We start from the raw sequence: 60,734 nt of genomic DNA, 5'->3' as shown, positions 1-60,734 counted from the left end.
AACAAGAGTCACCTCACAGTCACTCTGACTCAGCCTGAGCTAAACTCCAGACAATGCTCCATCATCATACAAAGAAAAGAAATTGCTCTCTGGGACCAGAATCCTGAAAATACATGGTTCAACATGTATCAGTGACCACCTCAAAGAATGGAGATGAGGACCAAAAGGACCCTTCCTTGACAACCTCTTAGCCAATACCTAGTCAAAAATCCCCCACTCCCCTGTCCTCCTATACATACCCCAGGCCGTAAGCAGAAGAGGGTCTCAGTCTCCACTGGACCCCCCCCGCCCCCTTTGTCCTGAGCAAACCAGTGTTGATGTAGTGGCTCCTCTCCTCTCTCTATTTCCTTCATTCTCTTCTTTGCTTACAGTAGAGTGGCTTCCAAGCTGTGACTCTAGGAAATGTCTTCATGCAGATCCATCCAGTTTATCCACACTGACAACTCAGTGGGCTTATATCCTCTTTAGCTACTAAGAAACTCAGAGGAACAAAATGATAGCTAATCACTTTGAATTTTTGTCCAGTAGTCATGAAAGACAAATGATCTTGGTTCTTCTCCCTAAGCTGAGCCCCAATCCAGAGTATTCATTATGAGTTAAGAGGTCAAATTCAAGGGTATGGTCTGTGGCCTCAGAACAGGGCTAACATCCTGGGTCTTTGCAGATAAGCCGATGACCTCACTCTCTCTTGAACACTGTTATGTGCAACTGAGGGCCACCATCAGAGCTTCAGGATTCCAGGGGAGGTCACGAGAGGCAGTTGGTAAAAATTGGGGCTTGGCCTCCAGCCAGATTTGAATTCTTGAGGAATTCACCACATATTTGCTATGGAAATATGCAAGTACGTAAGTCTGTGAGCCTCAGTTTCTTCATCCACATGATAGAGATGATAACCTAACTGAAGGGGCAGAAGCAGGAAGATTAGTACCGGAAACAGAATGTAGTGCTGGCCTTGACAAATGATCCTGAAGGCTACAGAGAGATAAGCTGAAGTCACGGTGGTTCACAAAACTAGCAGAAGGGCTGGGGCTGGGGCTCAGTGGTGGAGCACTTGCCTAGCATATGTGAGGTGCTGGGTTCGAGCTTCAGCACCACATAAAAATAAATAAATAAAATAAAGGTATTGTGTCCATCTTCAACTAAAAAACTATATTAAAAAAAAAAAAAAAAAAACTAGCAGAAACTAGGAAATCTGTCTATCTGCGGCTTGGGAAGGGAAGTGCTGGGTGCAGTGGTCCTTGCCTGTAATCCCTGCACCTCAGGATGGCCAGGTTCATAGTCACCTGGGCAACTTAGTGAGACCCTGTCTCAAGATAAAAAAAAATAATAATAATAAAAAGTCTGGGGATGTAACTCAGTGGTAGAGCACCCCGGGCTCAATCCCAGGGGAGAAATATACATGCCCACCCCACTCCACCCCCTAAAAAAAAAAGAAAGAAAAAAGGGAAAGAGATAAAAGAATTGAAACTAAAGTCCTTGAGTTATCTATTCATCAAATGGCCCTCACCTTGCTGTCTTGTCCAGGCCCCAGCTCAATGGATCCTAGGATCCCCCATGGCCTGGGAGAGTCACTCAATTATGGTTTTAGTTATGGTTTTATATTTTAAGATCTGGAAGGAAGTCTTGGACATCATTAAACCCCACCATATCACTTTACTAATGGAGGAAGTGAAGATCCAGAGAGGGCTGGGGAGATAGCTCAGCTGGTAGAGTGCTTACCTCGCAATCACAAGGCCCTGAGTTCGATCCCCAGTACCAAAAAAAGAAAACAAATCCAGAGGGTAGTGGGGAAGTAATTTACCCAAGGTCGCCAATTCTAACCCTGCCTCAGCTACTTAATTTGCTATGAACTTGAGTGGGTCAATTCCCCACTGAGACTGTAGTTTCCTCTGTAAAATGAGACTTTGGAGTACCTAGAGATCTAGGTTCCCTTTCAACTCTGCCCTTCGCTATATTGAAATAATAGTTCTTTCTATCACCTTGTAGATGAGACAGAACACTCCTCCTTCCACCTTAGTGCTCCCCCAAAAGTCCAGAAAACATGTCTGTCCAGGTACATGGCACACGCCTTTTATCCCAGTGACTCAGGAGGCTGAGGCAGGAGGATTGCAAGTTCAAAGTCAGCCTCAGCCATTTCACAAGACCTGATCTCAGAATTTAAAAAGGGGAGGGAGGGGCTGGCGATGTAGCTCATGGTAGAGAACCCTGGATCCAAACCCCAGTGCCACACACAAAATAAAAAATGAAAAAATAAAAGAAAGAAAGAAAACCTCATTTGGATAATTCTGAGTTCCCTGCTCACTTAATTTGAATCTGAGTCCTGGATTTCACCAGGAGTAAGGACAAGGAGGGAAGGAGCCATCCCCAGAGGAAACTGCCCGAGGAAGCTGTTGGCTCTCTGGCGTCCCAGTGGGACCAGCCCCCGTGATTGCAATTCCACGGCTGCAGGCCTTCCAAGAGCTGGCAGCGCCACAGGGATAAATAAGGCCAACGAGCGCACCTTACATGGGCATCTGTGGCCGCCGGAATCCCTGGGATTGCACAGCCCTGCGGAGGGAGGTCTCGGAGCAAGTGCAGTCACCTGCTGTGGGCACAAGTGTGCCTGGGCTTCTGCAGCCTCTGTCTTGTGACTGAGGAATTTTTAGATGGAAGCTCTGAGCTCACAAAGAAGAAAATGTCTCCTTGATGTCACACAGTTGCTGCCAATTCATCAGCAGGAGCTAAAGGTCACAGAGAGGGAAGCCACCGCCCTAGGGTCCTGTGCTGCTGCGCCCTAAGATGGGGCTTCCCTTCCCCAGGCTTCCTGCCAGCTGCCCCTGCCAGCGCTGGAACTAGAGCTGTGTTTGCATTTCCAGGGCACGCCACGAAGCCATCCGAGCACCACATAGCTGCTCCAGCCCCCTGGCTACCGCTCTCCACTGCACACTCTCAGGCTATCTGAGGGCCCTGTCCTGAGGGTTCTTCCCTGGGATCACTTGAGGGGTAAAACCAAATGCATGACGTTCCTTCAGATCTTTAATAACTAAATGCAGTGGTCAAAGAACTACAGTGGGGCCAGGTGCGGTGGCGAACGCTGTAATCCTAGGAACTGGGGAGGCTGAGGCAGGAGGATGGCAAGTTCAAAGCCAGCTTCAGCAATTTAGTGAGGCATTAAGCAACTTAGTGAGACTCTGTCTCAAAATTAAAAAATAAAAAGGGCTGGGGGTGTAGCTCAGAGGGTAAGCACCCTGGGGTTCAATCTCTGGTATCCAAAACAAACAAAACTAAAGCTGGGAATCCCCCTGCCTGGGGTCACAGTTTAGTTCTACCACTTCCTAGCAGTGTGACATCTACAAATTACTTAACCTCTCTGAGCCTGTTCATGCCTTTATTCTCAGCTACTCAGGAAGCTAAGGCAAGAGGATCACTTGAGCCTAGGAGTTCAAGGTTAGCAAGACCCCATCTCAAAACAATAAGAATTTATAGTATGGTCCTAAGGATTCAATATGAAGCAGTGGTACAGAGCCTGGCCAATGTCAATGTCAGCTTGGAATCAAAACTCACAGCTACTACTGAGCGATTTGCTTGACCCCTGAGTCTTAGTTTCCTCATCTGTCCAACAGGGATAGGCACAGGTAAGGATCTTGTGAAAATGAACAAAGAGCCCAGAACCAGGCACTTCACACTGGAAAACAAACGGTGGTTGCTGGGACTGGGATTTCCACCAACTGAACTGTGATCTGCAGGGAAGGCCCTTCTCCAGGCTGACAAGAGTGTTTGCCCCCTCCGAGTCATGACCTAGAGTTGCAGAAGAAACAAACATGCAAAGAAGCCGGGTGCGGTTGTACACGCCTGTAATCCCAGCGGCTCAGAAGGCTGAGGTTTTGAGACAGGGTATCAAAGCAAAAATAAAAAGGATTGAGGATGTAGCTCAGTGGTGGAATACTCTGGGTTCAACCCCTGGAACCAGAAAAATATAAAAAATACCCAACCGCGGTGGTGCATCCCTATAATTCTAGCAACTTGGGAGGCTGAGGCAGGAGGGTTGCAGGTTTGAAGCCAGCCTCAGCAACGTAGTCTTAAAATAAAAAAGGGTTGGGTATATAGCTCAGTGTAGAGTGTTCCTGGGTTTGATCCCCAGAAGGGCATCCTGCAGCAGGCTGGGAGTCTGAGAGTGGAGAGGGGAGGTGTGGTTCAGGGCTGGAGGCTGGACCATGGGCAAGAGACCTGGGATTTGATCCCCAGCACCAGGAGGTGTGAGGGTGTAGATGAGGCTTTCCTGCCTGGGCTCCTGTCTGTATCACCTGCAGTTCTCACCCTTGTAGTCTCCACACCTCACAGCGACCCAAACAGGTGAGCCCCAGAAGAAAACACCCCTGGATTTACTGCTCTTCCACCTCTTCCCACTGGTCTTTCCTTTTTCCCTCAAGACAAAGGTGTGGAAGACTTAACTGTGGCTCACAGGCTTTAGCCCTCCAGGGGCCATTAATATTTTGACAAGATCTAGTGATCTGACATAAGTATATTCTGTAAACCATGTCCAGCTCCTCAGAAGCACTCTATTCCTGTCCCTGCAGGCATCAACCTCCAGGAGGCTTCTTAGGAGAAACCCTGGAGGAGGCCTGGCGCTGTGGCACTCGCCTGTAATCCAGAGGCTTGGGAGGCTGAGGCAGGAGGATCTAGAGTTCAAAGCCAGCCTCAGCAAAAGCAAGGCCCTAAGCAATTCAGTGAGATCCTGTCTCTAAATAAAATATAAAAAAGGGCTGAGGATGTGGCTCAGTGGCTAAGCACCCCTGGGCTCAATCCCTGGTACCAAAAAAAAAAAAAATCCTAGAGAAGGGCAGTGTGCGACTCTCCTTACCCTGCACCCTCAAATCCAGCAATGTCCGCGTGCTCATTCATGCATTATCTCCCTCCAATACACCCTCATGACAGCCTCCTATCCCTCAAAAGCCCCTTTATTACGTTGCCCCCCACCTACCACTCTAACCCCTTCAAGAGTTTGCCCTCTCCCCAATTTCATACAAGGTTCTCCATAATCCTGCCCACATTCTCTGGGGTGGGATGAGTGAGGCCCTGGCTTCCCTCAACAGGGGTTTCGGCAAGGGTCCCAGGGTGCCAGTCTGACCAGAGGGGCGTGTACCCAGGAGGACCTGGTGCAATGTGGCTGGGGCGAACATGTGAATCATAGTCAACAGGGCAGCCAAATTCCTATCTGGGAAATCAGGGCTGTCTGAAGGGTGAGGCCACGCTGTAAACAGAATGAGTAATGAGGTCAGAAGCTGGTGGTGATCAGAATCATGTCTAGATGCAGCTCAAGGAAACGGAAATGGTACAAGACCGAGGCTGTGAATTGAATGATAAAAAGGTCCCGGAGACTCGCTGTGGTACTGGAGGGAGCAGCCCTCGAAATCTCCCTTTCCCCTGGCTGCCTAAAACCCAATGTGCCAAATGCTCGTGGTTTTTCATGTGTGTTCAGATTCTTCCCAGCTGCCTAAGGTTTGGTTTCAAACCCCTCTCTCGCCCCCTGGCACTGCTGAGTGATCTGTCCAGTGCTCTGTGGTGGTCGGTGTGGAAACAGCTGGATGTGCCCACCACACAGGGGCTGTTGCCAGAGAAGCTGGCAAATGACTTCACATCTCCAAGCCTCAGATTCCTCATCTGTAAATTGAGGAACAGCAACACCGCTTCATAAATGTGTTACGTAAGAACACCAGCAGAGTGAGGGTGAACCCAGCACGTATTTGTAAAATGCTTAGAACAGTGCCTGGCACATAGCAAATGCTGTATAAGTGTTGGTTCAATAAAAACAAGGTGCCCAGATGGTAAATAAGGCCAGCACTCCAAGTTAGCTATAATTTTAACATTCATGTCCTTAGGTCCTCCACCACTAAGGTCCACAGCAGGCTACCATGGACTAAGCTGACCATAAAACTTTCAGAAGTTAATTTTCATTTCAGCTAAGAATAGAAAGGTAGGTTGTTGACTTATTTCATTTGGGCACACAGGAAATATTACTTTAGTTACTCCCCTTACCTGTTCTTAGGACACCACTCAGAAATCCAGAAGTACCAGTTCAAATATAGTACCTGTTCCAAATTTAATAGGCCTCATTAAAAAAAAAAAAAAAAGAAAGAAAGAAAGAAAGAAAAAGTCAGCCAGGCACAGTGACACATGCCTATAGTCCCAGTTACTCAGGAGGCTGAGGCAGGAAGGTCACAAGTTCCAGGCCATCCTGGGCAATTTAGGGAGATCATGTCTGAAAATAAATAAATAAATAAATAGGGTTGGGAATGGAGCTCAGTGGTAGGGTGCTGAGTTCAATCCCCAGCACCAGTAATGCAAAATAAAAACAAAGTCAGGGGCGCAGCTCAGTGACAAAGGCATTGCCTAGCAGGCAGGAGATGCGGGAGGCCCTGAGTTCAATCCCTAGTACTGCAAAAATAAAGAAATAAAAAGTCAATCTTAGAAAATGACTGGGGGTCAAAAAGGATCAGTATCGATTTGGGCAGACTCACTGGAGTCTGGCACGACTCAAGGCTACAACTCACCTTGGAAGAAAAGTAGTCCTAAGGAGACAATGCAAAGAGGAAATATATTTATTTTTTCTCCAAACTTTAAAGGGGGTGGGTATTTGGCAAAGGAGAAGGGAGGGGGAAAATGTGAGCGTACAGTTTGTTAAATGATAAAAAATGAAGTCAATGTATTGTAATAGCTCAGTAGCAATTCAAAGAGAGTCCAAAAAGTCTGTTTGCTCTTGCAATCTATCAAGCAGAAATCTTTATTAACCGAATCTCTCACTAGACGACTAGATGGCACTAATAGATGGTTGGAAATGATGACCCTGATACACTGCACAATCCTAAGCAGCTTTCTGAAACAGGAGAAAAAAAGATTCAATGAAGCTTGGTATGATTTGTGACAAGCAGATTTTATTGTATTCTAATTTTTTTTTTGAAAACAAGCAATATTTTTGTCATCCATAGTATGTGATGATTTATGTGATGATTTCTACCCACCATAATATTAGAGCAAAACATTGCTCAGTTATGGTTGGTATCAGGGCTTAATGAAATTCTTTCTCTCAGCAGCGCGCAGCTCCCCTTTGCTTGGTTCTGCTTTCCCACCTGCTATACTTCATGCCACAGAGGGATTTCTTTTTGGGTCCCAACTTGACCCAGGTGGTCTTTCACAATCTTTATTCTTCCCCTGAAGGGAGGCTGTACCTGGCCTTAGGAATCACCTGCCCTACCGAGCAGAAGTTCCCCACCCACTGTGGACGGTCTCAGGGGTGGGTGCTTCCCCTCATAAGAGAAAATAAGGAGCAACGTGGGCCTGGGTAGAATTTTTAAAATACACACATCTCTGGGGAGGAAAGGCCCACAGAGAGCCAGGCGGTGACAACGGAGTGGTGTGAAGCACGTGGCTTAAGTAGAACAGAAACAGACCCGGCCTGGACGCCCCAGGGACGCCCCAGACACAAAGCAGAGCTGGGGCAGTGCCTGGAGGGGCCTGGATCCCGCACCCGCGCGGGGCCTCCCGCCCTGGCTCATCACCTCCCCGCTTCCTCGGCCCCAGTGTTCCGGCTCCGCATACCACAGAGGTCAGACACAAATAAAATCCATACATGGACTCCGCTCTCGGGTCACAGAATTCGGTCAACAACTCAGACCACGTCCCAACCCCCCAGGACGGCTCTGCCTGTAAACACCGATCACTTAGTGACACCGTCCACCGGTCCGCCTTTGGCTGTCATTCATCACCGACTAACCTTAAACCGACTGCATCGCGGCGCCCCCCACCCCAGAGGAAATTCCACAGCTCTGATGTGATGAGAAACGTGATCTGCAGCCGCACGCTCGCTTTCTCCCTCTCCCCAGCTAGTTCCCAAACTGGGCTTCCCCGGCCGTCCCCCGCCGCCGTCCCCGCCCCTGCCCACCCCCTGCTTCTTTCCCTCTCCATTTTACACAGTGTAACCCGATAGGCTGGAAATGTAGCTGCTTTCATCTTCCATTTCCCACATCCTGAAAGTTTGGAGAGAAGAAGCCCACCCAGATGAAGGAATTCCAAGTATGTGCGCCCCCTCCCCCTTTAACTCCATTCACAAAGCAGATTACTGAGGGCCAGAGGCCCGGGGAGGCCCGGCTCCCCTCCCCGCCTCCGCCTCCCTGCGAGTTGACTCATTCCTCATCCTTACTCCTGGCCCGCACAAAAGCCCAAGTCCACATGCTTAGCACCAAAAATGAACTTTTCCCTGGACTCTGCTCCTTAAGCTTTCAGACCTCACCCTGCTGGGGACTGCCAACTTGAGCAGAGATCCGACTCCCATTCATCTGTCTCCTCTTCAGCACTTCCAAACAGAAAGTGCTCAGGGAAAATGTGTCAATGGATCCGCGGGAAAAGATACAAATGTACCAAGTGCCGCTTCAAGGCAAGAGCTGAAGTCTTTAGGAAAGATCGGAGTGTTCTAACCCACAGAAATTGTATTAAGCCCAGAATAAGAGGTGCTTTACTTGAGCACAGAACAGAGGTAAAGATTTTTAACTTTTAACTTCATTTCATTATTTCGATTTATTTATTTATTTATTTATTTATTTATTTGTGGTGCTGGGGATGGAACTCACAGCCTCGCATATGCTACTGAGTTCAAACCACTGAGCAACATCCCCAGCCCTCTTCACCGCCCTCCCCCCTCTTGTGCTGGGAATTGAACCCAGGGGTGCATTACCTCTGAACTACATCTGCAGACCTTTTTGTTTTTTATTTTGAGACAGAGTCTCACTAAATTGCAGAGCTGCTTCCTTAATGTCTGGGATCACAGACATTTGTCACCACGCCCAGCTTGGTAATTTTTTTTTTTTTTTTTTTTATTTCTTAGTGATTACAAAATATGCCAACAGGTCAGTTCTTCAGTTTTCTGTCCTGAGTTCTGTCACTGACAGGGAAACAGAGAGCAGAGACACCTTCTCTGACATCACCCTCAAAAGTTAGGAAGTAACCCCCAAGCATCCTTTTTCCTGAAGGTTGATTAGCTATCTTATCCGTGCTTCAAGGAGGGAAGAAAGCCATTTGGAACCTGTGCCAGTTCAGGGTAATTCCCTGAGTTCACCAGCTTTGTGTGAAACAGGATTTCCTGCACCAAGGAGTGCTCCCTCTCCTGTTATTGGGAATATGTTTAATGGATGACTAATCTATGTTATTTTTGCAATTCAAGATAGTTAGCTACTTTGCTCAATGCACTAGCATTTGACCAAAACACGATAAAGCCTGGGCACACGTTAGTGCACGGGGTCATGCATTTCACAGGGCTCACTATTGCCCAAGAAGTCTCTTGAATTCCAAGAAGAATTCAAGAGGCCAGGCCTGGAAAGTGCAGTAACAATGATAAGAAATAACAGGCAGTGGCAGAACAGCCACACTGCAGCTCCTCAGATCATCCATAGGGTGCTGAGGAGAAATCAGTACCGCAGCTCAGCCCCAAACTTCCTGTGTTCAGGTAAATGCAGCCTGTACCTGACATTCAACAGTTAACGGGCTCCTACCAAGTCAATGATACAACCAGGGCCTGCAAAGGCAGGTATTAATCTCTCTGGACAGCAGCTTCCTTATCTGTAAAACACTAAGGCTAATTTAACCCTTGCTAGGGCTGGTGATACAGCTCAGCTGGTAGAGTGCTTGCCTTGCAATCATATAAGGCCCTGGGTTCAATCCCCAGCACCGCAAAAATATTAAATAAATAAAAATAAAAAATTTAACCCTTGCTAATCAAAGTAGAATCCCATATACCAGCAGCAAGCCTTGACTTGAGAGTTTGGGACTTAACTAGAAATGCACCCCCTAACCTGCTGCTTTTTTTTTTTTTTTTTTTGGTACCAGAAATTGAACCCAAGGATGTTTAACTACTGAACCATAACCCCATCTCTTTTTATGTTGAGACAAGTTCTCACCAAGTTGCTCATGCTGGCCTCCAATTTATGATCCTCCTGTCTCAGCCTCTCAGATTGCTAGGATTACAGATCAGGGTCACCATGCCTTCCCCCACCACCTGCTGCATTCAGACAAGCTCCCAGGTGATTCCTGTGCATGTTATAATTTGAGATGCTGTGGCCTACACTGAAGTCCTCTTTCTAGTTCTGAAATCATCTGATCTCATTAAGTGATTTTCAAGGAACTTTTTCTTCTCTGATAAAAGGATTTCCTTCTTTCTTCTGCTTCCAGTTTTGGCACATTTTGTCTCCTCTACCAAAGAATTTGAATTTTAATGGGCATAGAAATCACGTGGGGAGCTTGTTTACAGCTCCAAGATTACATTTTTGTTTTGTTTTGCAGTGCTGGGGACAGAACTCAGAGACTCACAATGCTAGGCAATACATAGATCCCAAATGACTTTTCTTTTCCCTTCCAGTGCTGGGATTGAACCCAGGGCCTCACATATTCTACACAAGGAAACACACTACCACTAAACTACATACCCAGCCCCCACTCCACCCCCACCTACCTTTTTAAAAAACATACATATATATATATACATATATATATATATATATATATTTTTTTTTTTTTTTTAAGTTGTTGATGGACCTGTATTTTGTGTGGTGCTGAGAATTCAACACAGGGCCTCACACATGCTAGACAAATGCTCTACCACTGAGCCACAACCCCAGCCCCCTACCTGCCTTTCTAAAAATTTGAGACAGGGTGTGGCTAAGTTGCTCAGACTGGCCTCCAATTAGGGATCTTCCTGCTTCAGCTTCCCGAGTAGTTAGGATTGCAGGGATGTACTACCATGCTGGGTTTCCTAAATTACATTAAAAGCAGCAACAACAACAAAATTAATGTAAAATTTCAAACGAGTAAAACACAGACAAAATATGGCTGGGATTGTAACCCAGGAGTAGAGCACTTGACTAGCAGGTGCAGAGGTCCAGGATTTTTTTGTTTGTTTTTTGGTACCAAGAATTGAACCCAGAGGTACTTAACCACTGAGCCACATCCCCAGCCCTTTTTTATATTTTATTTAGAGACAGGGTCTGGCTGAGTTGCTTAGGGCCTCACTAAGTTGGTGAAACTGGCTTTGAACTTGCAATCCTCCTGCCTCAGCCTCCCAAGCCGTTGAGATTACAGACGTGTGCCACCATGGCCCACAGGCCCTGGGTTTGATTTCCAGCACCACCATAAAATAAAATAAAGTAAAATAAAAATAGACAAAATACTAATAATAAACAAACATGCTCCAACTTCAGCTTTGATAATTATCAACTCGGGACTAATTTTGTTTCACTTGGAATATATACCTGAGTTTCCCTTTACAGTTAGGGAAACTAAGATATTTGAATGCATCTTACCAAGTGAAACATTAGGGAAAAGTCCTGGTTACACACCCTTCCTTTTGAGCATGTCAATCAACATCAGAGATCTTTGTGGCAGTAATTCCATAGGCTTGGGAGACTGAGGCAGAAGGATCGCAATTTCAAACCAGCCCCAGCAATTTATCAAGGCCCTAAGCAACTCAGCGAGACCCTGTCCCAAAATAAAAAATTAAAATGTACTGGATTGTGGCTCAGTAGCTGGGTGAGTCTGGGTTCAATTCCTGGTACCAAAAAACAAAAACAAAAACAAAAGCAAAAAAACAGAGGCAAGAGTTGGGGCCTGGACCAGGTGCGGGTCGATTTGGGATTGCACATTGAAGGCCGACTTTGGCAATTTAGTGACAGCTTGTTGAATAAAAATAACAAGGGTCATTCTTATTCAGACATAGGAACCACACCTGGAGGCTAAGCGCTAGACATATTAATGAGCACCTTCAGGGCCTATTTCAAATGTAGAAGACCTTGAGGCTCACCTGTGGGAACGCCTGCACCCTATTCCTTTATCCCTGCAGTGGAAAAGAGAAGGTGGGGGTGAACCCGGATGGAAGTTAGAGGGAGGGAGGTGGGGTAGCCCGGATGGAAGTTACAAGAAGGCAGTAGCCTTGATGCTTTTTCGGTGCCTATTTTACATACATTTTGCTCCCTGCCTTACCCAGAACCATATATAATTGCCTAAACTGGTGCGACAAAATGTCGGGTCCCCTCCACGTGGCCGGTTTCTCACCTCTCCTCCCTTAAATAAATCCTGCTATTTACTCTTCCCTTCCATGATGGTCCATGGATTTTATTCTTCAAAATTTGCGAGATGAGAACCCAGGGAGTGGCAAAGTGGGGAATCTATTCTCATCTCAAAACTCTGGTTTCTGTCACCAAACGGTAAATTTAAAAAAGAGGCCGGGGGTATAGCTCAGTTTTAGACACCCCTGGGTTCAATCCCAGCACCCCCCCAAAAAAAATAAACAAATAAATAAAAGGATACTGGGTTAAGTGACACACGGCTTAATCCCAGCAACTCAGGAGGCTGAGGCAGGAGGGTCTCAAATTCAAAGCCAGCCCCTGCAATTTAGCGGGGTCCTAGCAACTGAGCAAGACCCTGCCTCAAAATAAGTAAATAAATGTTGCCGAAAGCTCGGTCCTTGTCCCTGTGCCAATCCAATAATGAGGACACGGTTTTGAGAAAAAGGAAAAGGATTTATGGCTTTGCTAGCAAAGGACAAACCCTGGGGACTCCTGTCCCAGAGGCTGTGATTCTGCCCACCAGCAGAACAGGGGACTTTTAAAGAGGAGACTCAAGGGCTGCATTCCCCAGGTTCTGTCTGGAGTTGCCATTCACGTGTTAATTTGGGAGATGGTCCTCTCTGAGACCTTCTGGATTTCTCCATTCCTGTGGTGGGTGTGTGCTCAGGGACAGATGACTCTGCCCAGGGTGGGGAGGAAAGGTCATCGTGTTTCCCTGAGATCAGGGAGGAGCAGGGAGAGAGGAAGAGAAACTTGTCAGTTTCAAAAATCAGCTGGGTGGTAGAGCAGCAAGGGCTGTATTGGAAGCATGAAGTTACATATGCTTTGCTACATACTGTTACATAGATAAATAAATAAAGTGCTGGGGATGTGGCCCAGTGCTGAAGCGCTCCTGGGTTCAATTCCCAGTACCAAAAAAGAAAAGAAAGGAGGCTTTGTGCCAGTGTGTTGTCAGAGGGAAGGTGGGAAACACCTCGGGGGATGAGGATATGTCTTCTGGCCTTTGCTTTACTCTTTAACCTAGTAATAAATCTCTTAAAGCTCCCGTGGCATTCAGAATATCCTGTAAACGGCAAGGTCGCCCCGCAGTTGTGACAGGAATGCAAGTTTACTAAGTGGACCGGGAGCTGATGTCCCGAAGGCACGGTCCTGCCCTTTTCACCTATTGGCTAATTATAATGGCTGAATCTCAGTCCTCGGACAGGCGCGCTGAAGAGGTGGAGGGAGGCCAGGCCAGGCAGAGCCAGAGCTGAGAAAGGAACTCCGCCGCTCCAAAACTCAGCACCACAATCAAGGGATAAAGCGGTAATTAGGCCTGATTATCATGCAAGGCAGCCCCGGTTAAATTGGAATGTAGCCGGAGAGACGAAAGGCTGGATGGAGAGTTTGCTATGCTGGAGACACGCTTTGATGTCTGCAGGGAAGGCTGCCATTCATTCAGCCGTCAGCCCACCAAAAAAAAAAAAAAAAAAAAATGCAGCAGGAGAATCTGAAACCCCCTAAAACCCTAAAATACAGCTTGTGGCAAGCAGACATGAAGTACCTGGGAGGGCGTTCTCTTTCTGAGTGTGTGACTGAGTGTATGTGTGTGTGTGTGTGTGTATGTGAATGTGTGAGAGTGTGTGTGTTTGTGTGTGTGTGTGTGTGAATGTGTATGTGTGAGTGTGTGTGTGTGTGTGAGTGTGTGTGTGTGTGAGTGTGTGTGTGTGTGTGTGTGTGTGTGTGTGTGTGTGCTGCTTTTCTCAGATTTATGCCTCCAGTCTCTTGGATCTGTCAGAAGACAAGGAGAGAAGAGTGCGTGGACCAGCTGTGAACTCGCCACCCTCTGTGAGCAGAGTCTTGTCGCCAAGGAGAATGTGGCTGAGCTCAGGGCCGACTTCCTACCTGCTGATGGGGAGGAAGTAAAAGAAAGAAGAGGTAAATTACTCTGCGTGTCCCGAGAGGCCCAGAACTACGATAACAGATGCCGCTGGAGTAATCTGAGGCTGCCAGCTACCACAGCCTTTATACCCACTGATGTAGGAAGAGAAGAAAATGAGCCAAGAAAGTAGGTTAATCTCCCAGGGAAACACAAAATAGGTGGCAGGTAGCTTTTCTACACCTTTCACTCTCTAATTGCATTAGACCCAGAGCTGTGCAGCACAAGGAATTCCTTCTGTGTCCTTACTTCACCTCTCCCATCCTTTTTGTGGTGTCCCCCGTCCTGACGTATGTTATTTTTGTATCCCAGCTAACTGATCAGCTAGGTGCATGCCCCGAACTAACCCTGGACTTTCATTTCCATACAGGAGACTTCTGAAGCAACTTGGCATTGAGAGACAATGGACTTTCTGCTAAATCACTGACTGGAAAGCAACAGGTTCCTAGGAGGATGTCATCATGTCCTTATTTTACTTTTTTCACAGGGTGCTCACCATGGGAAGTAGGACGTGCAACCCTGAATTTGCATTAGGAAAATCCATGAAAATATAAAGGTCTTACAGGGAGGCTACATGCAAATTCTGTTCCCCAGGGATCACCAAAATTAGACCCATATACCACTGTGCTATACCCCCTGGGCATGTAGTTAAATCCATCTTTTTTTCCTTTTTTTTTTCCCCCTGTGGAACTGGGGGTTGAACCCCGTGGTGATTTACCAATGAGCTATACCCCAGCCCTTTTTATTTTTATTTTTATTTTTAGACAGGATGTTGCTAAATGGATGAGGCTGGCCTCGAATTTACAATCCTGCCTTAGCCTCTGGAGTCGTTGGAATGACAGGAGTATGTCACCATACCCAGCTCAATATTTCTTTATATGAAATAAGCTGTTCATCAGATTGTTCTGAAGGAATTAAAGAACACTTACTATCTGGAGGCGGCGGCAGAAGGATCACAAGTTTGAGATCAAATTGGGCAACTTAGCAAGACTTTTCTCAAAATAATTTTTTTCTTTTTGCTGGACTGGTGCTCTACTACTGAGCTATGCTCCTGACCCCCAACAATAAAAAGGCTGAGTATGTAGCTCAGTGGTAGAGAGCCCCTGGGCTTAATTCCCAGTATGGAAAAAAAAAATGTTACCTGTTTTTGCTGTGATTTCTTCTGTTAATAGAGCTTACTTTTTTTGAATCTTATTTTATTTTTTCATTCGGGGGATTGAACTCAGGAGCACTAGACCACTGAGCCATATCCCCAGTCCTACTTTGTATTTTATTTAGAGACAGGGTCTCAGTGAGTTGCTTAGAACCTCGCTTTTGCTGAGGCTGGTTTTGAACTTGTGATCCTCCTGCCTCAGACTCCAGAGCCGCTGGGATTTCAAGCATGTGGCACCACACCCGGCCTTATTTTTTATTTTGAGACAGGGTCTCACTGAGTTGCTCAGGGTCTCGAACTTGTGATCCTCCTGCCTCAGCCTCCAAAATTTCTGAGATTACAGGAGTGCACCACCATGCTGGGCAACCGAATTTATTCTTAAGGCCTGTATAAAATAATGGCATGTACTTGCCATACAAGGAAGAACCCATGGAATAAGTATGAATACAAACCTTCTATTCATCCATCACTATTGATTCTGCTACAGTTTTTCAGAAATTGTGTGAGTGAAAGATTATGCTTTCATGGAATAGACAGCTCCTTCTTTTCCCCCAGTGTCACTTGATTTAGGAGAAACACTACTTAATCTCTTCCATAAAATTCCCTGAAATTACTCTTGGAGTACGCAGCACACATTTAGGATAAATACATTGCACAAGATTGAAAATACCCTTCCGATGTCTTTGAAAACGAAAAGTGGAGTTTTGTTTTTACTTAGATTAAAAAATAAAAAAAATTAGGGGAGAGAGAGGGGAAAGAGCAGCTGTGTATTTTTTAAGTAATAAAATAGCATTCCCCAGAATTTCCAGTAAAACCCATAAGATGAAGCAGTTCATCCTCAAAGTATGTGTGGGATGCTGGGAGCTCCCTGGCTTTTCCAGGCAACCCCACCCCCAAAAAACTCCCCACAAAAAAACAAAAGCAGATGGGCTGCATCTGAACAAATCAAACTCCCCAGGGCCAGAGCTCTCTGCTCTAAATGCTAATAGAGTGAGTAATCAGAAACCTACTTTTGGTAAATTATTTATCTTATCTCTGGAACTCAGCAAAGCATCGAAGACAGCAACTTCTGAAGAAAGATGTTGTTGGTCAAGAACTCCAGCTGGAATTTGTACTTTTACTAGAAAAGGGAAAAGTTCAGAGACCAGTGGGGCTCATGAAGCAATTATTTTTTTATTTTTTTAATGACCAAAGGCAAAGCCAAGGAAAACTGACTTCACAGTTCCGTGGAACAGGTCTGGTTCATGTTTTGCCTAATGGGCCTAGTGCTCCACCCATATTAGGATAATGGCCAAACAAACCGACCAATTGACAATAAAGGACCTTGAAGAGGTGGGAAGAGGTTCCCATATCCCCTGTCTCCACCCTTCCTGGCAAAGGACAGCCTAAGTAACGTGGAATGGTATTTCTCGAACTGACCTGGCATCCAGCATCAGGAGCACTTGAAGGGTTTGTTAATGACTGACCACAATGATGGGGGTGAGCCCCTGAGGTGCCTACCAAGTACACTTGAAGGGGAAGGAGCTGAGAATCTGCATTTTGGACAAGTTCCTGGGTGCTGTTTTTGCTGGTTAGGGGGCCACACTTGACAGTCACTCAAGGGTGGGGTCATTTCTACAATCTAGTTTGGTTTCTTTAGAATCTAGGCACCTTCCCTCAGGATAACACATGGAGATCTGGAGATGTAAGGACTTTGGGATGTTGAAAATGGAGTTCGCCCTTGTGAAGAATTTTATCACTCTCACCTATTTTACAAAGCATTAACTTAATAAATCAATTTCATCCATGATTAACATTGTAATTGTATTCTAGTTTTTACTCTTGCTTTGCACAGCCCATAGCATAAGCAGGTTGGTTTTTTTTTTTTCTTTTTGGCTGATACTGGGGATTGATCCGTGGACACTCTACCACTCCACCTCTAAGCGACAGTATCCCCAACCCTTTCTAATTTTTTTTTTTTTTTTTTTTTTTTTTGGACACAGGACCTTGCTAAAGTCCTGAGGGTCTCTTTAAATTGTTGAGGCTGGCTTGGAACTTGCAATCCTCCTGTCTCAGCCTCTTGAGTTGCTGGGATCACAGGAGTGTGCCACCATGCCTGGCAGCAGCATCATTTTTTAATCCAATAGAATTAAGCGGATATGTCAGTAAAGGTTTCATTTGAATAAATAATGGTCATACACATCACATTCACATTTATAAATATATAAGAATTCTGTGGGGTCCGGGCAAAATGACCACATGCCTGTAATCCCAGCTATTCAGGAGGCTAAGGCAGGAGGATATGAAGTTCTGGGTCAGTCACATCAATTTAGAGAGACTCTGTCTCAAAATAAAATTAAGAGACCTGGAGACATAGCTCAGGCATAGCATACCCCTACATTCAATCCCCAGGACCATTTAAAAACAAAACAAAACAAAACAAAACCAAAAAAACCCCTTTGTGTCCTGGGGTGTAGCTCAGTGGTAGAGAGTGCAAGGCCCTGGGTTTGAACCCAGCACTACAAATTTTAAAAAGAATTTTGTTTGGCTCCTGTGCAGCTTTACCAGTTCATTCACATGAGAACACAACTCTGATTACATTATGAAATAAGAGGAACACAAATGATTTCCTTTACTTCTTTGCTTCAACAGCAAATATATTTGGAGCACATGTTATACATATGAATAATATACATATAAATCAGGGTTTTGAATATAAGGGGTGATAAGATCAAATGGGTACCAACCATCTTGTAGCCAGGGCCTGTTCAAAATCCTCTTAGGATCCCTCTTACCTTTGGGAACATTTACACTCCTCAGAGAGGCACACTCACTTTTTTTTCTTCTTTTTTTGTGGTACTAGGGATTGAACCTTGGGCCCCAGGGTACTCTAATGATAAACTACATCCACAACCCTGTTTATGTTTGTTTGTTGGTCTGTTTGTTTAAGGCAGTGGGGATTGAACTCAGATGCTCTACCAGTGAGCCACACCCTTTTTATTTTAAATTTTGAGACAGGATCTCATTAATTTGCTGAGGTTGGCCTCTAACTTGGGATCCTCCTGCCTTAGCCTCCTGAGTTGCTGGGATTACAGGTGTGCACCACAGCTCTGGCACAAACACTCTTTTTAGTCACTAATGGTTACCTGTCACTTGGATTTCTCTCCATTGCCCTTTCACCCAGGGGTACTTTACCAATAAACTACATTCCCCAACCCCCCTTTTTTTAGACAGGGTATCACCATGTTGCTGAGGCTGGGCTTGAACTTGGAATCCTCCTGCTTCAGTCTCCAGTACAGCTGGGATTATCAATGTGCGCTGCACCTGGCCTAAGTCACTGTGGAATGAGAATTTGATTAGGTGAGAGGTGTTCATGAAATGTTTGTGAAGGAAGGAGCCAAGATGGAGAGGTACTGTATAAGCAAAGAGAAATAGGAAAATGCAAGTTCTGTCTCACCCCATCCTCTCTTCATATTCATCGGGAGAAAAAAATATACGATTATCAGAATAGCTATGCCTTAAGTGTCCTTATCTGTAAAACTGGAATATCGACAGTACTTGCCTTATTGAGTAATGGCGGTGTGTGTTATAAAGCATTCAGCACTGTTCTTGGCAGTGAGGACTCAATAAAATTTAACCAATATCCGCTATTCTAGATTAATTCCATGCTTTTACAGGAGAGCTGTATGGTTTACAAAGGTGATGTTTCACAAGCACCTTGTAAATGACTGGAATCAAACCTATTACCCAAACTCTCTGAGATAGATACAGGGTGATACTTGGCGGCTTTTCTGTTAGCGATGAGTCTTGCATGGAACAGTTGAGCAGTACTGAGTGGGACCTCCTGGAGCTGAGAGGAACACAAGGGTGAAGGGGAGCTGAGCGCAGTGACACATGCCTTTAATCCCAGGACCTCAGGAGGCTGAGGCAGGAGGATCACAAATTCAAGGTCAGCCGTGGCAATTAAGTGAGACTGTCTCAAAGCCAAAAAGGGCTGGGACCTTAGCTCACTGGTAAAGTGCTACTGGGTTGGATCTGCAGTCCTGCCCACTTACCCCTGGCCAAAAAAAGAGATAGGTGAAGGCAGAGGAGTCATGATCCCTGTCTCTAAACCAAAAGCACCTCACCAAGAGAACTACCTTGTTTTGATTCTCCACACCAAATGAAGGAAAGCTACAGGGAAGCATTTTAATTTAACATTGAAAAAGCTTTCCAACAAACCAGGTGCAGTGCATGCCTATAATCCCAGTAACTCTTAGGAGGCTGAGGCAGGAGGATCTCAAGTTTGAGACCAGCCTCAGCAATTTAGCTAGGCCCTAAGCAACTTAGATTCTGCCTCGAAATAAAAAATAAAAAGGTCTGGGGATGTGGCTCAATGGTTAAGCACCCCTGGGTTCAATCCTCAGAACCAAAAAAAAAAAAAAATCCCAACAATTCCATCTATATGGAACAGGCTACCTTAAGAGGTATAAAATCTTTTTCTTCTCCTGTACTGGGGATTGATCCCAGGGCTGGTACATGCTAGGTAAGTGCTTTACCACTAAGCTACACTCCCAGTCTACCGCCCCCACAACACACACTTTATTTTTTGTTTTGAGACAGGGTCTTGCTAAGTCGCCCAGGCTGAGCTGGTACTTCCAATGCTTCTGCCTCAGCCTCCCAAGTAGCTGGGATTATAGGCTTGTGCCACTATGCCTGGAAAAATCTTTTTTGGTAGTAGTAATTGGGGTCTGGATAATCAAAAAAGAGGTTCTTATTTCCTTGACTCTAAAATTCTTGATTCTGAAATATGAAGGCTGTTAAGTACCTGTTATAACCATGAGCTTAGAATTTCACAGACTTGACTTCAAATCCCAAATTTGTCATTTGACTGTGGGCTAGTTGCTTAACCTGTCTTCATCTCAGTTTCCTTATCTGACATGAGGATAACCATTCCTTTTTCCTTCGGCCTCAGTGGATTAGATCTTTTAATGTATGTAAAGTGCTTGGTCCAGTTAACTTATTTCTATATATAAAACTGGGTAAGAGGCAGCTACTTTTTTTCCTTTTTTGTACCAGGATTGAACCCAGGGACAATTTACCATTAAGCCATATTCACAGCCCTTTTTATTTTTTATTTTATTTTATTTTTTGGTACCAGGGATTGAACCCAGGAGTGCTTAACCACTGAACCTACCCCAGCCCTTTCAATATTTTATTTTGAGACAGGATCTTGCTAAATTGTTGAGGGCCTCACTAAATTGCTGAGGCTGACCTCAAACTTGTGATCCTCTGCTTCAGCGTTCTGAGTTGCTAGGATTATAGGCATGTGCCCTGCACCCAGCTTATTTTTTAAATTTTGAGACAAAATTCTCACTAAGTTGTTTAGGGCCTTGCTTAATTGCTGAGGATGGCTTTGAATTTGCAATCTTCCTGAGGACACTTTTAAGATCAGGCTCAATGTTCTCCTGTGCCTGCTCCTATAAAGTCATATTGATGTCTAGAAACTTTTCACCTATGAAATTTATATTACCAGTCTCTTCTCAGAGTTTGTATGTCCCAGGTCACTCATTTTGGTTAATCCCAGCATTATATTCATTCAGACATCCCCAGAAAAGGTCCTAATTTGCTGGGCGAGGTAGCACACGCCTATAATCCCAGGGGCTTTGGAGGTTGAGATGGGAGGATCAAAGCCAGCCTCAGTAAAAGTGAGGCACAAAGAAACTCAGTGAGACCCTGTCTCTAAATAAAATACAAAATAGGGCTGGGGATGTAGCTTAGTGATCAAGTGCCCCTGAGTTCAATCCCCAATTACCCCCCCCACACACACCAAGAAAAAGCTCCTAATTCCATAAAAAATTTTGTATTGCTTTCAGAAGTCATTTTGTAACAAACCGTAGGGGCATTAATGGATGGTTTCTGATTTCAGTTGCAGGTCCCCAGCCCTTACAATTGTAGGTAGAGGAGGTTCTTCTCTAAGCCCAGGGAATGTGCGCTTTCCCGGTAGGTTCCAGAGTAAATACCCTTTTCCTTTCAGTGACATAAATGTCCAGAGCTCCCAAGCTCTGTTGAGAAGAGGAACAGACGTGTTTCCTCTGGTGTTCCCTGAATGTTGATAACTGCATGCCAAGGAGTTGGCTAGATCATGTGGGATAGGCAGCTGTCTACATGGTGTAATTTGAGGGGTTTGAGGAAATCCCCCTTCTTAAAATATCTTTTCCCAGTGACCCTGACACTTGCCTGAAATGTATTACTTACTTTTCAGAGTAAAGTGCTGCTAAAATGTAGTGGGGTCAGGAAGTGGACTCGAATTCAGCCATTATCACTCATTAGCACCTCCATTTAAATTAATTTATCAGATTAGTTGGCCCAGTAGAGTCCCAAAAATAAGCAGCAAAGACAAATAAGTTTTAATGAGGAAGCTGATCCCAAAGGGTCAGAAGTATGGGGTACAGGGTCACTCAGGTCAGGGACAGTGCAAAGAATACAAGGGGAAAAGAAAAAACAAAACAAAAAACCCAAAACAATTTGGGAACAGCCAGGAGGGTTTGGTTCAGAAAGCAAAAGGGAGATGCAGAGTGTGAACTGCAGGTGCCCCCACGTTAGGTTTCTCTTTTTTGAATTAGGTTTCTCTTTTTTGAAAAAAAATTTTTTTTTTTTTTTTAGCAAAAGTAACCTAACTGACCCATTGGTGCACCTCTGTAATCCCAGCGACTTGGGCAGCTGAGGCAGGAAGATGTAAATTTGAGGCCTGCCTCACAATTTAGGGAGACTGTGTTTCCAAGTAAAAAATAAAAGTGACTGGGAGTGCGACTCAGTGGTAAAGCACCCCTGGGTTCAACCCCCAACACTGCATAAAAATAAATAAGTCACCTGGAATTCCCAGGTTAAAATTGAAGTTTTGATTGCACAATGCTAAAATGCACCCTCAGTTCTGTGTAAGTATATTTGGGCTGAAACGTCTTTGTATAATTTACATAGTCACCCTTTGCAAAAGACCATTCAATCAAAAGTTGTTGAGTTTATAGTAAATGCCAGGTGTCATACTAATGGCTTTGGGAATACAAAGACAAAATCCACAATCCCTACCTTCATACCTTCTAATTACTCATCAATTTGAGACAACTCAACAATTCTTGAGTGTTACATCCTTTTATGACATCCCTGACATTCTTTCTCCCTTGTATTCTTTTTTCTTTTCCTTCTTCTTCTTTTTTTTTTTTTTTTTTTTGGTGGTGGGGATTGACCCCCGGGGTGCTTAATCACTGAGCCACTTCCCTAGCCCTTTTTTGTGTTTTATTTTGAGATACAGTTTTGCTCAGTACTTAGGGCCTCATGCTATATTGCAGAGACTGATCTTGAACTTGCAATCCTCCTGCCTCAGCCTCCTGATTCGCTGTGATTGCAGGCATGCACCACCTTGCCCTGCCAATTTTCTGTGATTTTTGAGCCAGCATCTTGCTACATTTCTGAGGATTACAGCCAAGTGTCACCGCATCCAGCTCCGCCCCCCCCCCCTTTTTTTCTTTTGGTACCAGAGATAAACTTGAGGGCCCTCAACCCCTGAGCCACATTCCTAACCCTATTTTGTATTTTCGTATTTTATTTAGAGACAGGATCTCATTGAGTTGCTTAGAACCTAGCTTTTGCTGAGGCTGGCTTTGAACTTGAGATCCTCCTGCCTCAGCCTCCAGAGCCACTGGGATTACAGGTGTGCACCACCACACCCACCTCTTCTGTTCTTATACTGACTTTTATTACCCTTTTCAATTTATTTCTTCAGAAAAATACTTAGTGTGTCGTTTTGTACAGTCTCTTAAAAGTCACTTGAGTATTATGTGTTTGTGGAGCAGATTTAAGCATTCCAGTAAAATTTTGCTCTAATCCCATCTCCCTGTGAAAGTACCAATATGAATAATTTGGTTAATTATCATTTTTAAGTCACCATGTTCTGAGTATCTATGTTATACTTGCCAATTATTGAATTACCTTTAGGAGGGGTCTATTATTAGCCTCAAATTACAGATGAGGAAACTGAGCCTTTAGAGAGTAAGATTTCACAGCTCCCAAGAGACTGAGTCAGATGGGATTCAAACCCATCTAACTCCTGAACTGTGCTCACGTTGAGCATGAAAGAGCATTTTCTTAAACACACCAGTGCTTACAGAATCATCTAAAAATAACATTGTCTTGTCATAGGCTTGGATGGGAACTCCTGGCTTTGGGCGACCAGTATTTTTGTAAAATTTAATGAAGTGTATGAACTTGCTAATAACAAGGGACCACATTCTGGGTGTTGTAAAGAACAGAAGTGTTTTCTACCATTTGGGAAGCTGGAAATCTGAGATTGAGGTGTCTACAAGGTCGTTTCCTTCTGAGGCCCTTCCCCTGGGCTGGTAGAAGGCCATCTTCTGCTCCCTGCCTTCACATGCTTGTCCGTCTAGTGTCTGTGTGTCTCATCTCCTCCTATTATAAGCCCGCCAGTCATATCGGATTAGGGCCCCACCCATACGACCTCACTTTCTCATTTTACCTTAATTACCTCTTCAAAGGTCCTATTGCCAAATACAGTCACGTTCTGAGGTGACCCCTCAAAATCAGGACTTCGACATGTAAATTTCAGGGGAGGGGTACAACTCAGCCCATGATATCAAGTGAACCTCAAGGTGCTAATCATTGTCTGTAAAGAGGTGAATAATGGGACCTTGGTCAGACAATGTTTCTCATGTTGACTCCTATAGTTCAGTTTCAGAAATACAGGGGTTCAAGGCTTGGTTCTGGCTGGGCGGGTGGGGGACAAAAAACCGTAGGACATGACCCCTGCCTTCCAGGGATTGGCAATCTCTGTGGAGAGCCCTGCGTAGACCAGGGATTGTCAAACTCCAAGGTGCAGGGAGTTACCTGGAGGGATTGTGAAAACAGATGGCTGGGCCTACCCTCAGAGCTTCTGACCCAGTGGGCCTGGAGTGGGCCCAAGAATTTGCATTTCTGACTAGTTTCCAGGTGTTGGCCCGGAGACCACATGCTTTCAGAACGACTGATCTCACACATGAAGATCACTTGTGACGTGGTTGATGGAGGTGGCACAGGTGCACTGAGAACACGGACTGGGCCATTTTCTGTTTTCATGCTAAAGCAGCTGAAGAGACAACTGGAAAGTCCCCTTGCACCTGAAAATTCCCCAGAAAAAGTTTTAGTTAGCAATTAGACCTAGAACTCATAAACACGTTATAGGAAGGAGTGTGCCTTGACCCGTACCATTAATTTTCCACTTGGCAAATATTCCCTTTCCTTACTAATTATATCTCTATAAGAGAATAGAAAAAACCCTGGTAACAATCACGTTTGTGCTCTGTCCTTGGTCTGAAAATGCTATGGGAACACTGGCAAATCACTTCCTGTCCCTGAGCTTTGGTTTTTCATCTATAAAATAAGAGATTAGAAAAGAAGTTCTTTAAGTTTCCATCCAGCTCTAAATCTTTATGATTCTATATATCACATGTGTCTGTGTGTGTGTGTGTACATATATATGATCCTTTTTGTGGGGGATACCGGGGATTGAACCCAGAGGCACTTACCACTGAGCCATATCCCCAGCACTTATTATTTTTTATTTTGAGACAGGGTCTCAATAAGTTGCTTAGGGTCTCACTAAATTGCTGAGGCTGGCTTTGAACTCATGATCCTCCTGCTTCAGCCTCCCAAGCTGCTGGAATGACAGGTGTGCACCACTATGCCTGGCCATATGTATGATCTTTAAGCAGGAACTAGGATCATGTCTTGTTTCTATTTACCTTGTGGTTCTTAGCATAACATTTGCTGTTTAGCAAATGTTTATTAATTGTTTGCCCAAATCAGTCAATACCACTTCAAGATACAAAGGATTCTTATCTCACTGCTATAAAGATTGTAGCTTCCGGGTTGGGAATGTAGCTCCATGGTAAAGTACTTGCTTAGTGTGCATAAGGCCCTGGGTTCTATCCCCAACACTGAAAAAACCCAAAACCAAACAGACATAAAAAACCCTTATGGCTTCCCCTTCCCCATATGCCTAGCCACCAGAGCTCTCCTTTTCCACATACATTTCCCTTTCCTCCCACTCCCCTGGGTACCTAACCCAGGGTTGCATGCACACTGGGCAGGAGTTACATCTCAGCCCCAGCTTCTAACATTGTTCTAGTCTCCCATGTCTCTTGGGCACAATTTTGAAGGAAATTATCTCCTGACTCTATTGTCTTTTCATTCATTACCTTGCTTCCTGATTTTATTTAATCTGGTTTATAGTCCTCTGTGCTTTGAATGTGACCTTTGACACACAAAGAGCTACTCATGTGTAGACCATGGATTAGGGCTTGCATCTGGTTCACCTGTAGACATTCACCTTCCTAGGTATAATAATAATTAAGAGGGCTAGAGAAAAATATATAAATACATGTGCTGTGCATATATGTGTGTGTGTGTGTGTATATATATAATATATATAATATATGACTATATATGTCCCATACATATGGCACATAAATTAGAATAGCACTTAGCACATGGTAAGTACTCCATTTGGGGGGTTACTGGGTTTGATCCCAGGGGTGCTTAACCACTGAGCAATATCACCAGCCCTTTTTATGTTTTATTTTGAGACAGGGTCTTGCCAAGTTGCTTAGGGCCTTACTAAGTTGCTGAGGCTGGTCTTGAACTTGCAAACTGCATCAGGTGCTGGGATTATAAGCATGCAACACTGCTCCCGGTTAAATGTCAATTAATATTAGATATTATCTCTTTATAAATTAGTCTATTCTTATTTCTTTGTATTTAATTTTTTTATTTGTACATGGCAGTAGAATGCATTTTGACACATCATACATAAATGGAGTATAACTTCTCATTCTTCTGGTTGTACATGATGTAGAATTACTCCAATTGTGTAATCATATATGCACATAGGGTTATACCCATTTCTTTAAGTCTTTGGTTTAGAATCTGACAATTCTTTTTAAAAAAAATTTTACTAATATATTTTTCATTTTAGATGTTTGTAGACCTTTATTTGATTCATTTATTTATATGTGGTGCTGAGAATCAAACCCAGTGCTTCATATATGGTACGCAAGTGCCCCACTACTGAGCCACAACCCCAGCCCCTACAATCTGATCATCTTAATTTATAAAAATGCTTTTCCAAAAAGGCAAACATTTGCCTGAAAATTGTTTTGTATGTGTGTTGCTGGAGATCAAACCCAGGGCCTTATACATGCTGGGTAAGTGCTTTACCACTGAGCTACATCCCTAGCCCTGAAGTCTGTATTTTTGAAAGAGTAAATTACCATCTGTCATTTCACTATAATATATAAGAAAAGTGGCAGGAATAAAGATTGAGCAGGGGAAATTCATAGTACTTTACATGTATTGTCTTTCAAGTTGCACAGGAGCCTGTTTTTAAAAGTATCTGTTGTTGGCAGAGTGGAGCACTTGTTTATTGACTTATTTAGTTTTTGCGATGCTGGGATTGAACTCAGGACCTCACACACGTGTCATCTCACTGAGCCACGTCCTCAGCCCTGTTTAGGTTCTTTGGTTTGTTCCGAGAGGGGACTCTCACTGCACTGCTCAGGCTGGCACCAAACTCCTGGGCCCTGGATACTGTCGTGCCTCCGACCCCTGCATCACCGCTACTACAGGCCTGAACCGCCCCAGCAATGCTTGCTATTCTTAAAGATGATGCTATGCTGACAGTAAACACTCAGACAATAAAAGAATATGATTGTGTCAGGTTACCAGTAAAATAATTGCTATGAGTTTTAAAAATGGTTGGCTCCAGTGTTCAAGGAAAACTGCAAGAAGTCCAAATGGCCTTGAGGTGATCTGAAAGCACAGACCGGATTTGGGGATTTGTATGCAAAGTGGTTTGAGACTCTAACCTGTGTTGTCTCTATAGCCCTTTACTGAGGACTGGCTATTTGCCAACATAACTCCCATTCATAAGAATGACTTCAGAGACACCTCTGATGACTGCCAAGGTAAGTTTGACTTTCCTATCTAGTGAGTGGGTGTCTCTCTAATAAAGTAACATCATTGAGCACAGAAGCAAGCTTGACCTAACGGAGGAAAACATCTCCACGTCGGGCTTAGCATGACTCCCTAAGTTCTCTAGAGTGAGCAAGATTGTGTTCAGACATTCAAGGACTTTTCTACTGCCAGTCACCGTGGCTCAAGCCTGTAGTCCCAGCCTCTTCAGAGGCCTTGAGCCCAGGAATTGGAAACCAGCCTGGGCAACATAGTGAGACCCCATTTCAAAAACAAAATGAAATAGAAACCGAAAAGAGTCACTTTAAAGACACTTTGACAAAGTTATACATCAAAGGTCATAAAATGATGTGTATTTGTAGTCTGCTTGTTCTAGTTCTGCCTGTGGTGAGCTGTCCACGTTTGTTTTTAGCAAGACGCCACCTAAAAAGAGAACTCGAGCAATGGAAAAGAGGAAGTATATGTTGAAAATACAAGTTTCTCCACATCATGGAGTGGATTCCACCCAGTCGTGTGAATGCATGTCTTTGTTCGTCATTTGGAGCTTGAGTACTCCATGCATTAACGAGGATGTAAGCTGATACAGTATTCTTAAGCTATCGACTTCAAAAGATTGCTTGAATAAAGAAGGTTCCTAGTTTCTTCAGTTAAGACTGAAATAAAGTCTGTTGTCTTTTTCATGTCTTTCTTACACATTATGCATCATGGCATCAGGAGGTCCCACTGATTCCCTTTCTGACTTTCTGCTTTTGATTTATTTAAAGAAACTTTTATTCATTCAATTCACAAGTATTGGGCAATACAAAGAACATAACACAAAGCATCTTTTGCTTCTATTCCTGATTTTACTCACTCCATTTCCTCTCTCCTTTCTACCTGTTCACCTGTTAATACTTTAAGATCCACATAAAGGTCTACATCTCCCATAGAGCCTTTCTTGACCTCTTCAGCTTCCTTTGAACTCTGACCGTGTGGATAACATCATCAAAATGTAATGACAGGGCTGGGGATATAACTCAGTGGCAGAGCACTTACCTAGCTTGCTTCATTCCCAGTACAAAAAAAAGAAAAAAAGAAAGAAAGAAAAAATCATGGAACAACTTCTTAAATCTTTTAAACTCATCTCATGTTCTTGGAAAAATAGAATTGCTGAGTGGTTAGGAGATTACTCTGCCACTTAGCTTGGAAAATAACTTCTCTCGGTTCCTGTTTATTTGTAAACCAATGAAGACAGCAAAACTGCCCATGTTATAGGATTTATATGAGGACTTTTATGAGTGATGATCAGTCAATGTTGGCTATTAGTATGTCCGTCCTTCCTTCCTTCCTTCTTCCTTCTCTCCTTCCTTCCTTCCTTCCTTCCTTCCTTCTTTCCTTCCTTCCTTCCTTCCCTCCCATGCTCCCTCCCTCCTTCCTTCCTTCCTTCCCTTTTTTCTTTTGGTACTGGGGATTGAACCCAAGCATGTTTTACCACTGAGCTATATCCCCAGCCCTTTTTATTTTTTATTTGGAGACAGGGTCTTGCTAAATTGCTGAGGCTGGCCTTGAACTTGTGATCCTCATTCCTCAGCCTCCAGAGTCACTAGGAATACAGGGGTGGACCACAATGCCTGGCTTTTTAAATAATGGCAGCCACTTCCTCACCAACTCCTGACACATGCCATTCCCTCTCTTCCTCTCTCTCTTACACACACACACACACACACACACACACACACACACACACACACACAAAACAGGAATGGTCCCTTTCTTTGTCATTTAGACTTGCAGGGTTTTTGGTTCATGTGCCTGACCTTTTTGATCTGACACATACATTTTTCCTAGTATTTTGTAACAGTCTCCAGGATTCCTTTATATATTCTAAACTACTCCTTTTTATTTTTTACCTATCCAGAAATATTCAGGAACTATAAAATATTAGTGTACAGTACCTTTAATAAATATTGATTATTTTTAAATTGTCAGTATTAATGTGTAGAATTCCAAAAATAAATCTAGATTATTTTTATGTTCCTTAAAAAAACAAAGGAGTGGGGAATGAATTTAAATATACTTTACTATAATATAAAAAAATCTTTCTCCAACCTTGCTCTGGAAACTAAAAACTGACTGAGATTTATAAACTTGAAATAAAAGTCACATCTTATCAAGGACAAAAGCCAGTTCTAACTTGACTATGTAGATTTCCTGACCATTCTTTTTTTTTTTTTCTTTTTGTACCAGGGATCAAACCCAGGAGTGCTTAACCTCTGAGCCACATCCTCAGCACGTTTTATTTTGAGATAGGTTCTCCCTCAGTTGCTTAGGGCCTCACCAAGTTACTGAGGCTGGCTCTAAACTTTCTAAACTTGCCATTCTCCTGCTTCAGCCTGGCAGGTGGTTGGGATCACAGGTGCCGTGAGATTCCCTCACCATTCTGGAGATGGGAACTCTGATTTTCTAGCTGTCTACAACTCCCACAATTATTACAAGTTAAAGAGGGGGTTTTAATTTTTCTCTCTTCCTTTTTCTTTCTTTTTTTTCTTCTCTCAGTGCTGGAGATTGGATGCAGGGGTACATTCTACCTCTTAGCTATATTCCCAACCGGTTTTATTTTACTTTTTTTGAGACAGGGTCTGGTTCAGTAGCAAGACTGCCTCTAACTTGAGATCCTCCTGCCTCAGCCTTCTGAATAGCTGGGATTATGGGTATGCACCCCCCCCACCAGCTTGGTTTTAGTCATTCTAAATTAAGACCACTTCATGTCTCACAATTTGTAGTGGATTTGCACTTATATTCTACATATATAAAATATATGTGAAATCTTAATTTTTCTACATAATTTTTCAACTGTTGAGGTAACAAGATATTTTAAGGTATAGAAAGAAGGGTATTGTAATGGGCTTTCTCCAAATTTTTCCCTTCTTTTTACTTCACTGAAGAATGAAAGAGTAAAAAAAAAAGTGGATTTTTCAAAATTAAACTTTAAACTTAAAAAATGGAGTAAACTAGGGCTGGGGATATAGCTCAGTTGGTGGAGTGCTCGCCTCGCAAGCATAAGGCCCTAGGTTCAATCTCTAGCTACCACAGGAAAAAAAAATGGAGTAAGCTAGGTGTAGCTGTACTCACCTGTAATCCCAAATTCAAGGCTAGCCTGGACAATTTAGTGAGACCCTTTCTCAAAAAAAAAAAAAAAGTTTTGGGGCTGGGGAGATAGCTCAGTTGGTAGAGTGCTTACCTCGACAGGAAAAAAGTTTTCCTTTCTTTTCTTTTTTTTTTTTTTGTGGTACTATGGATTGTTATCCATGTATCCTTACACATGTCAGGCAAGTATTCTACCAGTGAGCTACACCCCTAGCCCAGTAACTTTTTTCTTTTAAGAGAGAAATAAACCATGGTGCTGCATGCCTGTAATCCCAGTGACTCAGGAGGCTGAGGCAGGAGGATCACAAGTTCAAAGCCAGCTTCAGAAACTTAGCAAGACCCTGTCTCAAAATAAAAAAATAAAAGGGACTGGGGATATGGCTCAGTGGTTAAGCACTCCTGGGTTTGATACCTCGTAACCTCCCCACCCCCCCCCAAAAAAAAAACTAATTTTTTTTGTGTGTGGTGCTTAAGAGGCAAGTATTCTACCAACTAAGCTATTATCACCAGCGCAAAAAGTAACTTTTAAAGCAAAACACACCTACAGGTTTAATAATTATCTTTAAAAGCAGTTTTAAGTAAATAAAAGCTATTTGACAAGTAAGTTCTACATTTTGTAACTTATAATTCTGATGTACTGACCATATAGACAACAGATATATTTAATGTTATTTCAGCTCTAATTAAGTATTTAGCCCTGCAGGATTTTAGACAAAGTGAAAAAGTAAGGTTGAATTTGATTTAATGCATGTAAGTATTTTGAATTCCATTCACTCCCAAGATGGTTAAAACCCAACTACTTTTTCAGCATTTCACCTTGGACACTTCAAGGTATAAGATCATTTCAAAAATCTTCCCCTCTTCATCACATGGTCCTACTCAAAATTAGCATTATTGCTATCATCATGCGGACGTTTATTAGAGGTTTACTCCATGCTAGGTTATATACTTTGTATGCAAAACTTCATTTGTTCCTTACAACTGCCCAATGAGGTAGGTACTATTACCTCTACTCAGTCTTTTTGTTTTAGAAAAAATTTTTAAAATACATATATATTTTTAGTTGTAGGTGAACACAATACCTTTATTTTATTTTATTTTAATTTATTTATTTTGCGGTGCTGGGGATTAAACCCATTATTATTTTTTTTTTTATTTTTTGGAGTTCTGGGGATCGAACCCAGGGCCTTGTGCTTGCGACTACCGACTGAGCTATCTCCCCAGCCCCCATTATTTTTTTTAATGTGGTGCTGAGGATCAAGCCCAGTGGCTTGCGCATTCCAGGCAAGTACTCTATCACTGAGCCACAACCCCAGCCCCTCTACTCAGACTTAAGCTTAGAAGGCTAAGTAACTTGACCAATGCCACACAACTAGTAGGTGCCATGTCCTAGATTTGTAACCAGGCTAACTCAATTGTAAACCCTCATTCCCACCCTTTGCTTAAACTCACTTAAATTACCTAAACTTGCTATATGACTTTTAAAAAATGTGTCTTATTTTGTCTTCTGTCCACCCCTCTCCCTCTGTCCCCATGCTGGTAATGAACCAAATCCTCTGGAATGCTAGCCAAGTACAACTAAGCTACAACCCTAGCCCATAAATTGACTTTAATCACAACCTTCATGTTGGGTCAGGGTCTTCTCTTCCACCAACAACTATGGGAAAAAGTGTACATTCAAAAAAATAGGGAGACAGCCAAGCACGGTGGTGCACACCTGCAATCCCAGTGGCTCAGGAGGCTGAGGCAGGAGGATTGCGAGTTCAAAGTCAGCTCCAGCAATTTAGCAAGGCCCTGAGCAACTCAGCGAGACTCTGTTTCTAATAATATATAAAAAGGGGCTGGGAATGTGGCTTGGTGGTTAAGTGCCCCTGACTTCAATCAAAAGAGATTTCTTTCAAAAGAGAGAGAGAGAGAGAGAGAGAGAGAGAGAGAGAGAGAGAGAGAGAGAGAGAGAAATAGGGAGACAATAAAAATAACTGAAAAGTTAATGAACAAAAATTTAAACAAACAAAACCCACGATTGACAGATGAGCAGCTGACAGTAAATGAATGCTTGGAGTTTGTTCAGCAAAAATGTGGTACAAATTACCAGGCGTGGTGGTGCCTTTAATCCCAGCAGCTCAGGAGGCGAGGCAGGAGGATCATGAGTTCAAAGTCAGCCTCAGCAACAGCAAGGTACTAAGCAACTCAGTGAGACCCTGTCTCTAAATAAAATACAAAATAGGGCTGGGGTTGTGGTTCACTGATGGAGTGCCCCTGAGTTCACCCACCCCCAAATGTGGTAGAAGTAGCCAGGCTTGGTAGCCCACACCTATAATCCCAGCTATTCAGGAAGTTGAGGCAGAAAGATCCCATATTAGAGACCAGTCAGAGAAATTTAGTGATTCCCTGTTGCAAAATAGAGAGGGTTGGAGAGATATAATCCAGTGGTAGAGCACCCTGGATTATATCCTCAGTACTGGGGGGGAAAAAAAAAAAAAAAAAAAAAAGCAGTGTAACTACAATTTTCTCCCATTGGGTGCAGTGGAAAAATTGGGTGGTACAGCGCTAGCCTAGCTTTTGCAAGGCCCTGGGTTTGATTCCCAGCATATAAATAAATAAACAGGAAAGAACACTCCCAGGACAGATTGACTCTTCACAGAAAGTATTTACTAATGCACCCATTACTATTCTTTGTATTTGTAGTGTTACATCTAAAAACACAGACAGTATGGCAATGCTAGGAGAGCGGGAACAACCCGGGATAGTCCTGTGCAGACAGGCCTGAGGGTCTGAGAGGAAAGGGAGGCTAGAGGGACTGGAGCCACACAGGTATGCGCATTTACCTAGATTTTGTTCAGTTCCAAGCAGTTTTCTTTTTATTTTTTGTAGTGTTGGGGATTGAACCCAACGCTAGGCAAGTGCTCTACCACTCAGCCACAACCCCAGCCTGCCAAAGGGTTTCAGGGCTTTGCAAAACTTTGAATACTCAGGAGTTGAATTTGGGTCATTTCTTGTCCTCCGTCAGCGGTTGTGTTAGCTGTGGTGTGACCCTGTGTCATCCCATTGGTTTCGTTTTCCTATCTGCAAAAAGGGAATAATTCTCGTTCCCCTGGGTTTTCTCCTAGTCATCAAAAATGAATGAGTTAGGCCGCAGGACGCAAATAAAAGGTAAACACGTAGTATTTTAGAAGATAAACTCCTAAGCTGTGGAGTAGGGGCCTCTTTATAGAACAAGCCCGGGGAAGCTTGAAAAGGACACATTTAAATTCGTTCACGAGGGGAGCTAGAACAGAGCCTCATTTTTCCTTTAAAAGGCAGGAACTTGACAAAAATTAAGATGGGGTGTAGTTAGCTTGCAATTACTTAGGCCAGTGACGATTCGGTGTCTGGATTACACGGAATGTGAATGGCCTCTTTTCACACGTCGTTATCAACTCCACGTGAAGTTTAAAAGGACAAAGGATGAAAGTGGGATTGGTCAGCTCCCCGGGTTACTTCCATGGGGCGCGGGGACGGTGGGGAGACTTCCTTTGAGCCAGGCCCGGGGTGGGCCAATAATTGCCGGTATCGCCTGCCGGTTAATGACAGGTCGATGAGAAGGTGACTACGACCTGCCAACTCCGACGAGAGCGAGCGCACCCTCCCGCCCGCGCTTCAGACCAGGCATTCTCCTCCCTCTCCCGCCCTCGCGCAGGGGCTGAGGCAGCATCTGGCACAATGCTAATATTTGTGTCGTGATCGCCTCCTTCCCGGGCACTTGGACGCACACATCACTTCTTAGGAACGAGGGCTCCCTGGCACCTTTTTGCATTTTCTAAAATGGGAATCCGGGGGCTGACCTTGGAACCCGCTCTGACAACCGAGGTCGGCGCCCCCTCCCGAGCAGCCGAGTTCTCCCCCAGTTTTGTTCCGGGCTGTGACTCCTCCACTCCCTCGGTGAAACCGCCGTGACTCACGGCCTGCAGAGCTGTCGCCCCCCACGCGCCCCCCAACACGCAAACCCCCGGGATCCAGCCCCAGCGCGTCGTCAACCCGCCCAGGCAGACTTGGAGGTCTCGGGTCTGAGTCACACAGAAAGACCACCCTCGTCGGCGTCCCCACACACAGTCCCTCACACCGCGGCGCGCCGGCCTCCCCGCCCGACACACCAACGCCCGTGGTCTCGGCGCAACTTGTTATGCTCCAGCTCGAGCCCTTGACCCAAAAACCTCCGAGAAACGGAGAGCCGCAGAGCCGGCCTCGGGCGGCCTTTGATGGCTTTGTTATTGTTTGGGTTTGAATCGATACGCCCCTCCCCATCCTTCCTCCCTCGCGGCCCGACACCCAGCTCCCGCCTCCCCTCACGCCCCGCGCCCCTCCCCCTCCATTTTGGCGCCTTTTCCTTCCCGCCACGTCGTGGCGGCGTAGAGACCATTCTGACCGCGAGAGCGGGGCGGGGCGGGGGCGGGGCGCGCCGCGTTATGCAGATCAGTCGGCCTCTGGTTGGTTGAAGAAGGGCCGGCGGGGGCGGGGCCGGGGCGCGGCGAAGGCGCCCGCGGGGCGGGGGCCGAGGGGAGTTGCCCGGTCCCGCCGCTTCCCCACCCCCTCTCCTCCCTCCGCCGGCCCGGCAGCCCAGCTCCCCGCCTTGGCCTCCCGGAGAGGCCCCGCCCCGTCCCCGCCCGCCCGCGCGCCCTCCCCGCCGGCGCGCTCCGCCCCTTTACTCCTGGCGGCGGGGCGAGCCGGGCGTCTGCTGCAGCGGCCGCGGTGGCGGAGGAGGCCGGAGTGGAGTCGGTGGCAGTGGCGGCGGGATCAACAACAGCCCCAGCAGCAACAGCAGCTGCCACGAGCCCTCTGTCCCGCGGCGGTTCCGCAGAAACCCTAGGAGCCTCTCACCCCGCGGTCCTCAACGCTGCTTGACCCTGCCGGCTAGCCCTCCCTTCGCCAGCCCGGGCAGCGCCTCCAGTTGTCCTCCGACTCGCCCTCGGCCTTCCGCGCCAGCCGCAGCCACAGCCGCAACGCCACCCGCAGCCACCGCTCCAGCCACCCGCACCAGCCCAACCCCAGCTCCTGCTGCAGGTTCTCCAGACACGGTCCCTGCGCCGACACCCTGGAGGTTGGGATGCTCTTGTCCAAAATCAACTCGCTCGCCCACCTGCGCGCCGCGCCCTGCAACGACCTGCACACCACCAAGCTGGCGCCGGGTAAGGGTTCCCCGGGTCCGAGGATGGGGGCGCCGGCAGCGCCCTCCGCGTGGGAAGGAAGCCGGGGACTCGCGGGCCGATGCCGAGTACCCTGTGTCTCCCCCTTCCTAGGCAAAGAGAAGGAGCCCCTGGAGTCGCAGTACCAGGTGGGCCCGCTACTGGGCAGCGGCGGCTTCGGCTCAGTGTACTCAGGCATCCGTGTCGCCGACAACTTGCCGGTGAGTGGGCGCCCCGCTGTGGGGAGGGAGTGCCGGGCTGGGGGCTCACGCCTGTGCTTTGGCCCCCGCGAGGGGAGCTAACGAATACTCCCCGGGGCTTTTAGGTGGCCATCAAACACGTGGAGAAGGACCGGATTTCCGACTGGGGAGAGCTGGTGAGTGCCCTGAAGGGAGCGACCCCCAGGGTAGGTGGGTGGGGTGGAGTGTAGGGCGCGCCTCGGCTCCCGCCCTAACCAGCCCCTTCGCCCCTGCAGCCCAATGGCACCCGAGTGCCCATGGAAGTGGTCCTGCTGAAGAAGGTGAGCTCGGGCTTCTCCGGCGTCATTAGGCTCCTGGACTGGTTCGAGAGGCCCGACAGTTTCGTCTTGATCCTGGAGAGGCCCGAGCCGGTGCAAGACCTCTTCGACTTTATCACGGAAAGGGGGGCCCTACAGGAGGAGCTGGCCCGCAGCTTCTTCTGGCAGGTGCTGGAGGCCGTGCGGCACTGCCACAGCTGCGGGGTGCTTCACCGCGACATCAAGGACGAGAACATCCTCATCGACCTCAATCGTGGCGAGCTCAAGCTCATCGACTTCGGGTCGGGGGCGCTGCTCAAGGACACCGTGTATACGGATTTCGATGGTGAGCCCGCCCAAGAGGGAGCTGCCCAGGTGTCGCGGCCGGGCCTGGAGGCCTCGGCCAGTCTCCGGCTCCGGCCTATTGTAAAGGTCATTGGGCCGCCTGGCTCGATGTTAGCAGGGGTGGGGCGAAGGAGAGCTTCCCAGAGTAGTAAAGCCGGGGATTTCAAGCCAGCTGAACCTGTAATGTTTCTGGCTTGATTTTTTTTTTTTTTTTTTTTTTTTTTTCTCCAGTGGAATTCGGTGGGTCTCAGACTTTCCCGATGAATAAGATATTGTGGGCAACCGGCCGTAGCCCAGATTTCCGAAGTCTGACCCAGTTTCCCTGCCAGTAAAAGGATGGTGGTGGGAGGGGGACGAGATGAAAATTTCTGCCGGTTTTGTAATTTTTGTTTTGTTTCATAAGGGAGTTAGTTTTCTGTTAAGGTAGTTCTTAGAACTGCAGCCCCCCTCCCTTTCCCCTTTGATCAAGGGAGGGTTAAGGAATAGGAATGGTAGTTTCACTAAATGAAAAAAAAATTAGGGGGTGTTGTGGGGTGAGGGTGTAAGGAATGAATGTTGTGAAATAAGATCTGTTGCTGGTTTGAGAATTAGTTGGGTGTCCGCAGGGAGGATGAAAACCTATCTTACTTTAGGGAGGGGCTTGGAGCGGGTTCTTTCAGAAAAGAAGGAATGGAGAGCCTGAGATCAAAGCGAAGGAGGGTGGGTCATCATCTGAGTGGCTTACCCTAACAAACGACAGCCTTTCAAAACTTGTGACTCTGGCTTGTGGTTTGTGTTTATTTGCCCTTGGAGGACGCCGGGTTGGGCTGCGTTTTTTGTATTTAACAGTTAATGGCTGGCTGGGTCCTCCCCTGTTTTTTTCCTTCAAGTCTTTGCTGCCCCCTGGTGAGCACCGTTGGGATAACCTACCCCCCCCCCCGCTTTTTTTTTTTTTTTACTATCCAAAGTTTGTAAACAGGAATCACGTGGTCTGAAACCAGCCCTACAGCTCTGTCTCCCTTTCTAGTCTGGGGAGGAAAGGGTGTGGGTGCCTGCCTGCCTCTGTTCTCAGGGTGGGGAGGAAGGCACCTTGACTTAGGGTGTTGTGCAAGGATCTTCCCCTGGATTGTATCTGTGATGAGGATCTCATCTGGCTCCTGGGCATTGTTGAAGGATATTCTGGGATACTGTCCTTTTGACTGTAGATATTATATTCATCCCTTTGTGGGTGGTCCTACCACATACCCACCTCAGACTTTGAGTCTGCAGCCAGCCCTGTTTGTCTCTTGGAGGAATTGTAAAGGATTTTAGTTTATGCTCTGGGCTGGTAGAGAGGTGGGTAATGCTTTAGGTTGGATGGATGCCATAAACTCTCCTCCATTTTCCTTTTAGCCCACAGGGCAAAAATGAAGTTCACCCAGCTTCCAAGTAAAGGGAGGTGGTACTTTTTAAAGAGAATGCAAGTTGTTATGTTTTTGCTAAAAGTGTGTTTTCTCTGCTCTTCCCCTGGCTTGCAGGGACCCGAGTGTATAGTCCTCCAGAGTGGATCCGCTACCATCGCTACCATGGCAGGTCCGCGGCTGTCTGGTCCCTGGGGATCCTGCTGTATGATATGGTGTGTGGAGATATTCCTTTTGAGCACGATGAGGAGATCATCAGGGGCCAAGTTTTCTTCAGACAGAGGGTCTCTTCAGGTAACTTCCAGGAAGCCTCCCCTTGATTATATTTATTTATTTTTTTTGAAGTGCTGGGGATTGAACCCAGAGCTTGGACATGGTAGGCAAGTGAAGTGCCACTGAGCTACATCTCTGACCCCAGGAAGCCACGAGTTAAGGGAAAACAGGAACCACAGTGCTTTTAGTACTTGAGACAGTCTTGAATCCTGGAGAGCGTCACTCTCTGGGAGATGCCATGGTCTTTGGCTTAGCAGAATTGTAGGCCAGGTTATACTTGGGCTAGTCCAGGGATCATATGCACTTGAGCTTCTCTTGGGAGATCAGAGGAAGAGCACATGTGAGCATATTAAGGAAAGATAATCTGGTTTTCTTGAAAAGATCCCCCCCCCCCCCCTCCAGTGCTGGGAACTAGATGGCAGGTGTTCCTGCATGCTAGGCAAGCACTCTTCTACTGAGCTCAATGTTTAAGTAACAGCAGACACATCCCTTAACTCCTTGTTGCTTTGACAGGGAGTAAAAAAGTCAAAGGCTCTTAACCATCTCCCTAAAGGCCAAATATGGTCCCAGTGATCTCATTCTGGGTGGTTTCATGTTTGTATGAAAGTTGGAAGGTGAATTGAATCACCTCACCATGCTCAGTGATGTCTCATCAAAAATCTCTTGTCATCATCCTTCCTATTTCTGGTGAGTGGGCGTCATGGGAAAGGCCCTAGCTATTGAAGTTTGAAAACCACAGGTTTAATAGGGGAGCCACGTTTTAGCTGAAAGCAGACTGGAGGATCCAGAGAAGTTCATTGTTTCCTATTGAAGAGTACCTGGCACAATGTTCTGTAAAGTGCATGGCCTCCTTAGGACCCAGACTTGTGGGCCCCTGGGATACAAATTGGAAAGACCTTTGCATTGCAAAAACAAGTTGAGTCATTCATAACTTCGTGTCTGTCCTGCTTTCTGCAGAGTGTCAGCATCTCATTAGATGGTGCTTGGCCCTGAGACCATCAGATCGGCCATCCTTTGAAGAAATCCAGAATCATCCTTGGATGCAAGATGTCCTCCTGCCCCAAGAGACTGCTGAGATCCATCTCCACAGCCTGTCACCAGGGCCGAGCAAATAGCAGCCTTTCTGGCAGGTCCTCCCCTCCTTGTCAGATGCTCAAGGGAGGGGAAGCTTCTGTCTCCAGCTTCCCAATTACCAGTGACACTTATCGCCAAGCAGGACAGTGCTTGATACAGGAACAACATTTACAACTCATTCCAGACCCTAGGCCCCTGGAGACTGCCTTCCCTGTAGAGGGGAAGAGACTCCACTCCAGGTGTCCTCGGCCTCAACTCCTCCCATAGACACTCTCTCCTTCTCATGGGTGTTCAGCATTGCTGGAGTCTGTGAAATCCCGGGGTGGGGGGTGGGGGTGGGAGAACCCTGCCACGAAACTGTTCCCTTCATCACGAGTTCTGCTGAATGCCGCGATGGGTCGGGTAGGGGAAACAGGTTGGGATGGGATAGGACTAGCACCATTTTAAGTCCCTGTCACCTCTTCCGACTCTTCTGAGTGCCTTCTGTGGGGACTCCGGCTGTGCTGGGAGAAATACTTGAACTTGCCTCTTTTACCTGCTGCTTCTCCAAAAATCTGCCTGGGTTTGGTTCCCTATTTTTCTCCCCCTCCCCCCTCCCTCCTCCTCCATATGAAAGGTGCCATGGAAGAGGCTACAGGGCCAATTGCCGAGCCACCTGCCCTTTTTCTGCCTCCTTTAGTAAAACTCCCAGTGAACTGGTCTTCCTTTTTGGTTTTTACTTAACTGTTTCAAAGCCAAGACCTCACACACACAAAATGCACAAACAATGCAAATCAACAGAAAAGCTGTAAATGTGTGTACAGTTGGCATGGTAGTATACAAAAGGATTGTAGTTGATCTAATTTTTTAAAAAAAGTTTGCCTTTAAGTTATTTTACTTTTTTTTTTTTTTTTGAAAGATGCGCATTCTAACCTGGAGGTCAATGTTATGTATTTATTTATTTATTTATTTGGTTTCCCTTCCTGCTCTTAAGCTTCCACAGCTGCTGCCCTAGGTTGGTTTTTTGTTTTTTGGTTTTTTTTCCTCCTTTCCTCTGACTTGGGGACTTTCTGGGGGAGGGCTGCAACGCTTGCTCTGTTCGTGGGGTGACGGGACTCAGGCGGGACAGCTGCTAGCTTCCTGACTTCCGTGGGGCCCCTAGCCTACTAATGCAAGTGGGTTTGGTCTCCACGGGTGGTGGGGAGGAGCATTGCTGACTAGTGTATATAGGATAGATATATGAAAAGCAGTTTGGGGTGGTGTGCCTTCCAGATCCTCTCTGGGGCTGTTCTGAGCAGCATGTAGCCTGCTGGTTTTATCTGAGTGAAATACTGTACAGGGGAATAAAAGAGATCTTATTTTTTTTTTTTATACTTGGCGTTTTTTGAATAAAAACCTTTTGTCTTAATTTGTGGTTTCTAATTGTTGTCCATGTAGAGGCATGCTAGCTTAACGGGCATTTGTTGAGCCCTTTGGTTAAGTGCAGAAGGCCTGTACTTGTAGGGGAAAGAACTTTTGAGAACCTTGGCCTGAGTAGTGGGATTAAAGGTGTGAGTCAACACCCAGCATAATCTCTAATTCAAATTTTTAGAGCTACACATGTGACTGTTTCCAAGTTCCAAGAATTTAATAGCCACTGGAGGCTACTGGCTACCTTGTATAGAACATTGGGTGGGGGGGCACCAGGGATTGAACCAGGGGCATTTAACCACTACGTTGCGTCCCCACCCCTTTTTTTTATTATTTTGAGATAGGGTCTCACTAAGTTGCTTAAGCCTCATGATGTTGCTGAGGCCAGCTTTGAACTCCTGATTCTCCTACTTCAGTCTCCTGAGCAGTTGGGATTGCAGGTGTGTGCTACCACACCTGGCTGTACAGGACATTTCTACCATTGTAGGAAATCTTATCCAACAAGGGAACATGTATTATCTCTTGCATCAGTAAAAAAAAAAAAAATTCTGTACTAGGGATCGAACTTGGGCACTTTACCACTGAGCCACCTCCTTAGCCCTTTTTATTTTCCGAGACAGGGTCTTGATAAGTTGCTTAAAGCCTTGCTAAATTGCTTCAGCTGACCTCAAACTTGAAATCCTTCCTCAGCCTCCCCTGTTGCTGGAATTAAAGAGATGTGCCACTGCACCCAGCCCACCAGTAAAACATTTTGAAGCCAGGTGTGGTTACATGTGCCTATAATTCTAGCTACTAGGAAGATTGAGGCAGGAAGATTGCTTGAGCCCAGGAGTTTGAGACCAGCCTCTGCAATGTAATGAGATCTCCAGAATACAAATCATTAAGGGCATGTATGCTTGTACATGTCAAGTCTATGGGAAAGCTCTATACCTGTGTTACTCTCAGTTTTTCCAGGTTCCCTTCACCTTTAATGTGAGGTTTAGTCATTAACATCGGTGGGTGGAGATACTTGTGTTTATTTTACATTTCCCTCCAATGTGTTCCACGAAGGGTTTATGCCTGGAATAGGTGAAATGTTAGCTCTGCTAACATTTACTTACTGCTTGTTCTTAGATAATTAGTATCTTTAATCCTTGGTTTCATTTTGGGAATCTATTTAACAGGCCCCTTGTCTGTTCTGAGTTACTTTGACTTAAACTGGGTGGTAGCATGTACAAGTGGTCTGAACGCATCCTGACATTCTTAAAGCACTCTAATTGTGTCACTATTAACGCATATGAAGTTTGAGTATGTTGCTTTCTTGTTTCTTTATAAATATCACCAGGCGCTGTACTATTCTTTCCTTGTGGGTCATCTTGCTCCCTCCCCTCCTGCATCCACATAACCTTTGGAATCTGGCCTATGTACTCTTGTCAGGTTCAGAATCCAAACCACAACCACCCTTCATTCTTCATTGTCTGTCCTTGAGCTTGGACGAGGTCCCAACCCCAGCACAGTCACCATGTGGCTGCAGAGAAAGGAAGGATTTCTTGATTCTGGGGGCTGATTTTCTGAGGTTCCCCTTCTCTCTTACCCCTCCTTTCAAATGTGTGCACAAAGGAGTACACACACACACACACACACACACACACACACACACACACACACACCCCTGCCAATCTCCCTGAGTATTGATGTCTCTTACTGGAAATTTGTACTTGAACAACTAAAACACTTGCTCCAGGCAGGGAATAGTGGTACACACTTAAAAATCCCAGCCACTTGGGAGGCTGAGGCAGGAGGATTGCAAGTTCAAGGCCAGCCTAGGCAGTTTAGTGAGACCCTGTCTCAAAATAAAAAATAAAAAGTGCTGGGGCATGTAGCTCAATGGTACAGCACCCTTGGGTTCAATCCCCAGTAAAAAATAATTGTCCAGATTTCTTATAAAATCTGGTAAAACCCCACTCTTTTGTCTGTGAAGTGAGTCCGTGGCAGTTCCCCCATCTATTAAGACTGCTAGGGGTGATGGAAAAAGTTCCTCAGGAAACGCAGTTAGGCTGGATATGGTGGAGCACACCTGTCATTCCAGCAGCTCTGGAGGCTGAGACAAGAGGATCGCAAGTTCAAAGCCAGCCTCAGCAAAAAGCGAGACACTAAGCAACTCAGTGAGACCCTGTCTCTAAATAAAACACAAAAACAGGCTGGGGATGTGGCTCAGTGGTTGAGTTGTGTGGGAAGGGTGAGAGGTCATATTTAGTCTCGGGGTCATTTTAGGAGCATCAACTTGGGAATCAGCCTTGGGTTTAAATCCTACCATTATCACTTATCTAAATGCCCAGGGGAAATCATTATCCGCCCTGAGACTAATCTCTAAAAGAGATGCTCCTTGTTAGGGTATTGGAAGATAGGGTTAAAGAGCAGGTATGTATAAGTGCAAACGAACACTCTGCTACTTAATGGATGCATACATATGCAGTAAAAGTACAAACTTATTGTCCAGGTGATAATGAGTTCCTGGGGTCAGGATGGTGGTTCCTGACTTCCAGAGGCGGAAGGGAGGTTGTGATGTGAGTGCTTGTGTGTACAGGGACCTTTGACTGTTTCAGCCATGTTCCATCTCATAAGCAAGGCAATGAAGACGAAGGTGTTTGTATTACCATTTATAACTTCTGATTTGTCTTAAACAGTTGTTGATAAAGTTTTAAAAGTAATGAAGGGAGTTGGACTTCAGTAGGGCGCAGCAGATGGGGTGACTTACTAACCCCCTTGGCTGAGGGAACCTGGGAAGGCTTCCAAGAGGAAGCCGTATTTGAACTGGATTTTAAAGGACAAACCTTAATTTGCCCACCTGTAAAGCGGGGCAATGAACACACAGGTGTAGCAGAGAAATGCAGAGGGGTTAATATTTCCCCCACAACTAGATGAGGCATCAGTAAATTTTGGTCTGTTGACTGAATCTGGTACACCACCAGTTTTTGTACAGCCTGTGGACTCACATTGAGTTTCTTTCTTTCTTTCTTCCTTTCTTCCTTTCTTTCCTTCTTTCCTTCCTTCCTTCCTTCCTTCCTTTCTCTTTCTCTTTCCTTCCTTCCTTCCTTCCTCCCTCCTTCCCTCCCTCCCTCCCTCCCTCTCTCTCTCTCTCTCTTTCTTCTTTCCTTCCTTCCTTCCTTCCTTCCTTCCTTTCTTTCCACCAGGGATTAGACCCAGGGCACTTAACCACAGAGCCACATCCCAGTCCTTTTTATATTTTATTTAGAGACAGGGTCCCACTAAGTTAATTAGGGCCTCGCTAATTTGCTGAGGCTGGCTTTGAACTTGCAATCCTCCTGCCTCAGTCTCCTGAGCCTCAGGGATTACAGGCGTGCACCACTGCACCCAGCCTGGGTTCTACATTTTTAAGTGTCAGGTTGGATAAAAAATAATGTTCTGGTACGTGAAGATGATATGAAACACAATTGTCAGTAGTCATACATAAATTTCATACATTTACACATTATCTATGACCGCTTTCTTGCTATGATGGCAGAGTTGTTGAGTCACACCGAAGGATCAGAAATGCTTTCTAGAAAAGGTTTTCAGCCTGGCACTAGATCCTGATCGCATCGATTCAACCATGTGCGTCTTTCCCAGCACTTAGCCTAATGGCAGACACGTAGCGATACTGGAGTCAAATTGCAGGCTGCTCATTGCGTCTGCGCCAATGTTCAGGAGGTGAGCGTGGGTAGGAAGGAGTCAGGTTTTCTCAAGCCCAGCCCAAAGAAATAGAGTAGATGGCTCCTCCAAGTTCTGCCTCCCTGGGCTTGGGGGTGTGATGGGCCTTTATCGCAGCTGGGCGGTGGGCAGGGGTGGGGGGGTCTTATCATCATGGTTTTTGACCTCCCGAGGCTAGTTATTATGGAAGAGTGTTACAAAGCCCATCTGAGTTCTGTGAAGCTAAAGAAAGGTTTCAGGTGAGGTTTCTCAGAATTTAGATTATTTAGGTGGGGCCTGGCCTTGGAGTGTAGAATGCCGGGATAAAGGGAGGGGCTGTCAAAGGATTAGGAAGGTGGAAGTAATCCTGTTAAGCACAACACCCAGAAGCAGCTGCTGGTTACAACTGCAGTTCCTTAGTGACAGTGGCTAACACTTAGCACCTCTGTGTGCCCAGCCTGTTCTGCACGCTTTGCATGAATTAACTTATTTATTCTCACAACGACTCTCCATGAGATATATGTTATTATTTATCCCCATTTTACAGATGGGGGAAACTGAGCAGAGCAGCCAAGTATCATGTAAAAGGTCACATTAAGAAATGACAGGTCACGGGGCTGGGGATATAGCTCAGTTGGTAGAGTGCTTGCCTTGCAAGCACAAGGCCCTAGGTTCAGTCCCCAGCACTGGGAAAAAAAAAGAAATGACAGGTCAGAATTTAGGACCCCAGCAATCCATGCTCATTACTGCTCCACCTTCTCTCTCCCTCTGTCCCTCTCTCTCTGTCTCTCTTCCTTTCTAAGCAGTATCAAGGTGGAACCCAGGGCCTCGCTATTGACAAATGTCTGTGTAGCCAGACATGGTAGCACATGCTTGTAATTCCAGCAATTCGGGAGGCTGAGGCTAGAGGATTATGAGTTCAGTTCGAGGCCAGCCTGGGCAACTTAGTGAAACCCAGTCTCAAAAAATAAAAAGGGCTGGGGATGTTGCTCAGTGGTAGAGCATCCCTGAGTTCAATCCCTAGTATCCAAAAAAAAAAAGTTTGTGTGGATTAGTCATCTCAAGGTCCCCTCAATGTCTAGGACCCAGAGGTCGGGGCGGTTCTTCTCCATAGTGCAGAGAATGGAGCAGTTGTTTTGTGAAAATATTCATTATTGCTGCCTGTGCACTGTCCTTTCCTCTGGCCTGGAAGAGAGGAAGAGTTGGAGGCGGGAGAAAGAGGACCAGAGGGACAAGAGGTGGGGGCTGGGGTGGGGCGGGGGCACATTTCTTGTAAATGTTGCTCAGCTTCTTTAACTGCTGTGCTGGTTCTTGGAAACCCTCACCACAAAGGACCTATCTAAAACAGTGTTAAAGCAGATATGGCCTCATCCCCCAGTTCATTTCCGGCCCAGCCTTGCGCTACTAACCCCGATTGCCAAGAGCAAGGTTGCAGTGACCCCTCAGCATCACTGTGGGAGGAAGTACAAAAATAAGCAGAACTAGGGTCAAGCTGAGAGGACTTTATTTATTTTTATTCATCGGAACAGGACATCCGACGTACAGAATGGGATTAATTGTAACCCATGGTTCATGATATGTTCTCATCTCTGGTCCAAGGATGGCTTGCTGCTATTGCATCCTATTAGATGCGATCGTGGACTCAGCCCAGGAAACAGAACATTAACAATGACATCCATCTACCTATAAGATCTTTGGGTAGTCCATACCTTGCCTCACCCAGATATAACCCACCCTTCTACATTTTGTGTTTAGCATCTTACTTTCCCCCCCCCCCCCCAATACTAGAGATCGAACCAGGGTCTCATGCAAGTCAGGTAAATACTATGCCACTGATAGTATTTTAATACTGGGGTTTGAACCCAGGGGTGCTTTACCACTGAGCTACATTTCTGGCCCTTTTAATTTTGTATTTTAAGACAGGGTCTCACTAAGTTGTTTAGGGCTTCACTAAATAGCTGAGACTGGCCTCAAACTTGGGATTTTCTCGCTTCAGCCTTCCAAGTTGCTGGGATGTTAAGTATGCAGTGGCAGCATTCTCTTCTGAAAGAGTTTTTATTTTATAGGCATATGCCTTTAAACTAGGTAGGGTTTGGTTTTGGCGGGGTGGTGAGAGTTGGTGGCAGGGCCTTGTGCATGCCAAGTGTGAACTCTACCACTGAGCTACACCCCAGCCCCAGGTTTAGTGTTGATAAAGTTCTAGAGCTTTATAAAAAGAGTACCACGCATACATGTGGTGATCTGTAACTTGCTCTTTCCACTCGACATTATATGACAAGGATTTGCATGTCGTGTAGCGTGCAGCTGTAGTTCATTTTCGTTCTAAAATATTCTGCTGTGTGAAGAGGCATTTGGCTGTGGCTGGTGGATGCCTACCCAGGAGCACCTAACCACTGAGCCACATCTCCAGTCCTTTTTAATATTTATAACAGGGTCTTGCTGAGTTGCTTAGTGCCTCGTTAAATTGCTGAGTCTGGCTTTGAACTTGCCATCCTCCTGCCTCAGTCTCCCAAGTTGCTGGGACGACAGATGTGCACCACCGTGCCTGGGCTTCCCACTTTATTTCCTTCCTTCCGACTGGGGCTTGAACTCAAGGCTCTCTGTCACTGAACTACATCCCCAACTTCTAAATTTTTTGAGACGGCCTTGCTAAATTGCTTAGACTGGCCTTGAACTTGTGATTCTCTTGCCACCAGAGCAGCTAGGATCACAGGTGTGGGCCGCCACTCCAGTGAGACCCGTCCTTAGGTGCACCTTGGGTTGAACTGCTTAGGAGATCCGCACCCACAAGGTGCAGCCCTGCCCATGCCAGTAACCCTGGTGGGAGCCAGGAAGCTGTGTCCCAGAAGCCATCGGTGAGCACCTACTCTGCCCAGTGAGCTCTCTTTTATCATGGGTGAATAGGCAGAACCAGGGTTTTCCCTGGACGCCAGCAAATTGACAAGTTTATCACAACAAAGCAAAAATCAGATGCTCCGTGGGCCCCTGTGAGATCCATGGACCTGGCAGTGACGTGGTGTGGTGGTGTGTGCAGGGTACTTTGGGTGTGTGTGTGGCGTGCAGCATGGGTGAAGCTCGTTGTGTGAGCTGGTGCGTGTGCAGATTGGGCATTGGGTACTGCACACGTGTGTGCTCCTGTCATACACACTCATTCCCGGAGGTGCTACCTGCCTGTCACCCGGACTTGCAGATCCCTGTTTCTTCACTGCCTGGCCCGCTGCCTCCACCCCCCCTCGCCCCCCCTCTGTCCCGACTCTCTTGTCTGCTGCACTCCCTCCTCTCCTCTTTTGGATCCGTGAATGGGACCTCTCCTGCCACACCACCATTCAGTTCTCTCCATTTCTCATTCCTCCATTCACGCTGCAGGCGGACCATCCCCTATTCTTTCATTTATTTATTTGGATGAGGATGAATCCAGGCCTTCTGCATGCTAGGCAAGTGCTCTGCCACTCAACTACACCCCAGCCATCTCATTTTGATTTTGACTTCCTCACAATTTTCATGAAATTATTGGCCTTGCAAGGGTGCAGGGGTGCACTGCCTGAGACTCGGGAGGCTGAGGCAGGAGGATTGCATGTTCAAGGCCAGCCTCAGAAATTTAGTGAGACCCTGTCCCAAAATAAAAAATATAAAGGGGGTTGGATAGGGGTTGGGGTTGTGACTCAGTGGTAGAGTGCTTGACTTGCATGTGTGAGGCACTGGGTTTGATCCTCAACACTACATAAAATAAAAAAATAAAGGTATCATGTACATCTACAACTAAAAAAAAAAAATTAAAAAGGGCAGGGGGCTGGGTGTAGTGTTGCACACCTGTAATCCCAGCAGCTTGGGAGGCTAAGACAAGAGGATCTCGAATTCAAAGCCAGGCTCAGCAACGGGTGAGGCCCTAAGAAATTCAGTGAGACCCTGTCTCTAAATAAAATAAAAATAGGGCTGGAGAGGTGGCTCAGTGGTTAAGTGCCCCTGAGTTCAATCCATGGCACAAAAATAAATAAATAAATAAATAAATAAATAAATAAATAAATAAATAAATAAAAATAAAAAGAGCTGGGGATGTAGCTCAGTGCTCCTGGGTTCAATCCCCAGTGCCAGGGAAAAAAAAAAAAAAAAAAAAGCCCAAAACCAAAAAACTCTTGGCCTCTGCCTCCTTGAAACTTCTCTTTTAGTTTCATCACCCCTGGCTCGCCTTCAACTTCTCTGCCACGTAGATTCGGTTTCTTTTTCCTCTCCTCGCTCTTACACGGGGTGCTTCCCTTCCTCCATTCCAAGCCCCTGCTGTGGGTCCAGATCCTGCAGGAAACAGAGGGCACCCTCAAGTTGGGCAATGTGAGGACAGAACACAAAAAGAGCCACTGGCAGAGGTGTGTTGTGGGGCAGGTGCTGGGAAATCCAGGGGGCAGTGCTGAGGCCTGAGGCTGGCAAGGTAGGAGCCTTCCCTTCCGTAGGGCTGGGGGTTAGAGGAGGGAACGGAATGGGACGGAACCGGGGGCTGCAGAGATGTGAACAAAGCCGTCTCATGAGAGTTCTGACCTTCTTTCCAGAAAAGCAAAGAACCTGCAGTAACACCCAGCTGGAGGAAACCGGGGAAATAAACGTCGGGCCTCTCTCATCCCCTCCTGTGGCTTCCCATTGGTTGAACCCAATCAGAAGTCAGGCTAGGAATCAGGGACTTTTTTGGTGGTGGTGGTGGGGGTGGGGTACTGGGGTTGAACCCAGGGGTGCTGTACACTGAGCTACATGCGCAGCTCTTTTTATTTTGAGGCAGGGCTTGCTAAGTTGCCTGCGTAGCTGGCATTGACACTTTTCTTACGATGATTCCTAGAACTGCAGACAGAGCTTTCTCCTGAGCTGCTGGCCTGGGATCAACAGCGTCCCAGATACCACAGTCCAGAACCCCCGGGCAACCCCTCCCTGAACGTTCCTGGGTGCTAAGGGGAGGTGCGACACCCTCTGACTCCCACCTGCCGCCACTCACTCGCTTCAGCTCCTCCACTCATGATAGGCCCGAGAGACAGAGTCCACATATTTTCCGAGAGTAGCTTTTTTATCCTGCTTTTAAAAATAGCATATGTTTTATTTTGTAAAAGTAATGGTCTAAAGTAAATTAATTAAAGTTGTATATTATAGTCCTACCACTAAGAAATATTTTCAGCACATCCAGGCTATAAACAAACTATATATATGTGTGTGTGTGTGTGTGTATATATATATATATATATATATATATATATATATATATAATTTTATAGAACAGAGCTTATATTTTTATAATTTAATAATGTGCTAGCCTTGATATGCTTCCATTCAAGAATCATGGATAAACATAATCACTTGATATGACCACAACATGAATATTCAAAATTAATTTTAATCATTTCCCAAATTCCACCATTATGTATAAAATATTCTGTTACCAGATAGGGGTTTGGGTAGAGATTGATTGTCACTTATACCCACAGCCACTACCCTCTTTTTCCTTCTAGTTTTTAGTTAGTCACAAGACTGTTTCTTTCTGTCCTGGGGATCGAACCCAGGGCCTCATACATGCTGAACAAGCACTTTATCACTGAGCTAATCCCCCCCCAGTCCTTTTTATTTTATTTTATTTTTTGGTACTGGGGATTGAACCCAGGGATGCTTTACCACTGATCTACATCCCCGGCTCTTTTTATTTTTTTATTTTGGGTCTTGCTAAGTTGCTGAGGCTGACTTGGAATTTGTGGTCCTCCTACCTCAGCCTCCTGAGTTGCTGGGATTACAGGAGTGCGTCACTAAGCCGGCCCCAGCCCTTTTATATTTTTATTTTGAGACAGGGTCTCTCGAAGCTGCCCAGGCTAGCCTCAAACTTGTGATTCTCCTGCCTCAGCCTCACAAGTGGCTGGGATTACAAAAGTGTGCCCCCTACACATCCAGTCGCATGGCCTGTCTTAAGAATAAAGATTAAATTCCCCAAATTCTCTTGCAGAAGGCTGTGGACACATGACAAAGTCAAGGCCACTGAGATGTAAGCAAAAATGTTGCCGGGGCAAATTCCAGGCATGTGCCTTCAGAGATGTTCTGATGTGCCCCCACGCACCCCTACAGGAGAAGAGGAGCCGTGATGAGGGCAAGGGATGCGGGGGGATGGGAAGACGCTGTGGGCGGTCCATGTGACGCTGATCACCATCATCCTGATTTGAAAGAAGTCGCTGCTGCTCCTATTATTATCGTTATTGTTGTTGATGTCGTCGTTACTATTTTGGTGCTGGGAATTGAACCCAGGGGGGCTTTACTACTGAGTTGCATCCCCAGTCCTTTTTATTTGTTGTTTAGAGACACGCACACTGCTGAGGCTGACCTCGAACTTGTGATCCTCCTGCCTCAGCCTCCTGAGTTGCTGGGATCACAGGCAAGCACCACAGCTCCCAGCTCTGTAAGAAGCTTTTACTATTTCACCAGAAAAATACATTTTTCTTCTAAGTTAGTGATTTTTTAAAAATGTGTGGTATCTAAGTATACCTTCATCATATCGTGGCCCCAGCTTCTGCCCCCTCCTCCCCCTTATGACACATCTCTCTAATTTTACACTGAAGTTAGTTAGAAAGTGAGATTGGGTATCAAGCCAGCTCTTATTTATATCAGTCTATGCTGCAAAGTACACGGTAGTATGAATAATCTAACATGAAAAGTAATTTTTTTTTTTTTTTTTGGTACCAGGGATGGAACCCCGGGGTACTTTACCATTGAGTCACATCCCCAGCCTGCTTTATTTTATATTTTGAGAGAGGCTTTTGCTAAGTTGCTTAGGGCCTCCCTAAGTTGCTAAGGTTGGCTTTGAACTTTTGATCCTCCTGCCTCAGCCTCCTGCATGGAAGATAATTTGAAATGTACGTTTGGCTCTGGAATGTGTTCCTTAATCCAGCACACATTTTCATTGATGGAGAAAGGAAGGGAATGAACTTTTTTTTTTAATCAACTTTACTAAGGAATAATTTACATTGCAGTAAATAGCATCCACTTTAAGTGCACAGTTGGATGTATTGTGAGTGATGTGCACACTCACGTAAGCACTACTACTCCCAAAGTTCCCTGGGCTTTTTGCGGTCCATCTCTCCCTCCTGCCCCACTGGCTCCAGGCCACGGATGATCTACTTTCTGTCACTATAGATTAGTTTTGCCTGTCCCAGAATTTCATTTAAATGGTGCCAGACAGCATGTGCTCATTGGTAGAAATGACCATGTATTGGGTGCCTAGCGTACGACAGACACTTTATGAGCAGATGATCATTTCCTTTTTAGAGATGAGAAAACCAAGACTCAGAAACTAAACAGTTCACCAAGGTCTCAGTGGCTAATAAATGGAGGAATAGAATTCTGACTAAATTTATGTGTCTCTAAGTTCAGAGTCTTCCCTGCATGCCCCACCCCCATATTTTTTTTGTTTTGTTTTGTTTTGTTTTGGTTCTGGGAATCAAACCCAAGGGTGCTCTACCATGGACCCATATCCCCAACCCTTTTTATTTTGAGATAGAGTCTCACTAAATTTCTGAGGCCGGCCCAAACTTGTAAACCTCCTCTCTCAGCCTCCCCGGAAGATGGGATCACAGGCTGCACACCTTGCCTGGCTAGGGTCTTTAACACCTCACACTGCTGATGTCCTTGGAATTCTTTTCTCCCCAGTACTGTGGATCGAACCCAGGGCCTCATGCATGCTAGCTAGGCAAGTGCTCTACCACTGAGCTGCAACCCCAGCACTTTTTATTATTGTTAGTGGTCCCAGGGGCACTCAATCACTGAGCACTTTTTATTTTGAGAGTCTTGCTAAATTGCGTAGGGCCTCACTAAGTTGCTGAGGCTGGCCTTATACCTGCAATCCTCCTGCCTCAAGCACCCGGGCAGCTGGGGTCACAGGTGCTACAGAGCCTCTCCTGGCCTTGGTCTCATGGAGGCCCTAAAAGATGAATATATTGGAGGCAAGTGTAAGGTCAAGGCTTCCAGTCTTAGGAAAGCAAGAGTAAGGCACATGGGACAAACCAGAGAATAGACAAGAAAGTACATAGTAAAATGATAAGACAAATTGTAACTAAGCACCAAAAATATGTTGACTGTATGGATACAAATAGCTACTGGAGGCCTGAGAACACTGGCTGCAGGTGCCACGGTATGTTCTTAGCAGAGCAAGATTATCATCCTCCATGTTTACTTCAGACAGAATCATGAAGTTCGTTTGGGAAAATCTGACTCAGGTGGGGCCAGGTTTCAGTTCTTCCTTCTTGTCTGGTCAAAGCCGTATTGGAATCTGAAGTCTAGAAAATTGTAATTTAATGAACAAACAGAGTCTTAGTCCTCCAATCCCAGAACAATAGCACAAGAAAGGCAGTTGGATACCTCAAGGAATTTAAGGACAAGTAAAATAGAACAGACAGTTCCCTAGCTCCTTAAGGATCCTGTTTCAAAAGTTTGTTTTGTATCATTTGTTAGAAATTCAACACATCTTCCCATGGAAACCGCATTACCAATGGAGGCTGGGCTGCCGGATGCACTGTCAAATGCTGAACTCTATAACCGCTAGGGAAACCATAGCCAGTGACTGTAGAACGCAGACCAAACAGTGGATTGTGGATTGTAGACGTCTGAGTCTGCCCTTTGCAGTCAATCTTGGACATCTTGTCATCTGGTCCTCCAGCCATCTATTTATATATTCATTTATTTATTTGCTTACTTACTTACTTTTGTGCTGGGGTCTTGCACATGCCAGGCAAGTGCTTCATTACTGAGCTCCATCCCCAGGCCTGGCCCCCTCCCAGGAATCAGCTCCACCACATTCCCATCTGTGGCCATTCTGCCTTAGCTGAGTCCATTCTTCAGGAATCTATTGACACTTCCAGGAGAAAGTTTTCAAATAGTTGAGGGTTCCTACCTTATTCCCCAGTAAAGTCTTCATTCCCAACAAACCAGGAGGCTCAGTCTTTTGACTATTTGATTAGATGACCAGGTTTCCAGACTCCCTTTGCCTGTGATGTGCTGGAATCAGCCATGCCAGCTCCGGAGAACCAGATGTTAAATACCCAGGAATTTTTATGAGTCAATTGACACACATTGGAAGTCATGGCAAGACTGTTTACATTAGAGAAATCAGAAAATGCTACAAATTAGGGCCTCGTTCCCTTTCTTTGCCAGTTATTTTTTGAAATAAAAAAATTTGGGGGATAGTGTTGGGAATTTAATCTAAAACCTAGTGAGTGCTAGGCAAACATTTACAACTGAGCTACTTTCCCATCCATTTATTTATTTATTTATTTATGAGTGGTTCTAGCTAAGTTGTCTAGGCTGGCCTTGAACTTGAGATCCTCTTGCCTCAGCTTCCTGAGTATCTGGGCTCACAGGTGTGCCACATGCTCTGCTTTAAAGCCAGTTGTTATCACCAGCACACACTGCCATTGCAATCCTGGTTGCTGTCAAAGGTGTGCTAATGTACCTCGTTAAAACAGGGCATCCAGAATCAAAGTCAGTGTCCCAGACATTGACTAACAGAAGGAATACACTCAGTATGGAACCCTCCACCTACATTTTCTTCTCAACCATTTCTGTTGAGTTAATTGGTTTGAACTCTTTGGTCTTTTTTGTATGAACTCCTCAGTCTTAGCTATCATACATTTTTATAGTTTTCTTTCTTTCTTTTCTTTTCTTTTTTTCTTTTTTTTTTTTTGTAAATCTAAGTAACATGTAAAACTTGATATTTCTTTCAATGACAGTTTTGGAATTTTTTGGCCCATGGTCCCAGCATATTTTGTTCTTTTTTTTTTTTTTTTTTTTTTTTTTTTTTTAGAGCCTGATGTAAAAATTTTATTATTTTTTATTTATTTATTTTTTTATTGTAAACAAATGGGATACATGTTGTTTCTCTGTTTGTACATGGCGTAAAGGCATACCATTTGTGTAATCATAAATTTACATAGAGCAATTTTGTTTGATTCATTCTGTTATTTTTTCCCTTCCCCCCACCCCTCCCACCCCTCTTTACCCTCTATACAGTACTTCCTTCCTCCATACTTGCCCCCCTCCCTAACCCTAACTCTAACCCTAACACTAACACTTCCCTCCCCCCCCATTATGTGTCATCCTCCACTTATTAGCGATATCATTCGTCCTTTGGCTTTTTTGAGATCGGCCTATCTCACTTAGCATGATATTCTCCAATTTCATCCATTTGCCTGCAAATGTCATAATTTTATCATTCTTTATGGCTGAGTAATATTCCATTGTATATATATACCACAGTTTCTTTATCCACTCATCAATTGAAGGGCATCTAGGTTGGTTCCACAGTCTGGCTATTGTGAATTGAGCAGCTATGAACATTGATGTGCTGTATCTCTGTAGTATGCAGATTTTAAGTCCTTTGGGTATAGGCCAAGGAGTGGGATAGCTGGGTCAAATGGAGGGTCCATTCCAAGTTTTCTAAGGAATCTCCACACTGCTTTCCAGAGTGGCTGCACTAATTTGCAGCCCCACCAGCAGTGTATGAGTGTACCTTTCTCCCCACATCCTCGCCAACACCTGTTGTTGCTCGTATTCTTGATAATCGCCATTCTAATTGGGGTGAGATGGAATCTTAGGGTGGTTTTGATTTGCATTTCTCTTATTACTAGAGATGTTGAACATTTTTCCATATGTTTGTTGATTGCTTGTAGATCTTCTTCTGTCATATTTTGTTCTAATTGGGTAGTTCAATATTGAAAACGCTTCTTTCCGTTTGAACGTCATTTGCAAACTCAATGAACTTGTCTTCTCTACTTTCTTCTTCTTCTTTTTCTTCCTCTTCTGCTTCCTCCTCTTCCGTCTTCTCCTCCTCTTCCTCCTCCTCTTCCTCTTCTTCCTCCTCCTCCTCCTCCTCCTCCCCTTCCTCCTCCTCCTCCCCTTCCTCCTCCTCCTCCTCCCCTTCCTCCTCCTCCTCCTCCTCCTCCCCTCCTCCTCCTCCTCCTCCTCCCCTTCCTCCTCCTCCTCCTCCTCCTTCCTTCTTTCTTCTTCTGTTTGGTGGTGCTAGGGATAAAACCCAGGGCCTCATACATATTAGGTAAGAATTCTTATTTTTTTATTTTTATTTCTTGGTACTGTGGAGTGAACCCAGGGGTGCTTAACCACTGAGTCACATCCCCAGCCTTTTTTATTTTTTATTTTAGACAGGATTTCACTGAGTTGCTTAGGGCCTCGCTAAATTGCTGAGGCTGGCTTGAACTTGTGATCCTCCTGCCTCAGACTCCCAAGAAGCTAGGATGGCAGGCGTGTGGCGCTGTGCCCAGTCATGTGTAAGCACTCTGTCACTGAGGTTACAGGGATTCTTAACATGAGAACTGCAACCCATAGAGAGACTTCAGTGAACATCCTCAGAAAAAATATATGTGGTTTTGCAAGTATGCAACTGTTATGATTGCAATCTTTTTTAAAAAAATATTTTTAGTTGTAGATGGACACGATGACTTTATTTTATTTATTTATGTTTATGTGGTGCTGAGGATCAAACCTAGTGCCTCACATGTGCTAGGCAAGCGCCCCACCACTGGGCTACAGCCCCAGCCTGGTTGCAGTCTTTAACATCCCCTAAAGGCCATATGATAAAGGTTTGGTGGCCAGCCTTTGGCCCTATTGGGAAATGGTGGAGTCTTTAAGAAGTGGGGCCTGGTGGAAGTTAGGTCACTGGGGCTGTGCTCTTGAAGGGGATATTGGGACCTTTATCCTTTCTTCCTCTCTTTGTTCCCTGGATGCCACATGATGAGCGATTTCCACCTTCATGTGCTTCTGAGGTGACGCTCTGCCTTGCCACAGGCCCAGAAGCAATGGGACCAGGTGTCCATGAATTGACACCTCTGAAACCAAGAACCAAAATAAATCTTTCTTCCTTTTAAGTTGTTTATCTCAGATATTTTGTCACAATGACAGAAAGCTGACTGGCATGCATTTGTCTGAGGACAGTATGCATAATTTTCATTACGCTCCTAAATTGCCCTATTAACCCACAAAGGTTTAAGACCTTCTTGTCTGAGACACTGATGAACTGTGGATTGGAAAGAACCAAGATGCAAGAGGCAATGCACTTTAAAAACTTTAACAGTTATAAGAAATACCTTTCCCTTTTCTTTTTGATACTGTGGATGGAACCCAGAGGTGCTCTATCACTAAGCTGCATCCCCAGCCTTTTTTCTTTTGAGATGGGCTTTTGCTAAACTGCCACAGCTGGCGATCTTCTTGTCTCTGTCTCCTGAGTTGCTGAGATTATAGGTGTGTACCCCCATGCCTAGCATACCCTTTGCTGCATCTTTTGCTGAAACTGGTCTCCAACTTGCAGATCCTCCTGCCTCAGCTTCCCCAGTTGCTGGGATTACAGGCATGCACCACTGCACCCAGCTCCTTTGATGTATCTTGAAGATTGAGCCTCTATAGCAGGTAAGCTTAATTGGTGGAGAACAGGCAGGTAGGTGTGATGGAGGTCAATGCTGACAGGGGTGTAAATTATTATTATTATTATTATTATTATTATTATTATTATTATTATTTGTGGTACTGGGGATTGGACCCAGGAGTGATCTACCACTGAGCTACATTACTAGGCCTTTTTATTATAGTATTGTTATTTTTTATTTTGAGACAGGGTGTCACTGAGTTGCCAACCTTGAGCTTGTGATCCTCCTGCCCGAGTCTCTGGGATTCCTGGCGTGTGCTCCCACACCTGGCCTGTGTAAAGCACTTTAAAGTGATCAGATGCAGCCTCCAGATACTCATTACCTCTAATTTAACCTGGAAAATTTGGCTGTATGTATATTCCCTCTTCCTTGACCAAGTTAAATTACTAATAATCCTATCGGTCAAGTCCTAACTAAGGTGGTTTTTTTGGTTTTGTTTTGTTTTGTTTGTTTGTTTTTTGTTTACAAAAGGAATTTAAAAAGAGAGGAAGAGAAGTTCCATTTAGGATTTCCTGAAATGAAATGAACTGAATGAGGACCCCATAAAATGAGGCAAAGGGGCAGCCTGAGTGTACTGGGCAGGACGTTCCTGGGGCCACAGGTGGAGACTGTGGCTTAGGCCAAGAGAGCAGCTGCTCTCTGGAGGCATTTAAGTGCCTCTGAGTGAGGGGGAAATGCAGGGTGCAGGTAGTTGCCTCTTCAAAAACTTAGGGAAATCAAAGGGATCTTCAGGCCTATTGGTCCTAAAAATCCCTTGACTGATCACACACATACGCATTTATTTTTTGCAGTATCAGGAATTGAACATGCTAGCAATTTCGTTACCATTGAGCTATATCCCCAGTCCATTTTTATTATTATTTTTTTTTTTTGCGGTGCTGGGGATCGAACCCAGGACCTTGTGCTTGCGAGACAAGCACTCTACCAACTGAGCTACATCCCCAGCCCTCCCAGTCCATTGTTAAAAATATATATTGAGGCAGAGCCTTGCTAAGTTGCCCAGGCTATTCTGTAATTCTGATCCTCCTACTTCAGCCTCCCAAGTAGCTAGGATTACAGTCATGTGTCATTGTGCCCATTTTTAAAAATTATTATTAATATTACTAGTATTATTATTATTAGTTTGTGTATGTAGTACTGGGGATTAGACCCTCTTCCACTGAGCTATATCCCTAGCCCTTCTTATTTTCTATTTTGAGAGAGGGTCTTGCTAAATTGCCCAGGCTGCTCTCGAACTTTGGATCCTCCTGCCTCAGCCTCCCTAGTTGCTGGGATTCAGGCATGCACCACAGTGCCTGGCTCAATTTTTTGTTTTAATGAATGGCTTCTATATTGATGAGGTATTCAACTTCATGTCTGTCATTTCTGGAAAAATTGGAAAGATTTAAATATCCATTGGATATCAGATGATATTTTGGAATTATGGTTATTTATCTTACGTGTGATAATGGCGCTATTGTTTACAGGAGAATGTCCTTATTTTTAACAGATACACAATAGATTTATTTATTTTTGTGATGCTACGAATTAAACCCCGGACCTCCTGCATGCTAGGCAAGTTCTGTACCATTTAGCTATATCTTCGGTGCCAGTGTGATATGTTTAGAGGTGAAGAATCTTGATTTCCATGACTGACAAATTAAACAAAAATAAAAGGGACTGGAAGTATGAGAGTCCAACTCAGTGGTATAGCACACACAAGGCCCTGGGTTCAATCCCCAGCACCTCAAAAACACAAATTATAAAAAGAATGTGTTTATAGGGAGACAGAAAGCAAATATAACAAAATGTTAGCAGTCACAGAATCTAAGTGGAAGTCGTATAGGTCTTCATTTTATTATTTTTAAAAATTTTTCATATTTTTTTTTAAGTTGGGTATGGTCCTAGGGATTGAACCCCAAGACTCACGTGTGCCAGGTGAGCATTCTACCCCTGAGCTAAAATCCCCAGCCCTAATTTTTCATGATAAAAAGTAGCAGAAATATTTTAGAAAAAAAAAAAAATCATACGTCAGTCACCTGGCTATTTTCTCCCTGAAATTATCAAAAACTGAATATAGTAATCAGGAAATATTGTTAACTTCCTTGAGAATATTTGGACCACAGAGTGCCCAGCTACTCACATAGCCATCAGCATGAGAAAATGGCAGAAAAACCAGCCACTTCAACACCTAGATGTCTGGTTGAAGCCTTAGACAAACACCTTTTTTTCCCTAGGATGTTATGAGTAATACTTGACATTACCTCAAAGAAAGTACAGGGTGGGTCAGGCACATAGCAAGTGCTACTAAATACAGTTGATTCTTACTGTTTGAACTAGTTATGTTTTATAGAGTTCCTGGGAACACTTGACCTTCTTTTATTTTTGTACCAGGGGCTCTTAACCACTGAGCCCCCTCCCCAGCCCTTTTTATATTTTATTTAGAGACAGGGTCTCACTGAGTTGCTTAGGGCCTCGCTAAGTTGCTGAAGCTGCTTTTGAACTCATGATCCTCCTGTCTCAGCCTCCCGAGCTGCTAGGATTGCAGGTGTGCACCACCGTGTCCGGCAGTGGCAAGGGATTTACCAGGGGAACTGGCTCAATCAGTTATACAGGCTGAGAGGTCCCATGAGAGGCCATCTGTCAGCTGCAGAATCTGAGAAGCTGGTAGCATGGCGCAGTCCAAGTCCAAAGTCCTTAGAACCAAGGAAGTTCATAATGTAATTCTCAGACTGAAGCCAAAGGCCTCAGAGCCAGAAGTCTTGGAGTCCAAAGGTCAGAGAACCTGGAGTTCTAACATCCAAGGGCAGGAGGAGAAAGGCTGGTACTGGGTTGAAACCTCAGCACCACATAAAAATAAATAAATAAGGGGCTGGGGTTGTGGCTCAGTGGTAGAACACTTGCCTAGCATATAGGAGGCACTGGGTTCAATTCTCAGCACCACATAAAAATAGATAAATAAATACATAAATAAAGGTACCCCTGAATGGAGAGGACTGCAAGTTGCTTGGGCTCTTTTGACAAGTACTTTGTCCCAGTGCCTCTGAAAGGCATCCTTTATTTGCCCTAAAACTCCATTTGAGAAGCAGCCTGGCGTCAAGTTCCTTTCTCCGTCACATTTTTCATAATCCATCTTGTCAGTGTCATGCCATCTGGGTGAGACAAAATTAAAATTTCCATTTCAGCTGGGTGTCGCGTGGCACACGCCTGGAGCAGCTACTCAGGAGGCTGAGGCAGGAGGGTCTCACAACCAGTCTGTGCAACTTCGCGAGACCCTGTCTCAAAATAAAAAATAAAGAAGGACTAGGGATGTAGCTCAGTGGTAGAGTGTCCCTGGGTTCAATCCTCAGTATCTCCCACAAAAAAATCCCCTTTTACATAAGAAGAATTCTAGGAGAGCACAGTGGCTCAGGCCTGTAATCCCAGTGGCTCAGGAAGCTGGGGCAGGAGGATTGCCAGTACAAAAGCAGCCTCAGCAACTCAGTAAGGCACTAAGCAACTCAGCGAGACCCTGTCTCTAAATAAAATACAAGAAAGGGCTGAGAATGTGGCTCAGGGGTTAAGCACCCCTGGGGTCTAATCCCTGGTACCAAAACAAAACAACACAAAACAAAAAACAAAAACAAAAAACCAAACAAACCAGTAGCCAGCATTTCAGTGTTGCTCTTTCCAGGCACATTTCTGAAAGGAAAAGGCAATCTTGATAGGAAATTTTATTTTATTTTGTTTTTTGGTACTGGGGATTGAACCTAGAGGCACTTTCCCACCAAGCAACATCTCCAGTCTTTTTTTAATTTTTATTTTGGGACAGGGTCTGGCTAACTTGCCAAGAGTCTTGCTAGGTTGCTGAGGCTGCCTTTGCAATCTCCCTGCCCTAGCCTCCCAAGTAGTGCCACCGTGCCCGGCTATATTTACATATTTGGGCCAGTGGCAGAGGCCAACAGTGTGTCCTCCAAGGGACACAGTTGCTGGAAGAGATCTGGGGTTATAGGTGGTGGCTGTCAGGTGGGAAAGTTGTTCAGAAACACGCAGCAGCGGACACCTCAGAGCAGAGGCCGTGGGAAAAGGTGAGACCCTCTTCTCCCTGGGGAAGTTCCTTGTCTACTTCTTCTTTATACCACTGTCCCCCACACAGAGCCCCTTGCTTCACCCAGGTGGAAATGTCTGATAAGAGCTGACGGCTTCGCTTTCCCAGGGGTATCTGCAACTTCTCAAGCTCCTCCTTCCCCTCTCCGCTGTCCCTCCTCAGGGCTAACTCACACAGTC

General features: G+C 45.3%; 1 protein-coding gene and 2 long non-coding RNA genes across 4 annotated transcripts; 2 read left to right on the top strand and 1 right to left on the bottom strand.

Annotated features, from left to right (window-relative positions):
- Positions 1 to 6,562: 6,562 nt before the first annotated feature.
- LOC306665856 lies at positions 6,563 to 7,879 on the bottom strand. The gene is made up of 2 exons (XR_013765127.1): positions 7,751 to 7,879; positions 6,563 to 6,853 (listed from the first exon to the last, which is right to left on the bottom strand). It is a non-coding gene; the product is annotated as an uncharacterized lncRNA (long non-coding RNA).
- Positions 7,880 to 34,945: 27,066 nt separating this feature from the next.
- Positions 34,946 to 40,378, top strand: PIM1 (Pim-1 proto-oncogene, serine/threonine kinase). The gene is made up of 6 exons (XM_079148361.1): positions 34,946 to 35,427; positions 35,539 to 35,645; positions 35,750 to 35,800; positions 35,900 to 36,266; positions 37,762 to 37,938; positions 38,875 to 40,378. Exons 1-6 carry the CDS (start codon positions 35,346 to 35,348, stop codon positions 39,030 to 39,032), a joined length of 942 nt encoding a protein of 313 aa, XP_079004487.1. The 5' UTR covers positions 34,946 to 35,345; the 3' UTR covers positions 39,033 to 40,378.
- A 7,912-nt stretch (positions 40,379 to 48,290) lies between these two features.
- LOC306665829 lies at positions 48,291 to 50,165 on the top strand. 2 transcript variants are annotated; one of them, XR_013765115.1, is made up of 3 exons: positions 48,291 to 48,410; positions 48,591 to 48,987; positions 50,015 to 50,165. It is a non-coding gene; the product is annotated as an uncharacterized lncRNA (long non-coding RNA). The 2 variants fall into 2 exon arrangements; XR_013765116.1 differs by having other exon boundaries at positions 48,299 to 48,472.
- The last annotated feature ends 10,569 nt before the right edge of the window (positions 50,166 to 60,734 follow it).

This window comes from Sciurus vulgaris (assembly GCF_902686455.1).
Source record: "Sciurus vulgaris genome assembly, chromosome: 7".
In the NCBI taxonomy this organism is placed as follows: Eukaryota; Metazoa; Chordata; class Mammalia; order Rodentia; family Sciuridae; genus Sciurus; species Sciurus vulgaris.
This window is presented reverse-complemented; position numbering and strand designations above follow the sequence as displayed.

Excerpts from the sequence above, each read along its gene's own strand:
- PIM1 (XM_079148361.1), top strand. The coding sequence starts at position 35,346 with ATGCTCTTGTCCAAAATCAACTCGCTCGCCCACCTGCGCGCCGCGCCC. Across the intron at positions 35,428-35,538 it reads CACCACCAAGCTGGCGCCGG|GCAAAGAGAAGGAGCCCCTG; the intron begins GTAAGGGTTCCC and ends CCCCCTTCCTAG. Across the intron at positions 35,646-35,749 it reads GTGTCGCCGACAACTTGCCG|GTGGCCATCAAACACGTGGA; the intron begins GTGAGTGGGCGC and ends CGGGGCTTTTAG.